The 72089-nt window shown below is 43.9% G+C and overlaps 2 protein-coding genes, 1 non-coding gene and 1 pseudogene across 4 annotated transcripts in view; 1 reads left to right on the forward strand and 3 right to left on the reverse strand.

Annotated features, from left to right (window-relative positions):
* Positions 1-19512: 19512 nt before the first annotated feature.
* LOC146173175 (uncharacterized) lies at positions 19513-39006 on the reverse strand (annotated as a pseudogene). The gene is made up of 7 exons (XR_014702318.1): positions 38983-39006; positions 28583-28651; positions 27215-27503; positions 25653-25915; positions 23141-23397; positions 21134-21447; positions 19513-19610 (listed from the first exon to the last, which is right to left on the reverse strand). The product of XR_014702318.1 is annotated as an uncharacterized LOC146173175 (transcript).
* An 879-nt stretch (positions 39007-39885) lies between these two features.
* LOC146173176 (gastric triacylglycerol lipase-like) lies at positions 39886-58384 on the reverse strand. The gene is made up of 9 exons (XM_084585151.1): positions 58319-58384; positions 51933-52131; positions 51036-51150; positions 50422-50572; positions 46640-46735; positions 45681-45833; positions 43043-43114; positions 42318-42386; positions 39886-40137 (listed from the first exon to the last, which is right to left on the reverse strand). The coding sequence occupies exons 1-9, from the start codon at positions 58382-58384 to the stop codon at positions 39886-39888; spliced, it is 1173 nt and encodes a 390-aa protein (XP_084441277.1).
* On the forward strand, positions 53691-53795 carry LOC146173177 (U6 spliceosomal RNA). The gene has a single exon (XR_014702411.1). It is a non-coding gene; the product is annotated as a U6 spliceosomal RNA (small nuclear RNA).
* Positions 58385-67323: 8939 nt separating the features above from the next.
* LOC146173178 (gastric triacylglycerol lipase-like) overlaps positions 67324-72089 on the reverse strand; it is a 17815-nt gene continuing 13049 nt past the window's right edge. The window contains exons 7-9 of the mRNA XM_084585152.1: positions 71523-71594; positions 70498-70566; positions 67324-67572 (exon numbers count right to left, since the gene is read on the reverse strand). Of these exons, the coding sequence (XP_084441278.1) occupies positions 67324-67572; positions 70498-70566; positions 71523-71594 (390 nt within the window). The remainder of the gene's footprint in view (positions 67573-70497; positions 70567-71522; positions 71595-72089) is intronic.

Raw genomic sequence — 72089 nt, forward strand, 5'->3', positions numbered from 1 at the left:
AAGAGTGATGTTCAAGTCTTACTTCATTTCTTGAGTTTTCCATGGCGACGTCTCGCAGTGAAGCGATTTTATGAGATCCAATGTTGCGGTTCATGTGTCCATTTTTCTTTCCAGTACCCGCACAGTTTGCGTCGATGGCGCAACACCTATTAGCAATAAGTATAAATATTCAAGATGACTCTCCTAGATACTAACTGGCGTGCACTTTATCTTAGTGTGCCTATACAGAAAATGACCAGCCACGTAATGCGCAGGATACATACATATCCGCGCAGACTGGAGCATGAGGCTTCGATACCATTCAGTTGGAGATGAAAGAAGGTCTAAAAAAAAAAGGTTGACGCGAATGAAGCAGACATCGTCGACCGAGTCATCATCGCAGTGCTATACATTCTCCACTGTAGGAAACTACTATAGCGTTAAATCCGTAATGAACGCGTGTTTAATTAAGAAATCAGTTTTAAAAAACTTCAGTAAAAAGGTCGTTCCCCAGGCAAAGTAATGTAAAAATGTTAATACCACTTTCAACATTCCACGCATCTTGCCTGCATTTTACAGTGGCATCAACATATTATGTTGCCTAAATAAATTTTACGGGTTCTAGATGATTTAATTGTTTCGTCACTGTTTTTCTTTTCCAGATATCTGCAACGGTGATAACATACGGAGTCATCCTCCTGCAGACAAATTAGCGTTCTCATTTAGGGCAATCAAACAGTTGATAGAGACGCTAAGTGCTTACAATGCAAGATTTCAAGCGGGGGCCCAAACCTAATGTTTTAGAAATGCCGCAGAGGCTTTCCATTCCAGCAGAATCGTTTCACCGGGATAATACCTGCTATGGCATTTTCCAGTGGAGATTATTTCACAGGGGGCCGAGAAATCCGTAACTCATATGTGGAGAATTCGTAGCACGCAAAATTTCGTTGAAGGTGCTTAGATCGATGTTAAGTGCGGTAAAGCAAAATTATTTCCTGCGACTCCATGCACTTACTTGTCGCTCTTTCACTCGTTTGCTTGTTTTTTTTATTTGTTTCTCTCCTTTCTCTTTTTCTTTTTTACTCTATGGTTTTACTTTCTCTTTTCTGTTTCGTTAATTCTTACGTTTTTCCAAACTTTCGAGATGACTTTTGTGGCCATGGTTCCAAGATCTTCCCTCCCGTTAATGGGTGAACGTCCAGACGATCCAGTGCAGTACGCAGCGTATGTCGTTCAGTTGCATAAACAGGGCAGTCACAAAGGAGGTGCTCAATCGTTTCATCAATGCCACATTGTTTACAAGAAGGGCTGTCAGCAATCCCGATCAGGAAGGCGTAAGAGGGACGAGCCTGATTGACAGACTGTCACTTTCTCACCTGCTCTCCTCTTCTAGCCGCCCCCTTTAATCCCCCCTTCCCCTTCCCCGGTGCAGGGTAGACAACCGGAATTCATTCTTTCTGATTAACATTCCTGCCTTCCGCCCTCCTTTTATCCTCTTCCCTCGACGTCCGTGACTGTTTTGAGGTCTGCGTACTATATCGACGTCCTGGGCTAGTTTCACTTTGTCTTTCTTGTCTCTAATATTGTTAATTACTCCACATCAACAAGATTATGCGCACAGACATATTTCTCACCATTTAAATGGTACAGTCATTCTCTTATTCATCAATGATTTCGTTTTTCGACAATGATGGTTTGACACCTACCGCGGCCGCACAAATTCTGACCACCTTCATGAGCGTATAGACTTTCGCCTTAATAATCAAATACGTTTCGTGAGGTGTGATAGAAATGTATTCAAAGTCCGAACACGGCCCCGGTTTGAACATTTGTGGACTGTTTGTGCTTACATTTGCGCAGACATCTTCACTACACAGAAGCCACTACTGTTAAAAATACTGTAATTGGTGTTTGAAATTTTTGCTCCACTCTGTATGATTCTGGGTCGTCTTTCTCTCGGCTCGTCTTGATTGTTAATTCCTTCACAACATTTAGCTCTTTAGAGTGAAAAGTTGGACTATGTCTGCACAATCACTACATGAAACCAAAAATAATTTCGGACAGAGTCATTTGCAAAACTAGAGGTGTCTTATTGCCCTTCCCGAAGCCAATATATGAAAGCGTTACGATTATTTGAAGAAGGGGTAGCAGTGATTGTTTGTCGCACATGTGACGTGATGCTTTCGTTATGACTAACTCAGCTTGTTACGTAGACTTCCCGATGGCGTTCACCTTCCGTCTTGTGTTGATATGCACGTGACTGAACATGAGTAATTGTTTGCTGTACTCCTAAACGGTTGTGTTATTCTTATGACTAACAGAAATAAACTCCGTGTTTCTGGAATCTGTTTCGGCATCCCATTCATCCTGTTAGATTTGTGAGGGCCAGTAAAAATCATTAAGTGCACAATGAGGCTCCGTTTGCGATAGCGACCTGAGGCTCTATCTAGCTACGCGCACAGTCTGTAGCATAATCGTAAGATGCCACTTCACGGCCAAAAGGGCACAACGTGCATATAAACCCTCGCTTGTAGATTCTCTGCTTGTAACCCAGAGGTGGTTAATTTGAACTCTTTCTTAAACCTAAAACACATAGTGTCTCTTTGAACAAAATGAATTACTTTTTAAAGCAAATCACTTCAGACCTCTGATACGCATTATATTAAATGTTTTAAACATGCGAGTTGTTTTAAACTTCCAAGCAAGGTCTTGAGCCTCTTTTGTAATAACCTTGCAGACCAATCAGGATATTTCTGTCTCTGCCAAAGACGCTGATGTCAGCTTTCCTGCGAAGAGGTAAAAGTGTATCTAATACACGTATTGGATTGTCGAGCAGAACGCGAACAGATTTGAAAGATGCAATGTGTGAAGAGTCTGGTTTCTTGTGGCTTAGAAAAACATTCATAAATTCATCCTATACGCGGTTTATGAAAACGCGTCATGATATGAGGAGAGCAATATTACCGCATCACAAGTTAACTCTGAATTTGTCTGGCTCCTTCCCGCTACCGCATTTGTTTTTCAGGAATGCGATTACTGTATGGAGATTGTGGGCGACAAAAGGGGCTGCGCTCCTGTAGTCTAATACGAGCCACATGCATACTATCGCATTCATATCTGCGGGTTCACTTGTGCGTACATAATAATGTGAGCCTCGGAATAAAAAAAATAACATTTAACGTATAAAACCACAAACATACACTTCGTAACGTATTAAGGCTGTCAACATAATAATTGTGACAAGATAAAAAAATTCATTCAGACAACCATTTTGGTTACGCCATCTTCAAGTACAAGATGTGCCTCTCTCAGCTGCTAACAGCTGTTCGAAATGCGTTAAGAATGTGCGTGTACGTGGCTGCATCCCGAAGTAATAATTAATGGTGAATACATTTTCTCTTGCTTGAACAAACGATTTTGTTTAACCACTCCGCCTCAGCTCTGTTTGTAAAGCCCCACGCACGAGGTGGGGATATAACGAGTTCGGATCTGACTGGTGTGGTTACTTTTGTTCTACATTATCTGAGCTGAACACCTAGCAAAGTCACTCTTAATCTGCGATCAACATCTTCGCCCATTCTCACCACTGATCGACCAAAGAGCCTGCGGTAATTAAGTCATCACTATCCCCCGTCTCCTGCCGTCTCTTGCGTCAAAAAACGTGATTTGCGGTCATCGCTCGGTTTAGGAAGCTGTTTTCGGCAGAGCTTTTGGATCATACCAGTTGAGAAACTCCGCTTCAAAAAGTGACTAGTTATTGTACGCATTTGTAGGGTCTTATGAATTGTAGTGCCCTCTATAAGCTTTCTGCAATCACCATTACCTTTAGGAAATCACTTTTTCTTTCTTTTTCATTTTGATTAACTCTACTGCTGTTATCTCTACGAATTTTCGCTACTGCAAGCCTTCAACTAATTTCATTTTTCAGGTGGTTTCGCATTCATCAACAATTTGAAAGGTTGATATTTAGACGTAGTTTCCTTTAATGACCGCGGGTGCCGCTACTATTCGTATACACCCAAATTTTGACCGATAAAAACCGCCGTTTTGTTTATACATGGCCACTACGGGATGTTTCGCAACTGGTAGTTTTGAAGATTTCTGATTTCGGGCGTCGGTTATAAACGGAAGGACACAAAATGTCTCCCTTCTTCAATATAATTATTTCGTGCTGCACGTCAGGATAGATGGACTTTTATCACGATCGATGCTGCGCGCCATTCATACGGCACGCACTCTACTCCATCCACCGAATAACTTCCTGTCCGCCAAGAATGTAGTCATAAACACCTCAAGCAGCGGTAATGACATGCGCAATCTTACCTAACATCAACAGTGATAAAATGGCTATAGCACAGTGCCAGATATTGATTAGGAGATCACGTAACCTAATTGTTGTTGAGTGGTAGGGTTTTTGGGGACCCTCACCTTGCAAGCCGTTCTCAAATCCGACGCTGTTAGATTGGACCTGCTTTCCCTCATAGACAGGCATTGATTGGCCTTAAATATTTACCTTACAGACGCCGTACAAAAGCACGCCCCAAAGGGCTACCATTTTAGCGCTTATATTCAATACTGCAGTGACGTTGTTGGCGTGAGGGCCGAATGAAATCCCGCGACTAGGTTATGTTACGTAAATAATGTCACCAATTGGACAGGCCAAGGATCCCGCATGTAAACACCATAGGAGGTGGTCGACAACGTAGCTGTGTTTGCAAGAGCCGGCGTTCCAGAGCTTTCTCCATAGAAGGCAGCCTTAGTACAAATTATAGGCGAGAGACACGTCCCATTGGGAGAATTTTACCTTCATTTGGCCCGCCATAGGATACCAGTAATGGAAGAGATCTGGGTCCTGGAAATATCCATCTAATCAAATATTTCAGCGAATTTTGTTATCTAAACAACATGAACTGGAGGTCTAGTTGGTCTGACATCTTCAAGTGGTGCAGCGCAACGGCACGAAGTCCCGTTCTCTTGTCTAGGCTTCGTGCCGTTGCGCTGCACCACTTGAAGATTTGTTATCAAAACCGTGGCCTCGGCTATAGAGCGGACCGCCGGAGCCGATCGCGACGTCCACATCTAAACTAACCGTACCAACATCCAAGAAATCGCCAGTATGGTAGGCAGGATAACGTGCCATATGATGGACATGAGAGAAAAAGACGCGTCGCTACGAGGGCATGGGTATTGAAAGGCCGAAAAATTTGGAAATAAAGAAAAAGGTTTTTCTTTTTTGTGAGCTGAGAAATAGTGAAAAACAAAACATTTAAAATATTTGAATGTGATTTCAGCGTTTTGTAAGGGCTTTCTTTCAGCTACGTTGTTGATTTCTTTCAAATCCATTGCAGCGTCCGTCGACAAAAGAACAGAAAACGAGCGTCATTGCCTGTTTTCAGGTTTCTGTGGAGTTTAACGTCCAAAATTCACATCGGCTATGAGGGACAACTCCGAATAATTGCGACTACAGTTGATTCTTTAAAATGCACTAAAATCAGACGGCACAGGAAGGCCTCGGCGTTTCGCCGCTATCGTGCTACCGGTATTGAAGACCGATACCCCGGCTCAGCAACATCCTTCAGACGACATCCTACAGACGTTCATGCTGCGAGGAAGTGGGCTCAAGGCAGGTGACACGGATGCCCCAGCGAAGCTTAGCACAAGTCGAACTTTATGTTTTACCCCATGGCTTAAGTCGAACAAAATAGCTGAACTTGATGCCACACGATGAACACGGCAAAAAAAGCATGAAGACTTTTGCCAGCGTAAGCTGCTTTTTTTTTGTACAAGACTTTCAGCAGGTGACATTGATTTCTGTACATGTTTCTTTAAGGAAGTGTATACAATAATTGTATGCGAGAATAATTCGTGGTGTCATCTAATAAACTTCAAAGGAAACCAGGCAAACGCTTCAACTTGTACGGCTGCCCAGTTTTGTCATGTATACTTTCGCAGAGAAACACAAGAAAAAGATTCAATACCTGGCAGTCACATAGGATGGTAAATTGTTACGAATGCTTATAAAAGTTTGCGGATAGTTTTACCTCTAGAAGCATGTTATGTCTACAAGCAGGTGTAACGTTGAGCATGGATTTCGTAATGTAGCGCATTTTACGAGGCCTACTATGCCGTAAGAACGATACAGGCTGCCCAATGCTGAGTACACGCTCACCCGAAATGCATCGCTGACTAGCCTGTCATCATCTCTACTATCATCCTCACGCTAGAGAAAGAAAACTAAGGTGCACTACTCACTATGTGTAGCTATGTGGTTGCATTAAAGACGATACATCTTCTTCTGGTTGCTTCTTGATTGCCAGATCGTGCGGTGAGCACGCGGCGTCCTCCAGCTGCGGCGGTTGCTAGCCAACGGCTCTGTGCCTCCAGCCACGCGAAACTCCTCGTTCGTGGCCAATGTAGCTTTCGCTAAAAAAAGGTTCCTAGTGTCCACTCGCAACCGATTAAGCAGCACTCCGCCGCACGTGAGAAACATTTTTGGAGCGAAAGCTTCCCTACGCCTTGTAATGCCACGAACACCGGAGTGGGGGAGGTCACTACTGCGCATGCGCCGTTTCCCTGACAACTTGCTGCGCCGAGGTGCGCACCATCGCCGCCGCTCCTCCCACGTCTCCGCGTGTGACGTCATCCCTAAATGCGCACCTCACTGCGCATACACCTTGCTCTTTCTGCAGTGGAGAAAAATCGCCATGCGTGAACTTGCTTTTCAGATGCGCATGGATGAAGAGACGGATTACAAGAGTACCAATGTGTAAATAAAGAGCTTTATCGTGCATAACTATGAATAATGAAGCCTTCGATTACACACTACGTTTAAACAAACTAAACCATTAGCAATTTTCTTATGTTTTTATGCAAACATGCTTGTCGTATTCATCAATGAGATCACTTAATTTCTTATTTACATATAAAAGAGTACGTCTAACATTTTGCTTCAGTATCCTTTCAAAGGTGGCATTCAACAAAGCAGAGCGGGCAATATCCACTATAAGTTATAGGCTATAAGGAAATGAACTATACCTGTCCTGCAGGACGACTTCGAAAATAAAGCTGTTGATTGAAAAGGTTTTTGCCGCCATGAATGGGCTACCCTCCCTGAATAATTACTTTAAAGATATTTCATATTATAAACATTTCCAGGGAAATTTTATTAAAACGTGCAGCCGTGTGTTTGTAAGAATACCACATTTCGCGAACCGCAGTAGGCCTGGTGAATGAGTGGGTGTTTAGTAGTATATTGCTAAGTGACTTTAAATATACCATCAAGGATCTGTTCAATACGTTTCCATACTTAGTGTAGCCAGTCGCTCATTGCTCAAACTTGTGCTTGCGCATTTTCGCATACTGGCAACTGATGAAGGCTGAAACCTAATGCGTTATATACCTTCAATGCAAAGGTTTTCTTGCAAGACCATGGCGGTGATTATGACGTGCATTTCGGTTCATTTTTAGGAGAATGAAACAATTCAAGCAAATATGCGCAGCATATTCACATGGATAGCACGTGTGTCATATCACGCAGCACAGCTTTGTGGTTAAAACTCCAGATTAACTAATGTTTGACCCTTAGGTTCATTTTTTATGTCGAGCACTACGCTGTTGCCAAGAGAAAGAAACTGAATCAACTAGACTACCTAAGAGTGAAGAGGTCCTGGAATAAATAAAGCGTTCACGCCATCTAACGGCCAGTCCCCAAACTGTCAAAAACGCGCGCTGGTATGAATTTTCTTGGTATTGATGCTCTGATCACACTGCTTATAAAAATGTAGCAATATCGACAGTTACGTCCCTGCCCACACCCACATTACATATTTGCGTACATGAAAGCAGTAATTTTAGTAACACTTCCTGGTTTAGCTAGCCTGGAGAACCTTCACATTTCTTAAAATATCTAAGACCTCTTATTCTGTCAAAAACGGCCTTTTGTGATTGGGTCATAGTAATCGCTACCATGATGGCCTCTACAGAGATATTCTGCAATGCGTTCAATGTCAGGTTACATGACATTGAAAATATGCACTGTTTTAAAAATAATTTACTTTCTTGATAACAAGAGAGCAGTTAAATTCACGCCTTTTTTCGCGCGGAATTAACCGACAGGTCTGTAATGTAATTTTTCCTTAGGTTGCACACTACATGCTCTCTGCGGTTTGCCCAAAGGCTGCATTCCTAGATGCATTGAACAGGGATAATTTGCCACCAGCAGTTTGGCAGGCTCTATTTCCGTCCACAACTAGCTCCGCTGGGCCCTTTAATGATTTATTTCTAGTTATGCGATTATACAAGGCAAACGGATCTATTCTAATTACAGGATACCTGTTCGTAGAGACTTACAGTTCTTAACAGCAATCGCATTTTAAACGTGATCGTCCTTTCAAACTTTAAGCCCGCAGATAATGGCCTAAATTGTAGTTTGTATGTTACATTTAGTCGTCTACAATGGTGTCCTTAATTATACAGCTTCGGTTAGTAAATTGGAGGCTTTCACTTTTTACTAATATTACTGCATTCAGCTCACCTCTCGTTCACTTTCTACAGCCAGTAGCAATTACTCGGCACGCGTAAGCGTATGGTTATGCTTATGTTATCTTAGCAGCCCTGGGTCTACAATTCCACTCTATCATGGTATCCTTTTTATGATGCTTTCTGGCAACCTCGTTCGGTTGGAAAATTATCGATTTAAGAAGGCATTTTTAGTTCCCCGTGTTTTAACCATTTGTTGGCAGGAGTTAATTTCGCCAACATCTTTGTCATAGGAGCTCAGCGATGAATATTATCTGTTCTAATTTTTTTGCAATACTATAGCGCAGCTACAACAGCTGTGGTCATCAAACCTTATATGACACAACATGCACTGCATCAAAGGCTTAAAGCAGGTCCACTAGCTGAAATGTGATTTGAAATTTAAAGTTCATTGTTGAACACTTCGTAACTAGAGCATATATTATCTAGAGGTCCAAGTCCGCAAGTTTAATGCTTTCATATCGGGGGCTTGTAACAGAAATATTTAGAGCTTTTTGGGTGTTCGAAACGTACCCGTCGGATTTGTCAGGGTACAAGAAAATGTAGATAAGGTTGAAGGGTTGGCATTGTTGAGCGAAGTGACGTGCAATAAGGAAAACTTGACCTTCGGTTTGGGTTTCATTACAAAACGCGACGCATTGGGAGCTCAGATACTTGGTCTTCATCGATGCTGACGCATCAGATGTTACAGCGACAAAGCTTTCTATCCGACTGAATATTTAGATTAATTCAAATTTATTTATTTTGGCCTTGTACACCTACATACAGTGGAGGCGCAGAAAAAGTTGTCGGATGTAGGTTGACAAAGTCCCAGCGCCCTTTCGCTTCGTAGCGGCTTGCAGCAAGGTTTGTAAATCAAGGGCAATCTCACAGCGTAATAAACTTATATGAAGACGTGCAATATAAAACGAAAGAACATTATACGAAATTAAGACAACGTCGCAATGAGTGAATGCGGAATCCACGGGTGTCAGCAGGAAAAAGAAAACAAGAGACAAAACATTCTACATATTTCTACATATATAGAAATTCTACATATATAGATTTGTTTGATCAACTAAAAGGTCAAACGTTATTATTAATTGTCATATAATAATGTAGATCAAAATACTTACCTTTATTTCCCTCGTAATTTTGCTCACGGTGTGACAATAAAAAAACAGCATAAACAAAACAGAGGCTGTCAAAAACCAATTTAATATTTTTTGTCATCGTGTAATGTCACACTGCGTCCATGCATAAAAGTCCAAGACTTCCACGTTGCGCAAATGAGCTTCTGTTCGTGCCACTGGGGGTCTGGTAATAGTGTAAGGTTTTCTCATGTTACAGTTGGCGAAAAAAAAAAGACGGATTTATCTTCAGTCAAAACGGTTTCAGTGGATGTGATAGTAATAGACTTATTTAGTGCATTACCTGGATAAGTCCTTCAGGTACAGGTTTTCTGTTGGGCACAGCTTGCCCGCATGCCCAGCCCGATCAACCAGCTGTCGCTTTTCTTCCGGGTAGGTGTTCATGTCCGTGGTTTCCAATTATGAGGCTGTGGGATCTAAAGGGTGGCGACGCTCCAATTTGGAGTGGCCTATGATCTGTTGGATGCAACATGAAGGCCAGTATGGGAGGTATCATGTGGGGTAAGTTCATTCTAGAGGAAAAGACAGTGGTATGTTTGTGTTTCCGCACGGCGCCTTTTGGCAGCACCCTATCGTGTCAATCGGTTGTGCGGGTTGAGAATGACCTTCGTCTGGGTTAAGACGACGTTCTACAGGCGCCCGCTCGGGAATACCTGTAATTAAATAATGAGCTCAGTAATTTCAAGGAAGAAGCGCGTTTTCAGGGTTCCAGATTGTGCCCACTCGAGGAGCGGCATTCTGTGGTATTCAGTGCTGAAGGATGTGCACAAGTGCGAAAGTGACTCTCCCACCTAGCGCCCATCTTCAGCCTCGCAAGCAACAGGGTCTTCCCTTGTTTATGTCATGCTTCTGTGCTTGGGTGGCTTTAATTCGCGTAAAAAGTAATAAGTCACGATGACCTAGAACAACCAGAGCATTGACAACGCCCTCATACAAAATTTCATGATGAAACGTTTTCAGTGAAAAGGGGAAAAATATCAAATTTTTTCTTGTACCATCGGATACGAGTCGTCATTCCTTGTTCGCACACTCTTATAATGACAGCTCCTCATGTGTTCATCGCATTGAATACAGTGACTAAGAAACAAGTTGAAAACACTACTGAGATCATACGCACGAGGAAAATCGACCGACTGATATATTGCCTGCATTCAGCGCAAGCCGGATTGTTGCCTGAAGCCCCATGATCATCTCTTTCCAATGCTTTGAAATACTGGCTTTGTTTGGGTTGTTGGCTTTATATTCACGTTGCGCAAAATACACAATTGTGCAGCTGGCAACGTTGACTAGCGAGGTTTCTGTGGTGGCTGGCCGAGATGAGATCGGACAAATAAGGTCTTCGCGTCCTGCGATGATTATACGTTGTGCGCACAGGCAAGCTCATGCCGTCTCGCCACGCAGTGCTGCCACCTTCATTTCCCCGGCAATCAATTATTGATCTGCGTATTTGCGAGCGGAACGAGCGGAACGAGCGCCTAGTACAACATCACGTCTTGCCCTAATACAAGGTTCAGCCAGACTAGTAGCAGATGAAAAGAAACTGAATACAGTGCGTTGTTCGATGCTACAATTTCTTTTTACTGTTGCTGCCTTCACTGCGTGTTTTTCAGTGCACACTCAGAGACTAAAGAAGGCAAGACAGCCAAGGCAATGCAGCTTTTCTACCGTCGTGCTCCCACTGTGTCCAGAATGTCCAAGAAGCTCTACAAAATATCCATTATGTGGCGAGTCTGTGGATGTTTTCACGTTGCTAACATAAATTCTCGTGACCTGAGTCAAGCCCGAGTCCCATGGAAATCGTTCTACTCTTTTTACACCCTACTTTGTGCGTCAATGCTCATCTGCTTCACGATAATGCAGATACGCGCTGCTGCCCGGGAAACAACCCAAGTGCAGGGGACCATGTCCAATTCTCTGCTCATTTTGATGAGGAACGTCACTGGCCTCGAAGCCGTTGTGGTCTTTCTTGTCATGACCACCAGGTCGGGAGCTCTACTGAGGTTCCTCCGTAACGCCCAAACTTTCGAAGCGTCTATGACGGCATCGCCATCTTATCCCGCCACACAAAAATGGATAGTGCCCTACGTCTCCAATGTCTTATGTTTCGCTTGCGTGGTTTCGTACAGTTCTTACCGCATTATGGTCGTTTTGATTAAGCCTTATCATCAGATAACTACGGCAGACGTCCTACTAGTCTTGTACACACTGGTCGGCAACGCTATCTACCTGTCATGCGATTACGGCAGCAAGGCCACTGCTCGAGCTGTGTGTGATGTCCTTATAGACTATCTCAAGATGCAGAACGACATGTTGGTTCAGAAACAACAGTCAGGTCTTACCGTCGGTGACGTGGATGTAGTCCGCAACAACATGACCACAATACAGGCACTTAAAGATGAGTTCAACACTGTCATGAACCCTTGCATAGGGTTCTTTTGCTTAAAAGCTTTTACTGTTGTCTCTGTGAGTGGATACATGCTTCTTTGTCTTGGTTTTCGCCATGAAGCCAGTGCGCTAATTCTTTTATATGGTCTGCAAGTCGCCTTCGGACTTCTGGATCTGGCTTTCATAAGCCATACATTGGAAAATGAGGTAACTGCGCTTCGTGCTTTCTCCAGACCTCCCCCTATTTCGTGCCTCCATTAGGTTTATTTTCAGTAATAAAGGGGATCGATGGGTTTAGGTAAAACGAGGTTTTACAAACCTCCACAAATATTTACCGGTAATCATTCGTACTGAGCTAATCCCCCGTGATTTTTATACTGCAATTCATCAGCAGCATCTCTGGATGTGATAAAAATCATTCAATTATTTCGAGCAGTAAATACATTTCTTTTCAGATCCATATAGCTCGCCGACTTCTCTTGTGCGTCGCCTCCTTAAATTTCTTAGGAACTACTCACTCTGTAGTTCACCTGGTCCCACAAAGTATTTCTCAAATGATGTTCACATATGTTGAAGGTTGACTGTCTCTTTTTTATTAGGTAGAAAACATCAAGCTCTCTCTGGCTGACTCCATCACGGCTGACACTTCTTCAGCCTACATATCGCAGGTAAAGGCTCAGGCGTGCTGAGTACGAACCGACAACTCTATAACAGCGGAAACAACTCTTACTTCGTTTCCTGGAAATTCGATAATATTAGAACAGACCTCGTTGAGGCCGAGCGCACTGTTCGCAGTCACAAATAGTTTTTGCTTGAATGTTATTGTCCTGAGGTCACGTGTTGCTAGTTTTAAACTCGTAAACAGACCCGGAGGATGATACTCTGTGAAGTTTAACCTTTCTAGAGTATAATGAGCAAAGGTGAAGAACAGAAACTATTGAACTAATCAGGAACATTTTCAGCCCTAATAAAAGTTCCACCAAACGTTTGGCCCTGTTTCCTGTTCCTACCTGATAATGGTTTCCGCTGATAGTTAACTTGACCTAGTCAAAGCTAATAATAAGATATTAGGTATCCACTTGTAAATGGCAACTTACAGCAATCGGTTAGGCATTGATGTTTGTTACCATAGCTTCACATAATCGCTTTCTACGATCATTATTTGTCGTTGTAAATTGTGGCGTGAGACTGGTCGCACTAGTTAACAATGACATTCATCGGCTCTGATATTAAAACTGATCCTAATTATATGTCATAGAAGGAGGGCGCTGAATTTGAAATGAATCACAATCACATGTGACTACAAAAAACGGCAAAGCCTTTTTCCTCAAAACTTTATTGAGAAGGCCATATTTCATCTTTTTTTTTTATAATTCTCGCGAACCAACAGTCCACGCAGCCACCAGCTATTTCGTCCTGACGCCCACGTTACAAATGCCTGCTCTTGCTTTTCCAGGTGCGTTTTGTTTACAACGCCCTCGAGCCACGACAGATGTGCCTCAGTGCGGGCGGCTTCTTCGCGATCAACACAAGAACTCTGATGCGTGTGAGTACTGGTAATTTTTTTTTTTGTCCTGTCCGTCCATCCTACTGATGAAAGAAATAATACCTCTACGAGTATGCACGTCTTCTTGTGGATTCTTAAAGCGAGTGACAGAATAACCTATGCATGAAAACGAGACGAATCCTACAAACTTTTTAAAGATCACTCAGTGCGGGCACTGTTTAAACATGCGACCCACTACCTGCTTCTTTGAGCTATTATAGAAAGAGCAACACTTTGGAAATTTTCAATATAATTAATGGTTACCTTTATGTCTAGGATGCCGGCCTCCCACAAGCACCAACGGCTAAACTGGCCGAGACTGGCAGTAAAGTAGGCAAAAAATGCACAACAGCAGAGTATTGCGCTTAAAATGATAGAAGAAAAATAATTTTAAAACTCTAATGCTTTAATATTTTCCTAATATCACATCTCGTGATTCCATTCAGTGCAGATGTTGGGAATTTAATAAATGGGGCCTAATAGGACATCGAAACTTTCCTTTTTCATACTTTGCTGTCACCTTATCACCTTGCGGAACAAATATGTTTCTTTACGTCATAGCCATAGCATGGTGTATACTGCGGCACGTAATGAATTTCTTCACTCTTATTCTGCAAAAGGTTTGCAATATTGTTGGACATAAAGCAAGCAGTAGGACACGGACCAGTGAATACGAGGGCAGGCACCTGTCTCGCGTCTCGGCCTGTCCGTCTTTCTCTCTACGCTATGCGACACATACTGTTTACCAAATAACCGAATCCTCAACTTAACTAAGCGCGTAGATGACCAACAAGAGATTCTGGATATCCATTTAAGCTATCGCTGTCGGAAGCCATTTGGCTGTACCTTCGAAAGCGTGGCTTAACTATACCTTCGCAATAAAAATCAAATGCTTAAGAATGTATTCTCTCTCAAATAACAATGCCTCATTTCATTAGATTTAGTAGAGGCCTTCGTGTTTTATTTTACGCTGGCGCAAACATTGTAGTTATACTGGTAACATCCATTAGGCTCCGTTGATAACTTCCTTATATTAGCAGGGGTAATCTGGAAAGTGGTGCACAGAAAATTAAGGAGGTCAATCATTAGAGCCGCACTGCTGAGGCAGGAGCAGCATGCGATAACGGTGGCCAAACGTCGACATTTTGCGCCATGATCTGTATTGAGCAAAGAATGTATGGGCGTGTTATTCTTCCTGAAACGTATTCATAAGCTCCCTCAATAGGACTTATTGAATGAACAGGTTTGTTCAAACGCATTCAAAGGATAGATTGATAAATCCAGTGGGAAGCCCTCCATAGGTTCATTAACTTGAGGTTTCTATACAAATATCCCGAAGGTGAGCGGAATGGGGTTGCTGCTGCTTGAGGTAGTCACTGAGTGCTATAATGTTTTTGAAATACGCTTATCGTATCGCTGCGCTCATGTGGAGAACGCACAATTATCACGAGTGACAATATCACAGAGAAAATGACGCGGATTTTCAGGTGTGATGTTTGTAGCAAGAAGAACGCAAACCCTTGGCTCTGTCACTCCCATCATTTTACATGAGCGTATTACACGTAGCCACGCTAAATACTCACGAGTCACGCCCAAACCGCTGCAGGAAATAGATTTTAAAATACCCGTATAGCAAAACATTGAAGTTGCTTTGAAATAGGTTCTGAGAAATAGTTCTGCCTATAAAACACCATCGCTTTTATTGTGTTTGCTTTCTTCGCAGGTCGCAGAAGCAGTCGTAACCTACAGCGTCATCTTGATACAGACAGGCGACGCCGTCATCCACGCCTCAGATCACGCCAGCAGCCTTTAAATCCGCAATATGATAAAACTTGTTTCAAAATGACAAGCGCAATTGGGCACGTAGAGGTAAGGTATTATAAACGTGCACATATCTGAACACTTCAAATAAAAAAGTGGATACAGTTCAAATATTCCCCAAATAATCAGTGGATAACAACATATGCTAACCACATTGATGGGTTTTAAGTTTTGCTGGACGTATAAGAACTACCAGACATTTGGACTTCTAGTTAGAGCTAGAAATTATTTCATTCGCGGAAGCAAACTAACTGTTACCTTTAAATATGGAGCTAGCTGTATTTCTTACCCACAATGCACGTAGGAGGGCTGCCTGTAGGGCTGCTAAGTATCGAGAGAGCGTGGTTCAGCAGAGCGGTATATATTCCCAATCACGCAAATAAGCCACTTAGACGCAGCTGATGCTGATACACTAAGTTTAATACTTGCTCATTATGGCTGTTGGCTATTGCGACTCAGCGCGCAAGGCAGATTAGCACAGGTGCATTCCCTTATCCGGGCGCGAGCTATTGAACCAAAACGAAGCATACTGCGTGTTACTGACACGACTCTTCAATCTTTACAAGCCAAGTACACACAAGCGATAAAGGCGAAAGTGCCAGACAAGCTAAAGAAGGTGGTTCGCCGAGGGAAGTTGGGCACATTCCCGGCTGTGGTGTAGTCAGATCTCTCATAGATAACTTGGTTTCGATGAAACCCTCCGAGACATTCCTGGGTCATACCTTGGAGAGGGATGTCCTTCCATGCATTCCAGAAATGCTGCATTAGCGGCTATCGTTCAATAAGAAAAAAAAATAAAATTAGAAGGGTTCAACGGTGCTGAACCGAATACAGAGCGGAAGCATTAGCTGCAGTAGACTGAGCGTCTTTTCTCTTCTTCTTTTCTTCTTCTTCGTCACACGGACACAGCCACGGCACACAGCGACGAGCGGTTAGACCTGGCATAGAATTGCTTTCGCAATAAAACAACATATCCCCGACGTACCAGGCCTGTGTGTTCCGCAGCGCCGTCATTATGGTAATACGTAAGCTAAGACTTGCGTAGTGTTCTTTCTTTCCAATTCCTGTCATAATGTTTGGCAACTTTGGAAAAGACGTGAACCAAAGGAAGGATACATAGGACTCACCGCTAGTGCCTGTTTTTTGTTCACTTCTACCGCGCACTTGCCTAACAATATATTTAGACAACTTCCGTAATATTGGCGGTAATCAAGAACTGAGCTAGCGGTAGCAGGCGCTACGACGCATACGGGACGTCGATGTAGCCGGATTGCAAACCCGGCCTACCAATTGCTTTGGTATACGCTTGCTGTGTGGCACTTTGAACTCATTTCTTTGGTGAAGAATAAACCTTTCCTTCAAACTTTACATGTGTATCTTAGCTCATTTAGGAAAGCCATGGATTGCGGACCATAAACATAGCCCGTCACATTCCTCAGGAAAGCAAAGTACGACTATTTCGAGCCTTTGTTCACCCCAAGAGTACAGCTACTTGTTCAAGGTGTGTCTAAAGCAGAAATAAGACACAGGAGATAAAACCTTATTATGGAGCGACGCAAGCTTTGGTGAAATATGAGATTCTTTCACTATATACACAATTGCCAGAACAGAATATAATAGCTTGTACAGCGGTCAGTTAACCCCAATGAAGGATAATTCCCAGTGCCTAGGCATTGGGAAAAACCGGTGTCTATGACTAACAGGAACTGTAAGCAAGCAGCTGTAAGCAGGAAAAGTCTTCGTACTTTGAAACCCGATATAGTTTTAGTCCCCAGTAGCCAATATCAAATTAATAAGAGGGAGTAGTCTTCAGGATGTCAATCTGTTGTGCTGAGCCTAATCCCAGAAACCTCTTAGTTAAAGAAAAATTCGAGATGACTCGGGGTTCGAATCCTGGACCACTGCTCATCCGGAGCAGAAGCTCTACAAACGGAGCCACCTAAAAAGGCTGGCAAATGGGAGAGCAGGAGCGAATTCATGAACAACTTGAAGTGGGATCAGTGGTAGTCCAATGTTTAGGGAAAACCCTCAAGGTGTAGCAGGTTTGAAATAAGGAATGATTACTCATAGCTTTCCGTTGTAGCCATCCAGCTGCGCTGAGATGGATGTCATTGCACCAAGTCGAATAACACGAATACTCTTCTCCCGTACAGATAGCTGCACATATTTGTGATATGACCACCTCTCTGTGGCTCCCTTTCTTTCGGGCGAGCAGACTGTACGCTAACTCGGTCGCCAGCTGCCGTTCATACATGCGGCGCTCTGTTCACGCAAATCATCCATGCCTCTGCTGCAAACAAAAAAATGAGAAGGGTTCAACGCTGCTGAACCGAATATGGAGTGAAAGGATTAGCTGCGGGTGACCGAGTGTTCTTCTTCTTCCTCTTATTCTTCCTCTTTTTCTTCTTCATCTCCTTCCTCTTCTTCTTCTTCTTCGCGGCTGTTCAAAGTCATTCGTGACTGCGACCACGGACTACGCGATGGGCCAAAACCTGGCGTAGTATTCCTTTCGCAATAAAACATCTGTATAGTACTAGGAGGTTAAGAAGTAAATCTTAGTGACTCGTCACCACTGAAAACTGCTGTCAACCAGCGTTCTTCCAGCGTTCATCCAGTCGTTCTAGAAAATGTTAAAAGTTCGGAACTGTTAGGCGGCTTTACTGTCCCTACCACTTCCAACCTGCAGTAAATAAGGTGAATGAAATGACAGCCGGAGAAAGAAAAAAAAAGCCCTGCAAAACCTAAGTAACCAAATCGAACGCGGCTCTGTCCTCGGCTCTGTGGGGTTGCGGCTCGGCAAACTACGTCTACAGGGTGATCGGATTTGGCCTGTCGTCTTCGCAACCTCTGAGACGCAGACAGTTCATGAGGCGCCTCGCCTGAATCATTCACGACGACTGCAGCCGTTAAACTGTCAAGGGCAGTGGCGATCCATTAGCATCGGTTAAGAGACAGCGGATATTCTAGACACAGCGAGCGCCCCGGTTCCAGCGTAGGTGCGGTTGAGTGACGCCATGGTTGTCACGTAACTAGGCAGAGGGGAGCGCGCGGTTACCCGGTTTCAGTGGCAGTGCCGCCACCGAGTGACGTCATAGCTATCACATGTTTTTTTTTTCCTCTGTTCAAGGTCAAACACGCTCACACGGCGAAGGAGTTACGGAGGGGCGTAGTACAAGCTTTCGCTTTTAAAACGCGGGAGACGAGCTTCTGCAGCATCCATGACAATAACCGTGGCAAAATTCAACCTATGAAATTTACTGCAAACTCTTGTAATACTAGTCATTTAGCGGGCCAGCCTCACGTAGCGCTGAACTTAAATCACTTTCTCCAAAGCGCTCTTCAATAGTTCACTTGTGCGCTTTCTGCAGGCTGTTTTTATTAAACGCCAGAGAGCGATTTTTTTCCCGCACGTTTATTTTTCTTGATTTTCGAAAACCGAGGCTTTCTTCCTTGCACGATACCGACACCACCCATGACAGGAACAAGTGAGAGTTTATTATGATATTTTAAAATAACCGCGGTTCTATTGGGATAACACCAAGATCATTCGTAAACTTTGGTGGAAACCATGACATTTACTGTGAAAAAAAACAAAATTGGATCCGTATTCGCTTACTTTCCCCAACGAGGAAACACTTCTAAAGAGCGAGGAGCCGGGATCAGTGCAAACACATGTTGGCTTGTTTCACCTTTCGTTATGCTGTTAGGCGTGCTGAACACTTTATGTAGGAATCTCTTCAGACTAATTATGGTTATTTTCACGGCGGTTTTGCAGACGAAATGCGGAAACAAGGTGCAGTATTCCGTTGACCCATGAGAAAAACGTTGGACAAAACACGTCGCCACTCATTACGTGATCGGTGTACGCCTAGAAAAAAACGCAACGATATTAATAAGAACAATAGTGCCCTCGCTAATTCTTCATAGTAGAACCGATGAGTATTTCATATTTTATTTTCTAACGCAGGGCAGCACCCTCCATCGGAAGCCTGGTTGTCTGAAGCAGAATTACGGTGTACATCAGGGCGGCCCCGACAATCTGCAGCAAACCAAACACATATTGTTGATTGTCGGACTCTAGGAATGGCCGCAATTTGTAACGTTTCTTTAGAGCTACCTACGCTTGTGTAAGTCGACAAGTTGAGGTTGAAGTAGCCGTTGATGTTAAACAAGTAGTCTTCTTGCTGTAGTGTGTTGATGAGCATGAAAACCTGCGAGAGAAAGCATATAATTTCTTACTCCCAACGTAACTCTTGTCTTCACAAAATATTTGACTTGCTCATTCATAAACGCCGCCGAACTTCTTTGTAAACTAATTTCTTTTCGTTTGTTCGTATTTGTTAGCAGGGTGCACTCTTTATTGGCTGATACCAGGTCTTATCAGCGTACGTTCCTTCTGTGAACATTGTTGGCTCATATAGCAGCAATCACACGCTTATCATATTTTTACTTTGCTATAATGATGTGAGAATGTTAGATATTTTTTTTTACCTTCTGCGTTAGCTTTGTTGGTTCTTTTGCAAGTGGAGTAGACGAGATGTCATTTTGCACTCTCCAAACCTGCAACGAAGCAACAGTTATTGAAAATGTTGCTCTGTAGGTCAGCGCAGCATTCCCAGAAAAATTAGCATCTAGCCAGCTTGGTCTTAAACTTATTCCTTATACGAATAAAAATACCTTAGAGCTAGGCTATTAGAAGTTGCAATTTCCCCACTACCCACCACCCCCAATTCTGAGGTAATAAAGTTTAAAAAGCAATCAATCCTCACTATTGCGAAACTCAATTAGGTACGACCGTCCTGTCTGCGGGTTTTTTATGCTTATACGGCTCAGTCTTGGAATAAAATCAGTACTTTATTTTTAACTATAAAAAATGCTGTGCCCGATAATCAACCTGATCGAATTGACACAACCAAACGGAAATTTCTTGCTACTCATATTTATGGTATGTGAGTTATTTCATGAAATATTTCCCTTACGGAAATGCCACTATTCCAATATTTATCAATAAATAAGAAAGAAGTTTCCCAGTTGAAGTACGCCACACATATGGTAAAGCATGGATAAGGATAAAGCTGAAGCTACGCCATTAGCGACCGATGGAAAGCACTACCAGTGCTATTTTTCTGTTGCCAGTATAGCCTTTCTGGTAAGCTACCTTCCAAAATCAGCTCGAGACAGCTACAGTCCTCTGTCCCAATCTGTGAGCTTTATCTCTGCCAAGCCAACTAATCTCGTTTGTATACATCGTCTTTAATAACATTGGTCATGTTACGTCCCCTGATAGTTGAATGCATTTTACGTTGACCCCCAGTAAGCAGTTTTTTGCGTCAGCAGCAGCCAACATATAAAAATTGTTTCCTATATTGGACTGCCAGCCTGAGTTCCTTTCATGCGATTTTTCCTCCTCATTTATCAAGTGCGTTCGGCTCATGTGACCATCGGCTATATGTATCTAAGGATGCAAAAGGTATGGGTTTCTATATGCATACGAGCGCGCTGTATATGCAATGATTCGGTTTTGAGCGCGCGGGCATCTGTATAAAGATCTACGGAGAGAAGCATTACCGATTTTTTTTTTCGACGCTCCTGTTTGAATTCCGCCTTATACAGTATAATGGCATTCCTCCGTTGATGCCAACAAAAGGTACCCGCCATACCAGCGTTTTATAAGCTAATTTCTGCCGCTTTGAGCATCTGTGTATGCCTTTGTTTGTATCTTCGTATGTATTACACAAGCTGAATCCAGGACAAATCGTGAAGACATCAGGTCGGGCATTGTGTGCACTCGCATCGTTTGCAAAGAGGTGGGCCAACGCTGTGGGCAGCAGCAGGCTTCCGAAATGCATGCATCCGCTGCCCAGGAAGAAGGCCTTGATGAGCGGCGTCGCTCCGGGCAACAGGCAGTACAGGATGGAGGCGCAGAACAGCACCGCCGCGTAGCCGTACGTGAAGAGCAGCCCGGGACCCACAATCACGCCCGTCTCCTCAAGGCAGTCCCGCAGACCGTGTAGAAGGGCCCGGCTCTCCTCCACCAAGTGGGCTTTTCTGCACTATCGAAATGGGCGCTGAAGCTTCTGAAAGAAACTCAGGTGTATGCAACATGATCAACCCCTCGACGCTCTGTGCCAGATTATTTTACTACAAGTATCACGGCTCCAGAACAGACTGCTACACAATTAGGAAGGAGCCATTCGCGTCAAAGTGATGAGTGATGTTACCAAATTCTAAGCGAATAACGACAAGTCTTATCTTGTCTAGCGTTCCTGCAATCTGCAATCCCACACTTGAACGCACGCCAAAGAACGCCACGCGACAGCAGCTATACGTACCGCCCAAACGCACACTCGTCGGAGAGTGTGTGACAGATACTGCGCCTTTCCTTTCCTGTAAACAAATTGTAGTTATATGCAGCACTGCAACGAAAGCAGATAAAAGGCAAACAATGAGAGGAAAATGATAGGAGAGGAAAGTTAGGCTTTTGATCGTCATTCTCCTCTTAAGGGACATTAAGAGACCCTCTAATTTTACGCAGAGAGAGAAGACAGATAGAATCGGTTTTACTGAAGAGCTGGATGGCTTGCTAGTTAACTTGTAATGCGACTTATAGAAGTTCTTTATGTCAATTTTCTCCTCCTTATAGTAAAATATCATCTGCACGACATTACAGACTCCTTAAAATATTCCTTCTCGTTTTCTGCAACTTTGTTTGTTTGCTCTTATGTTACCTTGAAAGGATTTCCAGAAGCCAGCAAAGTGAATATCTGTCGTTCATGCTCGTACGTAGCGTTGCGGGTATACAGACCTCATTCAGGAATACTTCCTGCCGTCGACTATGTTTCTTATTTCAGCTGCAACGCAGAACAAGTAATCACGAACGTGCCCTAAATCCTTCACTTTAAGGTCACTGACCAAGTCAAAGTTTAATGAAAACGTAAGGACGCTTCGGAAACCCTACGGCTTCCTTGTTCACAATGCTTGTTCACAAGCATTGTGAACAAGGAAGCCGTAGGGTTTCCGAAACGTCAATACGTTTTAATTAAGCTTTGACTTGGTTAGTGACCCCATATTTTTCTTATGCCACCACCTGATCGGACGATGTTTCGTCGAACTCTTGATTACAACTCCTTCACTATAGTCACCAACTTTTGAAACTTGACAGCCTCTAAACGGTTACGCGGTAACAAACATTGGGCACTTAGACGCGATATTACGGTAATTGGTTTTTGAAATTTTGATTAGCTCCTGATTTAATACTGCCTAGCATCTAAGCGGGCTGTATGGCGCGCAGGACACCCCTTCCATAAACAACATGCGCTTGTCCGGCTGTTAATAGTTTCAAGTTTGAATGCACTAAGCAAACAAATTGGCGGGGACATTTTTTCACGAGTAGTAAATTGAAAGCGGGAGAGACCAAATCGACGACGATGCATAAGTTGGCCATCATCTAATCGATATCTTCAAGACGTCTAAAACAAGACGTTCATTCTTTACCGTTTCTTCACGAACACATGGAAAAACACTGCGAGCCAAAGCCATCAATAACTTTTTTGCCTTTCTCGCGCATATATATATATATATATACACGTTGTATACTTCGAACCTGTCGTGCGCAAAACATTACACAGTTATCGTAGAGCAATGTAAGATATATACACATTTTGTACAGTCATTAACTAATGATGCAGCCTTGTGTCATTCGTGTTACGCCATCAGGCGTATTATTGATTCCAAGGCTCACCGTGCTGCCCCTATGTAAGTCGATCGCAGGCACTCCTTGACATCTTGCCCGATGCAGCGGAGGTAGAACCGGTACACAGTGAAGCAGTAAGACATGCACATGCGGGGCCACAGGCACTGCGGCACGATCACGATGATGTACCAAGAGCCGGCTATTCGCTGGTATGCAGTCAGTAGCGAGGAAGCCTTGCCGTGCAGCATCCCTGCACCGCAGTCGGTCGCGATGGCCAGGGACATGCAAAGCGCTACTTGCATAGCCTGCAGGAAGCATCGAGACGTGTTTGTCGAACCTAAGCATATTAACTGATGAGCTCGTAATAACATACATATAGAAAAAAACAACAAACAGCGATTGCAAGAAGGGTGTAAGAGAATGGTTTACTTTGAATCGAAAAAACCTGCCTAGTTGCAGTACTGCAGGATTGAAAAAAAGCGCCAGAAGATCTTGGGGCGTCATCATTCGGCCGCGGCCGGAACTTCATCGAGGTCTGATACGTCATTGCCAAGGCAGACAATGCCACTGCGTTCTAATTTCAAAACTGCTTTCGCAGCGCGAACTGCGGCTTGTGACCCAGCGGCTCCCAGGCGCTGTCGCGTCATGGCCTTAAGGTGGAACTTACGCGCCCACATAATTATCTTATATTCTGCTCGTGTTTACCGGATATAAGTCGCACATTTTTTATGTTCAAATATAATTTATTAGAAAGCAGAAGAAGGAATTACCGGGAGCCACTGCTGGGATACAAAATTTTACCTCCGAATTTCGCGTGAAAGGCTTGCCTTAAGTATATAATAGCTTAGCTACATGGGAAACTGTTCAATCTTCTATTTTCTTCGGTATTTATGTTGTGTATAAACTAGCTTTGAGAGTGTTCACCAGCGCCACCCTCCCCATAGCTATGGACGCATTGTCTTGTATTACTGGGTGCCATGTGGAGTGAGTGGGAGCCGTGCAATAATTCTGTTATGCTATCTATGGCTCCTAGAGTTACAGAACCGATGTCCTCGTTAATATATTGAGCAGACAATTGTGTTAGGAGTATCGCCCGCCCTCTCCATTTACTTACGACCACGGGATGCTCGTGGTAATACAGGCCGTAGGGTGGCGCACACGGACACAGTCGTGTTTAGTGTATACGCAATATAAATACCTGCAGAAGTAAAAGACACAGTAACCACCACTGTAGCTCAGATCGTAGAGCTCGAGACGTAAAATTCAGTGGTCATGCGTTGGCATCCCCCTATTAGTATGTGACTTTTCTCTTTTTTCCTATACTTTCTAATCAATCACGTTTAGTACAAGAAAATACTGAAAATAAAATGCTGCAAAAAAAAAAAAAAAAAGACTTCAGTGGAACTGTACGTTTGCCGCAATGAGTGTTAGAACGTATAAAACTTCTGCTGTGTCAAGGGAGACTAGTGTTCCCCCGGGCATGCATGAGCAGGATTAGGACGAATAGAGTTTATCACCATTTTTTCGTATGCTCCGATAACGGAGTCCACGGATATAAATAATTTATTTTAACAATAATTATGAGGTATCCGCCTAACGAACTTGTCATGCTTCTGGGATGAGGAAAGAAAGAAAAGAAAGAAAAGGAAAACCAGGCACGTTAATCAGTCCTTCTTCCGCTTGGGATAATTTTCACCGAAAAAAAAAAAAAAAAAGACAAGAGGGTTTGTGCGGGCAGAGAGAGGAGAAGGAGTGAAATCGCTTTAGAAGTGGCTAAAAGAGTATTTAGAACAAGAAAGACCTGCGCTTCTGCTCCTTCCGCAGGCGATAACTTGCAGTTTTTCTTGTTGTACGCGGTTTTAAGAAAAAAGCCTCTCCAGGCTCATGGTGCGCCGGCAGAAAGTGACCGCCGTATGCAGACAGATTAAAGAAAAAAAAATGATTGATCGTGATTACAAAAGGTTCTAATAGAGATTGATAGAGGTCATAATGACTAGTAATGACTACTAATGACTTGTAATGACCCAAATGTCTAACGACGTAATGTAATGTAATATGAAATGAACCATATGTCTAACGACTACTTATAACCACTACACTTGATTAGAAATGACTAAAATGCTTAGTAATGAGTAGAAATGACAAAATGACTACTAATGACTTATAATAACGAATATGTCTAACGACAACTTGTAACTACTACAATTGATTATAAATTACTAAAAATGAATAGTAATTGGTAGTAAGGACTAAAATGACTGGTAATGACTTGAAATTACTACTAATGACCTGCAATGACAATATGTCTAACGGCGACTTGTAACGACTACAACTGATTGATAATGACTAAAATGCTTAGTAATTAGTAGTAATGACTAAAATGACTACTAATGACTACTACTATTATTCATAGCCTTTCGCCATTCCTCTCTTAAGAGACATCTTATGAGATCTTGCAATATATTTTAAAACGGCTCACGATGCTAAAGCAAGTGGACAGCTTTATGTGGAGATAGACAATACGAGTGTTAACGACAGGTATGACAGCCATCGTGCTCACGTAAAAGAACATGATCGCGGCCGCGTAGAGCCGTGTTCGCCGCTTGGAGCCCAGAGGAGTCCGAAGAGACGCCTCTAGAGTGGAGCACTTGACGATGAGGTCTTTCAACCTGGGCGCCCGGACCAGTGCGACGGTGTAGTTTATCATCGCCTCCACGACCACACAGCTTACATAGACGACGTACGCGTTTGCGTGGAACCGGTCGGCGTCCCCAATCAGCTGGCTGCACCGCTGGAACTCGATCATGCCTACTATGCCCGTACCTGCATTTGGCAAGACACGGAGCGACCAGGTGCGTGTTGTTAGTTTGGTTCCGCTGAGCAAGACTTGCAATAAAACTTTGGTTGGGCCTAGTTGGTTCATGATTTTCTGCGGAAGTAAAGAGCGCAAACAGAAGACAATTCACAGAGAAGAGCGCCTGTCCTTGTGTTCTCTTCTTGTCTGTGGATTGTCTTCTGTTTGCGCTGTTTAGTTCCGTAGAAAATCATGAGCAAGACTTGTTGTTGGCCGGTTTGATGTACAGGGTCGTGTACTTTTAGTGCGAACACGAGGGCCACACGGCTCTCTAGAACTCTCAAATGGTTTCACTCGCCACACAGTTTCTCAAAACTCTCTAGAGATAAGAGAAGCGTCAGAGATTTTCAGCAGGGGCGCACCCGCCATGGGTATGTCAGTAGGTGTACATTGTACATTAGAGACCTTCAGGCGACAGGACTATGGCCCAATTTCGCTAGAAAAATTGGCACCCCTTGGCTTTTTATTCCGTCTCTGAGAGAGCGTTTGGGCACTCTTCGCAGCATACACGGTTAAAAGCCTGGAGAAGAAAAGAAAATAAAAGAAAAACGTGCCGCACAAAAATTCCCCAGCATGCATATTTTTTAACACCTTCTCTCGGAGGAGTATGGGCCCCAAGTTCTTCCTTGCATATTTTCTTCTTTCAAATTATGGGTTGGGCATTGCTGTCTATGCATCACCGCGGTGTTCTTGCCTACGACCTCTGAATAATTTATATTTCGATGTCTTCTTGGCGCTCTTTCGGACGGACGATGGTTATAACCAGCCGAATGATGGATGTGATGTCAAGTCGGCGCTCAAGTCACGTGAGATTTGTGTCTGCAAAGTAACTGCTGATACGGCGTTTCTTACTGCTGCGTCCTTTAATCCAACCCAAATAAATCTTGTGGGGAATTAACATTACGTTCGTGAACCGACTTCTTCATAAAGTCAAGGCATTTCGGTCTTGAAGAAGATATCTATACAGATACCTAATTATTCCTAACTTAATATAAAATCAAAAAGAAACAACAAATGTTGCCCATTAGGTTATGCTAATCTTAGAGCCCTCAGTTAGAATAAAACAAACAGTTAGCTAATTACCCCTAAGTTAATATGAAATTACTAAGAACAGTAAAATGTTGCAGATTAGGCCCCACGAATCTCTGAGTACTTCGCTCGTTTCCCTCTGCTTGGCCATCACCGCCTTTCTCTAAAAGCTTGGTCACATTCACCTGGGACACTGGTATATGCAGCATAGTACGAAGTAAGATGTTTTATTAACTCACCGATACTTGTCACGATGCAGCATATGGTGAAGTATGCTAGCCAGCTGTTTCGCAGGCTTTTCACCTTAGTCCAGTCGGCGGTTTCCAGGCCTCCCAGGAAGCAGGCGCCAATGGTCTTGTTGTACAGACCGATGTAGCGGAAGCCGGCGAAAAACAGTCCGGCCTCTCCTTTCCGGTTGCTACCTGCCGCTGCCTTGTCTATCACGTCAACGGTTGTCGGCCTAATGATTCGGGCTACAGGGGGCACAAGTGTCACGCTGCGCATTTCTGATGCCTCGAGTTGCAATACCTGTGTCAAAGGGGAGAGAAGTAATCTAGGGCAGGCTTTTGATCGAAGATAAAATCAACAAATGCCTATGCCTCTATCGGCCGACTCAATGTTTTCGCGCATCTGTCTCAATATTGGAGACTTGAGAGTGCTACTTGTCTCAGCAGTGGGCAGACTGATCATGAATGCTTTCCTTCCATCAGCATTAGGAAGAAGCAGACTTTCGGGGCTGCTTAAAGAAGATGGGAGCGGATTCTGGCTTCTTCCCGTTTGCCTATTTGTCTTACTGACCGTGGCGCACACATCTTCAAGGTAACTTTCCACATACGCATTGCTTTAGAGATTTCTCAAGTGGAGTTTAGGTATCTGTGTCAATCAAAGCAGCCTAATTCTTCTAAAGCTCAACATTCCTTCTGTACTTCTTTCACTTCCCTTTTACTGCACTTCAAATTATGTGCGGCGACCAATCGATCAATACGCTTAATAAATCTTCATATCTCAACTTAATTATATTCTACATTTTCTTTCTTTCTTTATAATCTATTCCGGCGACAATAGTTTTTGAATGATTTGTGCTTTGGGGGTCACCTTAATATTTATCACCATATATGAAAAGAACGTCGTTACTATTCGAAAAGCATTTACATCTTTTAAGGTACCTACCATAATACAGTGCTCAAAAAGTAGCGTGCGAAATATTCTTTCAAGAATTAAAGCTACCAGACAAGACTTCACCACAATTATGTAACGAGAAGTCAGTCTGCCTTTGAAACGCTTCATAACCAGATGCACGCGGAGATAATAAGAGGATAAAACTTTGCGATAAATGATTGGGGCTATAAACATGACAACTGTGCAAATTCACTCATTGAGCTTGCTTACAATATTTCTCCTTTCAAGTCCAAGTGATGTCGGGCTTATCTTTCGGACCTTCAAAGCATTTCATAAATTATCCTTCTTTTTCCGCTCTAACCTCAAGTAAGCATTTTCAAATGACCATGATGTTTATATATGAGCGCGTTCTTGACTGCCGACGTATTTAAACATAGTGCTGGGCAACTGTGTCTCTATCAAATGGGGTATTTAAAAAAACGGCTCACCTTCGATGAACTCTCCGCCATCGTCTTGCTGCAGACGATTCGAAGAAACATCTGTGCAGTCCGGCCAGCCTGATTAGAAAACATAGCATGGGTTATTAGAACCGCACGCGACCTTCTCTCTTCTGTCATTATGCCTGCCTCAAGAACGCATCTGCATAAATTGCACGAATGTTCTCACCCATCCGTCAATTCTAGCGACCCGTACATCAATGAGAACGCTGTAGGAAATCCCAGTGGGAATTTCGTGCCGGTGGAGTCTGCTGCACTGAAGTGCATCTTGTTTTTTTTTTTTTTCCTTTCTACGTCAGAATATTTCGCCTTCACGCATATATCCTCCGTATATTGACCGTTTCCTGGGAAGCGTTTCATAATAAATCAGTCATGTTGCTCTGCATATTCTTAGCCGCCTGCACATGAAAGTGGTATACATATTATGCACTCATAATAGATTCCGCAGTGCGATGAAGTTGGGGGAACGGTTCATCGCACATTAGCGATGTGAGCTGTTTTCGTAATCAACGCTTGCTGGAAAGAAATCAAGCATCTTCTATCATGAGAAATCCACTGCGAATGCCAGCGTTGCCACCATGTTTTGTGAGAAAGCAATACTACGCCAGGTCTAACCGCTCGTCGTGGTCCGTGGCTCGTGGACTCGCCTGCTCCTCGATGATGAGAAGACGACGAAGAAGACGACGAAGAAGACGACGACGAAGACGACGAAAAAGACGATGACGAAGAAGACGACGAAGAAGTAGAAGACGACGAAGAAGAAGAAGAAAGAGAACTCTCGGTCACCCGCATCTAATGTTTTCGCTCCATATTCGGTTCAGCAGCGTTGAACCCTTCTCATTTTATTTAAGCAGAGTTCCTCAGGGGGGGCTCTTAGATTACTAAGCAAGAATATGTAACAGAATAGGCGAACAGCACATTATATAATACGATATTCCGCTTCATATTGAAAAGCTGAGACTTTGAAGCGATTTAACAGGGCATTAAACGAACGGAACACTGAGAACAGCAGGCATGACAGATTATCATTCTGATAAAATGTGTCGTTTGGAGAATCAGCTGAGAGTTTTAAGCTTACCATATTGTGATCTCACGTGTCATTCCTAACCAACAAGCCGGAAGAAAGCAGCTCACATAAAGGTGGCGCAGTTTAAATAGTTTTGCTGCTGATCTGTTTATTACACTCCCAGAAGACGTGGAGCTTACAACGATCTCTCGAACTCATTTTACGTACTAGTAGCACTTACAACAAATGCATGCTAGGAATAATTTTGAATCCAAAATGTCCGCCCCGAGTCAGCTCATCAACGCACCTCTTATGATTGCCTGTTTTTGTAGACTGCCCCGTTATCAAGAAGATAGCTCAAAATGCATATGAAACAAAGGGTTTTTCGGTTGTTGTTCTATTGCCGTTGTTTTACCATAGCCGTGTCCCGTTATTCCTGAAACATTCGGAAGTCCATCCCTACATCCGAGTTATGCGCACAGCACGTAGGCTGTGCTGTTGTGTAGCGGGCGCTGAAGTTGCTAACTTAACTCCTGATGTGAAGGCTCTCGGCTGGTGTTTAGTTGTGATCGTCGCCACAAACCTTCTGGTGCCATGCCACGTACGATCCCGTAAATATATTACGCGCCTCGAGTGGGACTTGTTATTAGGCAGGGCGCAGTGGTAACAAGGCGGTGCCAAGACCCTCAAAATGCCGCTCACGATGACAGATTACGGTTTTAGATGGCATGATGCTACATCTTTCGCCCTATCGCAACATCAACCACAGCAGTCATTATAAAGCCAGCAGTGGCAACCGGGGCTAGGAATGTTAAGTTGGTTCTAGGTGCAAACCTTAAACGCACACGGTGCCTAGAGGACAAGTAATGCTTAGAATTATTAAAGCATGCCTAAGCCAGCAGCAAAAGTGGCTTTTCTGAAAGCCTTATTGTTTAAGGCACCAGGCAACGAAGCTGTTTAAATGAGATGGCATTCTGAATGCAGTAATCTGAACTGACCATAACAGCCACCAGTTATTCGCGTTGTTAACCCCATCTCACTAGGTAAATATTAATCTAGCCGGGATTGACACATCGATAAGTTGGTGTCACTAATTGTGTCCTTACCTGTTCATATTCTTTTTTCCGTAGGTGCCGCAGCTAACGTGCACTGTACTGTTGACATTTCTGATATACGCGTTTCCTACCTTTGACGGCGGTTTAGCACGTCACTGGGAGTTTTGGGAGACCCATAGATGTATTTGAGGCGAAATATCAAACTTTTGATGCTGCATGTATGGGGAAGATAAGAACCACGAACGTGCAGTGGATCAAAGGGAATACGAACGTTGCCTATGGGTTCCGACAAGTAAGGATGTTTGTAGCGTTGCAGCGAGATGTTAAAGTCGTTTCAATATGTCTCCGGCACCGTAAAGCACACAATTAAACCTGCCAAACCCAAAACACGCACACTGGTCCACCTGTCCTCTCATCAAGAACAGGCATCTTACACGAAATCGGTCGAGGCAGAGGCTTTTCTTTTCTGGTTGTTTTAAGCCTTAATGTACTACTTTCATGATGAACAGAAGCATTCAAAGCACACGTAACAACTGTATAAGCACCACGGCGACAAGGTAAGCTCAGTTAAAGGCTCTCAGAAGCTCACATCATCGTTATCAGCCTGATTACATCCAAAGAAGGCTAAAGGCCTCTCCCATATTTACACTTAACCCGTTTCTGTGCCGTCTATATCCAAGTAATAACCGTACAGTTCCTGATCTCATCTGCCCACCTACATTTCTGGCGCCCACTGCTACAGTATCCTCCCCTTGGAATCTATGTATTGATATCTATTTTGGTTGGGGCTGAGTACCTGCTGAACTATCACTTCTATTTTGTAGCATTTCGGAGCTCGCTGTCGTTCACTTTCTAGTAGAGATCTCGTTTTGCAATCACTGAGCATGTGAACCAACACCTACCGGAAACGTACGTGGACTATGCCTTCTTTAGTACTTGAATGCGGCTGCTTGTTAGTGTTGGCCGAGATCGCTAAAGCCCATGTTGGCGATTCGGTCAGACTTGATACAGAAGAGCGTTGTTGTGTATGGTTGATGCCACGGGACCGTGTTATCCCGCGCGAAATTAATGTTGCTTTTGAGAAAAATGTCTTCCTAGGAAACCAGGTTGCGAAGTCTCGATTCGAAAATGCCGCGTCCTATGCAGTTTCTTCAAAGACACGGTGCGCCACCAGATGGCTGTAGCTCCCTTTAGCCATGCAATGGAGAGTTAAGCGGAAATCTGCTTCTCTTTTGCACTGTCGACGCCGAGACCGATTTGAAGTGGATCTCATAACAAGGACCATGTATATTAATAATGAGTATCAGCCCAAAAGTGAAATGTTCTTATTAGATAGCTAGATATTTGTCGACCCAAAAGTGTGTGTGTGTGTGTGTTAGGGGGGGGGGGGGGGGTTGAAATGAATCCTTCAAGAATTATGGGAAGAAAGTTAAGAAAATAAATGCAGCCGTAGAAAAGTGTAGCGCATTTAGGAAGCACAGCTGCCTGGGAGGATGTTTGTAATAATCTGACAATTGCAGCCTTCAAATCAGTAATGACCGGGCGAAAGCATTTAGACCAGGATCGTCTTTAAAAACCAATTGCTTCAGCTATCGCGAATGGAAAGGCAGCAGCCAAATGAACATCAGGTACCCGAGGTCCCTTCTGTCAAATATATCAGATGTAGCAACGTTATCAGTGTTTGCCGGCATATAGAACTACGCTACCGAAGATATATTGAGGCGTGCTGGTCAACACAAACTGTAGAGATACAAGGGCCGATTCGTTTTAAGAACTATTGGTGCACGTGGAGACTGCGCGCGTGTGTGCGTCGACGCAAACGGCAGCGTTCGACACGTTCAATGAATGTATGTAGCAGAAAAGTTGAATAGTGGAGACGACGCGGAAGAATGTTTTGATTTAGAGTTGTGTTCCCCGCCGCGCATACTTGAGCTGTAACTGCGATCACTGCCAGTTAGGCTTCGGGCGGATGTTTATTTTCTCCGTGCAGTGCAGTTTATTGATCTCTACCTCAGCAGATCCTGACCTGTAAAGTTTTTGCTCATGTTTTGCGACCTCGATCATTAGAAATTACGGCTTCAGCACAGCTGAAATTGCCTAAGATCACTCATCATGCTTACCACTGCAACAGAACATTTTAGGTGCTAACAAAGAATTTTTTGTTGTTGGGCATTTGTGACTTTATTGGGAAGAGGTTTGAGATCTTCCGGCTTTCGGACGAACCTTGCTTGCTTTGTGAAGGTACTGCTCCGTCAAACAAAAGCCAGCATCATTACCATCTTGCCAATAACCATTATTCGCAAGCACAGCGACGTAAAAACGCGTGTTAATGCTACATTCCGAAGTGTTCAGCGCCAAGATCTAAAGAAGAAATCTTGCTCGCTGAAATATTTTCTGCAGACACGATAATGGCAACTCGCTTAATTCTCCCATTCGCAGCTTGATTACCTAGGCGTCTCGCTGCTTATCTTTCGAACAGAAATGGAAGCTCACTCCTTGTTCCATAACGCACGTCCGGAATTGAGGCGCAGATCAGTAGCGCGACATGGCAACACTTTTAATAAACTGCTGCAGCAACCCGAGTGACATTGCAAGGTCAAAATCGCAGTATCGCGCTAACAAGCAAATCGACCTATACCCAATAGGTCATCTTTTTTTAAATAATTGTGTACCACTGCTTCTACCACTATTACGACCACGGAGAAAAACGCAGCGTTTCGGTTTAAAAGCGCGCAAATTCAATCTGGCGCCTGCTTAAGCCGCAGTAACAAGAACCACGTGGTCCCACTTGCTCCTTCGGTCGCAACTATCTCCGTGCGCTCCAATGACGAAAATTAGACCCAACGCACTCGCGACAGGAACAACACGCAGCGAAAGATTCTGAACGCACTGCTCAGTGTGGTACATAAGTAATAAATTCCTTTAATCCATACATGAACTCTCGAATATATGATAGGCAGAGGTTCTTTATTTGCTTGTTAATTTGTCAAAGTGAGTTCATCCTAAAAGGTAAAGCGGATTTCGCCAGGATCTCGCTCTTGTAAACTCAGCCAGGACCTGCACTCACGTGAAGTCACGGAAATCGCCGGCAGATCTGATCGTCGCTGGTGCACGCTCTTCACTGGTGGATCTGGTTTTGCTTCGAATGCAGGTATAGATCTATCCCGCTAAAACATCGCCACCGCAAGTGGGCTTAGAACCGAGACCTAAACAGGCAGATCAGCTTCGCTGTGTTAGATCATTGTTCGATCTGGGTAGCTCGTTTCTTTACGTGCCAGTCGTTCGCGCTGTACTTCGCAAGGCTGGACGTCTTGCAGTAAAGACTTCATGTGCGAGGCCAGTGCCCAGCTTGTCTTCATTTCTGAACCATGCACGCTCACCCGCACCTAAATATTCATACATAAATAAACATTCATAAATGACGATTTGTGAATGAACTCCGCTTCAGATGTGTTCCCCTCAATTACCTTCATCTAATCTGACAGAGTTGCACTAAGAACGCAAAGAGGTGGCGTTAATGTTTAAATATGGATGTATTTTGACACCTATGTCACAATTCTGGTCCACGTCCGGGTATCAAGGCTCCGAGTCCCCAAGATGAGGTGAAGGAAAGGTGAATGTATGCACTATTTACAGTCATCGTACCAGGAACAACAATATCGTCACGGGGACCAACAGCTACTGGCTTCCCGCGAATGTCTTTGTACAGCGATGGCCAGGGAGACTCCCACGTCCGCTCCAGGCTAACAGTACAGTCGCAATCAATATGAAGGGGATCATTCGAGCCGCAACTGAGACAAAGAGCAGCGCCACGTTACGTCATCACATTCCGTGACGAGGGAAACATCTTGATATCCCCTCTCTATCTTTTCGCTATTCCTGTAACAGCTGACACTCCCCGCTAGCTAGCAACAATGTTTTTCTTTTTCTTATTTCACGCGTCATCAAGCAGGGTGCGGTGGCAGGCTCTGATAAATCTGGAATGTTCGCGAAAAGCTCCACCCTAGCGCTTCTGGGCGATGTTTTTCTTTTATTTTGTTTTATTTTATTTTATTTTAAGAGCATTGAAATGCATTCTGTTCATATTATCAGCTTGCGCACAGAGGCGTCATTGTTGGCCAATATATGAGGCAACGACAGACAAACAAGATTATTATGATAGGGAAGAAAACACACACAAAAAAAAAGCTGGCGAGTTTGTCAGGGGGGTGATGCTTGTAGCCCGGAAGAGCGTAGGAAGGTAAGAAGGCAGCGCAACCATTATCTTCGCAGTTCCAAAATCGGCCGCTATGCAGCTTGTAAGGCCCACCGATCGAAGCTCCCACGATCACCTTCATATTGATTGCGACTGTACTGCACGCGACGCCGCTCACGACGGTCTTTCCGACATGCGGCAGCTCCTTTTTTTTTATATGCCCCGAAGACCGTTAGCATTTGAACTGTCCACTCTGGAGGCAGGAATTGGCAGCGGCCCAAGTCCAACAGCGAGCGCGCTGGTCTCCCGCAGCGGCGCGAGGGAGCGGAGAGGAGGACTCGGCCCAGGCGTCGCTTAGTCTAGCCAGAGTCCCTCAATATTTGAGGGACTCTGGTCTAACGCAAGCTGAGATGTGCCTTTTAGTAAGGCTTCTTCTCAGTGCGCTGAAGTCATGCAGCGCAGCACCATAACTTGTAAAGGGTCGTCCGGCACCCGCTCAGCTGCAGGAGCCACGGGAACCGCGGCTGTATACCTGATCGTGACACCTAGCGCTTGAAGACGATGATGGGGTCTGAACAGCTAGGACGCAGCGATCCGATTCTACAAATGAGATCCGTTAAATATCTCTATAAATAATGTTACTTATGGCTCGACATTCGTTTGATGTTTCCAGAGGAAGAACAATATAATTAACGGAGCACGCATGCCCTCCGGCCGACTGACACGAATTGACAATAAAATGTTTGATATGCATCACGACATATTATTGCTTCTCTACGAATCTTATGTCAGTTACATACTCGAAGTTAGTTACATTCTGTTTCCTGGTAGCACGAACAACAAAATCCAACCCTTAGCCTTCCTGTAAAGGCGTGTTTTACGTCTCCACCTCTTTCTCCCAAATTTTTCTTCAAACGCACTGTTTTTATCTGCAAACCCGTTTTCCTGACAAGTGATCTAAATTCTCGGAAGCTTAAAACTCAAACATGAAGCCTTGATTCAGACAGGACAAAGACGATTCCTAACAAACACATGCAAACCTCAAACAACCTCCGAACTTCGAAAATACCCTTCGAACACCGTGGAAGCATCAATCAGCGTTGCAGAAACATGACCTTAAACTATTTGTTCTCACGGTAACAACCACGCTCCAAAAAGCCTGAACGCCCAAGGGCCCTCTTCATAGATGTATTTCGAAAACACCTTTTATAAAGCTTCTTTGTCATCTCTTCACCTTCCGAAATGACAAAATCGAGGGAGGCCCCCATCCGAGCGGCATAAAGTAAGTCCTGGTCGACACAACCTCCACGGCGACCGTGTTTGAGCAAACACGCTCAGTGATCTCGTTTGTAGACTCCAATTCGTTGCGCCAGGCGTTAAGGAAGAAGCGGGCGAGACCGGCCTACTTTACGTTTCTTCCCAAGATGGGAAAACATTCGAGCTCTTAGCACACAGAGCATAGAAACCTGAGTAAATCTGGAACACTGCTGGAAAACTAGCGTACGATTTGATTCGTGTGCTGCCGTGTGCTTCTAAACAAACATTGTCAATTCATTTTGGACGTTTCGATGCCGCCTTTAGTGTTGCAATTATTACTTACTTTTAATTCGAAGCTGTATTCCGATGGCAGAAGATTTTGACGTCGATGCTGACTTTCATTTCGAAAGACGTTGCTTAATATTGCATTCGTGCTTATGCACTAAAATGAGGGTTTTAGCGTTGCATGCTTTCCTGCTGTTAAGCATCGACATATAACTGTCGCAAAGGCACTACACTTCCTTTTTTATTCATGCAGGAAGGGCTCCACGACATTTTAGGAGGAATACGTTGTTTGAAGTTATGTATCAAGAACGCCAAATAAAACAACTTTTTGCTTAAACAAGAGAACCAAAGAGGTTTGAGGTCCTAACAACGGCTTGGCATCTTTTATAGGTGGTGCATGGGGAAAATGTTTTCATTCGTACGCCAGATATAAAACCCGTAAATGACGGATGCAAAAACTGTAACATACGCGATGGTTATAAGCGAAACGTTACATATAAACATGATGGCCGAAACTTGCGCGGCAGGTGACTGACCTAAAATAAAATTTTCGGACGAGCTAGGTGGTCGCTACTCACGGGTATTGAGAACAGTCGATGTTTGATAAGTTAAACGCCTCAGTTCCTGATACGGCGATTCTGGGTATCACGGTCACGATGGTGATTAAGATCCAAATTTTAAGATGCTCCTTACCTCAGCGCGCAGACTTAAGAGCTGCAAGCACTCACTGAATTTTAAGTACTCCTCACTAAGCGCTCATTATTTAGGGCGTATTTAAAATTTAACCGAAGAAGGGCGCGCCGCTCATAAGGGCATCCACATTCAATGAAGGAGCCTTCTAAAATTTGACCCTAAGAACATGAGGACGAAAGTGGAGGAGGAGATTAAAGCAGCGTGTAAGGGCAGAGGGTTCGAGAGTGGTAAGATCTAGAGTTGGCCTGTTTGGTTCAAGAAGGGGGGGAATAGCAGACTTGTGGGATCAATACCTAATATACCAAACCTAAACGCAGCACCATACGGCAACAATGGTTGTATAGGCTATTTCACCGAAAATGGATTAATATTTCGAGAAACCCTTAGCATTCCTTCGAACTACATCACGTCATTGATGCCAGAAGTTATGAACAGTAGCGGCTGGGAATATTTTCGTTCCACCTACTGAGATATAGGCACTAGTGACACCTGAAAGCGGCTTTTTTTTTTTTTTTCTTTTTTCGCACGTAGTCAGGCCAACTTGTGCCTAAGCAGCCCAGAAGCGGGAAGGTGGCAGTGCTTTACCTAGTTGTGCCTTACCGTGATGTAATAGGGGCGCTTTCGGGAGCAGCGAACACGCTGTCAAATTATATTTGTCTTTTATTTGCACACGTTGCATGTTTGCCCAATAAAAAGGCTACGCTTAAAGATATCTCGTCGCAAAGGTCAAGGTCCGCCCATTTTCGTTATGCGCAGCCGACCGCTATTCTGTCTCCACTTGACTGCACAAAGACAGACATCTATAGTTAAACAATTATTTGAACTCATTCAATTACGAGGAGGGAGCGTATTACGAACAGTTAAGCTCCTCATTGAAAGGCATGACTGGTCGCCCATCTCCGGGTCCCTTTACCGACCCTCATTTGTGTATGCGCACCTCGCCATTCACTTCATCACTAAAACAATTACTGATGCCTCTATTATCTTGCGCATACTAATTAGAGAGTGGTCTTAAGCTACCACATTATATTGTTACGCACGAGGAAGAAGCGGGCAGTGGCGTGGGCAGGAGCACTCGCGCTAGGCCCACCGCGATTCATTAAATCATTTCACAGTCAACGGCCATCTTCTCTCTGTTCTGCTGTGTTCACCGGCTTGCCGCCCCCTAACAATATTACAAACCACCCTACATAAATACAAAGCGCCACATCAACCAAGCCGCATGAATGTGCCTACGTGGCCTGCAAGACTGCTGTGCCTCTAGGTCATCAGGCATTTGGGTCGTTTTTTAGGTCGATTGCTCCACTGTCCTTGAACAATTCTGTTACCTGATGCTCCCCAACTGCTGTGTCTTTTTCCTTGGTTCTAAGGCCTTATTTACTTCATTCTTCGCTAACGAAAGAACGCCTGATTGCTAGCCCTATACTGCCACTCTCAGTAACATCCTGATTACTTCGACTACTGTAATGTAAAATTCCTCGGTTGCTTTGACCACTTTGACTTTCTTAACTGTATGAACAGTAACATGGCCCCCTTTGTCCTAGTGCATACGTCTTCTCTATAGTGATTTTCACGTGTTCTGAGTCTTAAGGCCTGCTCAATTTTCTTCATATTATACTTCGTTATGCCTGATAATTCAGTTTTGATTAGATTTTATAGCTCGGCCAGTCCTATCCTGCCTGTTGCATCGAATGCTTGCATGCCTCCAACCAGGCTAAAAGAAGAAAAAGTAAGATGTGATTGAGAAAGCCAAGGTATAAAATTATGGTTTACATTCTCAGAATTGGTCGCATGCATCGAAAAGTACGCATCAAATCGCGCAGCGAGGTGATCTAATCGTGGCACTGATTCTACCACAATTCTACTCGCTAGCTACCGGACATCCTTGTGGCCTCCTTGCCTTGTGGATCACAGGCAGCCCCATGGACCAAAGGATTATCTGGCTAAATAAGTTCACCTCCAACCATAAGAAAGCCTACACGGATGGTGGCCACATAAGGACGGTAATCAATATAACAGATGTATTCTGTGGTGTGTAGTTCTCGGCGTTTAAGCTAATTTCCTCCAGAAGAACGCTGGACCAACAAATAGAACACTAGGTGTTGTTGAAGACTAACAAGTTTCAATGCTACGAAACACACCATAGACAATACCTACTATTATTACTTTCTCCCCCATCCACGCCGCTACTGTGCATATGGCAGCAGCCAACAATGAACCACGGGTAGGACTAAGTGCATGGTATCCGGGTGCTGACAAGCGACGCACACCGCACAACACTTGCCCTGACTACTTACCGCTATGCACAGCTTGTTACTCTATTAAATAAATACTTGCCGCTACACCTTAAATGACATTGATGTGACGCTTTCGCTTCATCCTAGACGAGTAAGAGTATATCTTTCGGTTTGCTTGTGTGTCATAGATACTTTATTATAAGCACTAAGTACCGTTGCATTTTCTATGTTCCTACTCTCGATAAAAAAACAATTACACAGTCATACATTGCATACATATCTGCAGTTGCAAATTCTGTAATGATTATATATTACGAGTCATATTTTTTTCGGCGGTCAGTGTCAATATGCAGTGCTTGCTGTACTGTATGCGTATACCTTTCTTTTTACACAGTACTGCAGTTCCCTTAAGCCAGTTAGATGTTTCACCTTAAGAATTTCGGCATACATTTTTAATGCCGCTGTACACGGCGTGTGTCACTTTCTATAAGTTAATGTCCACCTGGCACAGAGAATTTCTTAACAGAGCTGAAGAAGACTCGTAGAAAAAGACTAAAACTTTGTGACTAAGAACCACTTCCATATTTGTCCAGAAAAGAAAGTAGCACGGGGTACAACACTTCGGGGTTGTTCATGGCCACGTTAAAATTGAAGTGCGTATAGTCCGGGTCATCGATGAAGTGGTTGATCTTTACGCGGGGCCCCAGATCTTCTAGCAGTTCTCGCACATTGTCCGGTGGCACGAATTGGTCCCCGCGGCTCCAGAAGATTCCCACATCAGTCTTCACGTTATCTATGTTGTACAAGCCCGGCTCCTTCTGCGCAAAACGATAAAGTAAACAAAACATGATTTGAGGTAATCGCTGTCACTGTTGACATCAGGTCGAGACAGGTAGAGATCTTTCGATAATTCACACCAGTGACTCGATTAGTGCTTTATTGTTACAGGTAAAGTTTCCCCAGCGCTATCTAAAGACGCGCACCGGCTATAATAGAGGGAGTGTGTGAAACGTCCGGTCCGTTCACTATATTTATGCGTGCATTTTTTTTTTTCACCTTTGTAGAACTTCCTCTCTTTCGCTAACATCCAAACAATCCCGTAGTATTCAAGCTGGGGCTATCTTATCACCGCAAATTTTCAAAACCCAATCTCCTTTTCTTCTCATAAGATTAATCTGGCTATCCGTAGGCCATACTGTTTGCTAAAGTCTCCTACCTAGGCCAGAGCTCGGCATATTGCATATATCAGCACTGAATTGCTGCGAAGGAAATAGTGAACCTAGTTCCAAATAATAACTGACAAGTATTGAGATAAGAGATAACAGAGCATTCACTGATGAATCCAGCACAGTTTTAAAGCTACTTCAAATAGATTTAAGGAACCATCAACCACATCGCAAGGTTGATGCATGAACAGCTCTAGTTCTTTTCGAATGCCCTATGAGCAATTATTACAAGCCCACTACACGCTATGATGCCCCACCCCACTCGTGCAATACACAGCGTAGAGGTGCTGCCAATTGTTGGCAAAACCCCTCACAACTTATTATATTTCCTTACTCCATGCACATAAAACAACTGGGGGCATCGAATGCGACGGCTGGCAGTTATCTCCGGTGATATGTACAGCCTCTTTAAGAAGTTCAGAGCCCATGACATTTGCTCTCGAGCCACAAAGCGCGGCTCATAATGCATTCGCGCTGTTATATTTTGTCCACCTGAAAGATAATCTATCCTCCTCTCTAGAAAGGATAAAATTTCAATGAACTTGATGGAGCCACTCTACTTGTTCTAGAAGCAAAAATCGCTGGCTCAAACTTAAAGAAAGTTGTACATCAGCTGGCTCAAACTTAAAGAAAGTTGTACATCAAGAAGACAGTATTTTTTTTCTTTGGTTACAGCAGGTGTCATCCCACTTAGAAGAGAACAGTATGCGCCGATGACTCTTTTCCTTACCTGTAACATCGCCGTCAAGAACTAACATGCATATGGCGTATAACTAAGGCTTAACGTTTCTGGTTAGTTTTTGATTGTTTTTCAAACATTTTCTTGCATCATAAAACTGCTAATAAGCAGTGTTTTTCTTTGTGGTAGAAGCACAGATTACAGGTTAAAGCAAGCGTACAGCTAGCTGTCAGCAGCAGGGATTTAGGTTGGCAGATGAGATTAGAAAATATGCAGGTAAAGTGGCAGCGACCTGCACAGGAAAGGGCTTGTCGGAGGCCTACAAAAGAAGCCATCTTCTTGCGCTGGAAGCCGCGAAATTGATCACAATTAACTTTAGTGGTTATAAAAGCATTGTCTTCAGCATGCAAGCTAGAGTCCACCGACAAAAAAAAAAGGATTATACAAGCACGTTTGCACGAGCTAACTCATTACTTCGTGATCGCAAAGGGTTTGCTGGTGACGTCAGCGTTCAAGCTCTTCAGCGCCTCTTTTGAAAATAGGGAGTAATAAGAGCTACTGTTTTCTGCCCAAAATTAGTAGTAGGCTATCCCGCAACTTAAAAGATCTGTCAACAGGCCGGAAGAAATGTGTTTCAGACTTAGTGCATTGAAGCGTAAGTTTACTACTTTATTCTTTAGCCTCGATAAAGCGAACTGGGTTTTGAAATTTACTGCTTCCATGAGCACTGTTCTCAAAGAACCCACCTTTTGTAAATTATCGCTTCTCTCAGATCACTGCAACTATTATTAAGTTTCATTTAGAAAAATTTGTTGCGCTTCATGGAAAAGGAATCATATGCAGACAGTGCCAGCCGCCCTTGCAAAACAGTGCAACCGATTGCGCTTACAAATGCTCGTTTCAGGAGCGAAGACGCAGTGTTTAGAAATATGCACGGCCGAGAAATGTTGAGAAATGTATTCATTCCCGAGGCCGTACGCAGTGGCGGCAAGGTCGAAATAGAAGGAGGACGCAGAGATTCTAGAGAAAACTTAAGGAAAGCGAGCACGAATGACCTGCTCGTCGTCATGCTGACTGCAAAGTGCTTCCTTACCTGGCCATATATCGCCATGTTCTTTTTGGGTCCGTAGTCGAACTTTTGTGCCTTCTTTGACGTGACTAGCTGCCAAACAAAAAACAACACTTAGATTTTGTCTCCGTAATACAGCCTGTATTTTATTGCTCTTCGTGTGTGCCGCGTAGCAACAGCGGTTGTAGACGCATATCGACTGGGATTAAACGTGTAAAATGTTCTTAAAATGCACCCTTCGCCTTCTATTTTTGAGCATGGTAAATCAAGCGAGATTGTAAAATGACCGTATAAACATTCATTTGATCCTGTAGTGATGATATATGGTCGGAGCAGAGCCAAGTTCAAGTTCAAAATGCGGCCACGGGTATTCAGTGGCCACTGCCGTGAGTCAGCATCCTTATCACATTAAATCTCTTATAATAATGTTTTCACTAAATACGGGTCATTCATTCTGCTTCAGTATTATCCACTGCACTATTATACAGTGGTTCTCGAATACAATTAGCCACATGTGGTCCAAAGACAATAGTTAGGCTTATGTTGAAGAGATATCGCCTTGCACGCGTGACACTTATCCTGGCCACATAATTATCTCTTGGTGTATCTGCGCAAAAGATGCATTTAAATGCTTCAGTTGGCTGTTTCCTGGTTGAACGAGCATTATGATGATACTGCTTAAAAGTTTACAGACACCGAAAATTGATTAGTTTGTTAGTTGCAAGCTGCGTGTTCCTTATCAGGCTTACCTGCGCAAAATGCATGATGTTCTTTATCGAAGTTCCAGCTGGAATGTGACATAAGTAGACAGGCAATCTGGACTGGGAGGTGGTCAAGAGGCCGAAGTAACACATGAGAAGTAGATTCGCAATGGACTTGTACCAGCGCATATTGATCACTGCCATGGATTAGGCTCCATAAGCAGATTCGTATTATCGGCTGCAGCCGCTCGGATTTCGGTTTAAAACAATATTGAACATGGCGAAGAAGACAGGTATCTATAACATTGACTAATCGTTAATTATTTTGTTCCACTTTCAACATCCGTGCACTGAAGTTGTACGCATAACGCAGATTAGCGTACTCTAATGAGTAGGAGATAATTGCAACAAGGACAAGATTAGTGAGCAGACAGCATTTTGGGGCGCTTGCTTTCCTCCTCTGGTGAAAATTTGTTATCGCACTCGTCACTTTCTCCCGTTAGGCTTTCATGCCAGAAGCACATTCCGATATTGTTCGTACGGAAAGCTGGAGGTGAACAACCCGCAGGAATGACTAATAGATGAATGCAGGATGAGCTTGCCCATCCGATCGCTTTCATTCTGTTGCTAACAGCTTCGCTTCCTTGCTCGTCATGCAAGTTTGAGTAGCTTGCCAGGCTGCCGCCTCGGCAATTCTTGCAAGCGGGAGTAGCTGAATCTGCGTGGCGAACTGAATACGTGACGTTAGCTATGCCAAATAGAATTTCTGAGAGCTCTGTACCCTGCACAAATCTGTTTAAAGGGAAAGTATGCAAGCATCTCCAGTGATTATGCCAATCACATTTTCATGGAGCCTTGCCTTCGGTTACGGTGCGGTAGTTATTAGAGAGTTTTAGCTTACCGTGATCCGCGATCCGCTACCGTGAACCGCCACCGCGCGTTCCACTGCGCATGCCCAAACCCCCTCGACGCGGATAGATGGCGCCACATACTGGATGTCCGCACATGGACCTGCCGCGTCGGGACCAATGAGCTTGTTCACCCCGCCCACGCACGGTAGAGGGTCACCATGGCGGATCGCGGATCACGGTAAGCTAAATCTCTCTATTAGCTCCATAGCTGAAGGGGGCTGACGTGATAACGCAGGCATAACCGCCTTGTCTCGAAACTAAACATCAGAAAGTATTTCTTTCTGCCAGATAGCTTAAGTGGGTTCAGAGAAAAGTACTTCCCCGCCCCTCTGACTCTGCATTAATTCTATCGCACACCCCGAGACATTTTTTTTGCTGTCTCTTTTGACACATGTGAACACTCTTCCTTAGTTACGTGAAACATACACGCCCCTTAAAGAATGTTGGAAGCGAGTGCTAATGTTCAGTTACTAGTACGTCAAAACCGACATGTGGAAGTATTTGGCTCGAACTTGACCTGAGGCATTTAGTTGTTTTTCTTCTACAATAAGCAATTACATATCAGGGAAAAATGCCTAGATTATAGTAATTTCACGAGTGATAAGCATTACAGATTAAAACGAAACAGATCACTTACTGTTTCATATTTTTCTATAAATATAGTTTTTCTGCATTTGTGTATTAAGCAGTGTTTTGATTTTGTTCTTCCAATTACCTCCTAAAAGACCCGACAGCATTACGAAGAACATATACTTATGCACTGCCTCTGTCTGTCTAAAGACACGGCCTATCAGTCGGTTTTGCTTTCAAGTTGCCAGAGGGGCTTTTCTAGCAAGTACGCTGAAAAGTTGTGTTCCCAAGAGTGCTGGGGACAAGAGTTTCAATCGCATGAATAATTTCTGAAAACTGAGAAGTACGAAAAGGTCATACTCACTGCTGTAACAAATGCCAAAATATCATAACATGACACGTGCTTGTTTAAACTGGCTTTAAACTTATCGCAGCTTATAAAACTACATGTGAACATATTCCAAACAAATGGAAACAGAAAACACAGCACCACGCAAAAGTTAGAAGGCAATGAAGTGCGCACATTTCAGAACAAGCATGCACATTAGGAAGGTAAACAACTCTGTTCGCGTTCATATAGTTATTTGAAGTTTTGATAATCTATTCCGAGCTTGCCTTTGTTCTGAATATCAAGTTGTGTGTCACCAAATAAGTAGAAAGGTGAAACTATTTCTTGTGCCTTACACTGAGACCTGGACATGCCTTCTGCATTCATAAAGAGTGATCAGTATCCACTCTACAATGTACTGTGAGGTGCTGCTGTTTTACACACACTGGATACACAACAGTATCGATAGCTGAAAAAATTCGCAAATATACGAGTTCCTTCTTGTAATTAATTAAAGTAGTTTTGTTTTTACTCCGAACTTGAGGAAGGAGCAATTCAATTTAGGTCAGTAAGTTGTCAGGCAATTCGGTTGCACATAGACACAACCACCACAAGAGAACACAACTAAGTCTGAGCGTTGAAGAAGTGAGTTTAATCAGGTCTGAAATTCTTGACACACCGTATCGAATTCGGTTGTTAAATTTATGGAGTAAAATGGACGTACAAATCGTCAGTGACGACAAGGCGATCGCCCTCCTTAGCGAAGATTAGCTTCTTTTAGGAAACTTACTGCTTCATTAACGGAAAGATAATTTAAGATCATCAATAATTTGAAACTACCTTCAAACAAGGACGTAATGCTGAAACTGCATCTCACCTGGTTGACGTACTTCGATCCCAAATTCATAAAGGTATCACCAACCCTACTGCATATGGACCTAGTGGGAAGACCGCAAAAGGTCTTCAGGAATGACGACAGGAAGGACCCTCGGGTCATCAGCCCCAACGGCACGTGATCGTATGAGGAGCTCTGCAAAGACAGATAACATCCTTTAGATACGCCAAGATTTCGGTAGCAAAGCCTTCTGAGGAGTGCTATAGAGTGTTAAGAGACACTCATCTAGATATTAGTGTCGTTAGGTAGACAATATGCAGAACGAAAATTATTGTGAATAACAATCATAAGGCTCATCAGCGGAACCAAACTGCATGCAGATGTCGCAATATGATACGATAGTAAGGAGCCAAATACACGTCGCAAGCACAGCAGCATGCTTCACTCAGCTATCTTTGTCAATTTTGGCGTGATATGTCTGTTCGGTGTTTATGAAAAATGCTATCAATGATTAGACCATTTGCATTTAAAACTACAAGCAACTGTTTAGTTTACACAAAATTATTTTGTTTTAGCAGAACAATGAGCCCCGACATGAAACACTACGAAATATCTACACGGTTGTTAGACAATAGAGAGATTTAGCATACCGTGATCCGCGTTCCGCCACCGTGGCACTCTACCACTCGTGGGCGGGGCGTACAAGCTGATTGGTTCCGATGCGCTAGGTAAATGTGCCGGCATCTAGTATGTGGCGCCATCTATCGGCATGAAAGTGATCTGGGCATGCGCAATGGAACGCGCGGTGGCGGATCACGGTAGCGGATCACGGATCACGGTAAGCTAAAACTCTCTAATACTCGTCCCAATTTCCGCAAACAGGACCCAAGGTTGTTCATGATTACCGCAGTCTGAGACTTCATTGAGCGCGGCCCTTCTACAAACTGGCTACCACGAAACGTGGTTTCATTTTCCAACACTCCAAGTGATCAGTGACCGACCAGGAACGTTTTGGCAGCAGGGGCAAAAGTACTGAGCACCGCGACGTCCATGTGTGAAAGCTTGTTGAAAGGAGCCAGCCCAACGAACACTTTCACCTGCGCGTAAAAACAACGCCATCAGGAATGACTAGTGGACGACTTTTCATGCGTTCATCACGTGTTTGCTACCATTTTAATGCATTTAATTCCTGCACACTCTCTATATTTTATGATCAGCTTCTTATTTTTGTACTTCCAGTATTATGTCTCTGAAATTTTCAGAATAATCGCAATACTCAATAAAACGTTTAACCCTTGCCGCTACTGAAGCGTATGTTTTCTTCGGATACTAAATATATTGCATCAAATGCGAAGCTGCGATGACAGGAACACTGTGTACAGTGTACACACGTCTCTTAACACCTCGAGAGCTTATTACAGCTTGTAGTTAAAGAATATTGTACAAAGTAATCACGTTTACCTTTAGTTGTGCTGAGTATAGAGATTTTAAAATGTACCATTTGCAGGGCACCTGTTCATTACAGAATGGAGCCTCCATAAAAAATTCGGTACCAATAGCTTCTTAGTATTCATCTATTTCCACTCATACTGTTTGGCGTAGCCGCCTACTGTTAGCAGGCTGCGTTATAAAATGGTGACTGAGACTGTGTGGCTTGCAGCAGGTATCTAAAACATTCTTGCCTCTCTTTTTCTGTAAAATGAGCCGAGGAATATGACAACGTATATGCTGCATAATGATCACACTTGCTCTATATAGGTTACAACTTGAAAGCAAAAGCACCAGTTGCAACTATAACTTGTGCTAAGAGGCGCTTGTATCACTATAGTGAACAGTTATCTAAATGTGTTTTTGATATTTTATTCATGAAGCAAGCCACGGTAATCAAAGTTCTGGAGCTCATAATTTGATATGATGATTCGGTTTTGGATTACGTAAAGAAGAAAGATTTAATAGTAGACTACTTCCAGTCGCAAACGTGTTCCGTACAAGATTACTGGAGGCTTTTTTCCTGATATAAACCTTCGAGCTCCTTCATGACTTTAAGTTGATCTTCGGTACCACTCTTGCTACACCAAATGATAACTTGCTGTTTGGCGATACGCTTGTCGCTGAAATTGTTCTGGTACTAATTTTCATTTTATTTTGTTTTTTAATTGTTATTCTCGTAATTCTTATTCTTGTATCCTTCTGATTTTGCTTACATTTTCCAGCATAGTGTAAAATAACAATATTTTTGTTTCTTCCCTTCAGGATGTTGACCATAAAGGTGCAGCCTTGAAAGTTAATTCCTTCATATAATATGCCCCGACACTTTGGCTTGTTGCTGGGTCCTCGACGACTGAATATATTGACACGGATCTAATCCCGCACGCCGCGACCGAGTTTGATGTGAGCGAGAAGTAGGGCGCCGATGCACCGCGTTATGTGAGTGCACACCTACAATCACTAGGTGGGGCGAAATTTTTTGAGCTCTCAACTATGGTATCCACCATAACCTCAGTCACTTTTCGACGCTAAAGCAGTCCACCAAAGAGCTGCGGAATTCCAATGGACTGTCGGACTAGGAGGTCCACCCATCACAGCTCTAAAATAGCATTTTGGCACTTAACAAAGAGTTTTATCCATCCATTCATCCAGAAACGAACAGTCTAATTCAACGCAAGAACCGTACTATCACGAGCATGATGTCTATGTAGTCTGATGCAAATTACAAGAAACAATTGTCATACCATATATCGCCTATGCTTTCAATACTGTCCTTCATGAGATTACTAGCTCCACCCTGTTCATCTAGTTCTAAGCGCGCCCTCACGCAATACCAGGGACGCCATCCTGCTGTTTCCAGTCGTTTCTGTTGAAGACCTCTCGGTATAGCCACACACTCTGCATTGCCGAAGAAGCCCGCCGCCGTGATTGCATTCACATTGTTGTTTTTCAGAATCGCTAGAAAGCTCACCGCCGCCATGTCACTAACTCTAACTCCTTGGAGATTTGACTTGTTGTCGCGGCCTAAAAAAAGGTGAGGTTTGTATCAAAAGCTGCTGTGCCACTACGATGAACCCTCTGTCGTCATCGTCCAACTAAGCGAACTCAATCATTGCATCACGCGCCTCACGACAAGGGGTAATCTTTCTGCGAAAGGTGAAGCCATTCACTTTGTTCGTAAAAACTTTTCCATTGGTGCGACACTGTTTAACTCCCCTTGAGTGCTTTAGATGCATAGAGCGAAGTGTGATATCCGGAAAGACATGAATGGGGAAGATTAGAAGGATTAGGGAGCACGGTTCGCGCTGGTGCTCACACAAGTACTCAGCTCACCTCTGACGCTACAAACTTTTCATCTGATCCATATTTAGGAAAATAAATGAAGAACGAGTTGATCTACGAAACGGTACTCTGAGGAGCCATTATTAGCAGTGACCAAGAAGCATTTCCTAATGCTTTGCTTTTCAAATGGCGATATGGGAGGTGGGTTTTATCACTGAGGTATTTATTCGGAGAGCCGTTCAATGACTTGCGAAGAATGGGAATGTCAATCGAATCGAATGCCAGCTTACTCAGTAGCAAATATAAAGTAGCCTGGCTCTTTTTCTATTATGTTTGTAGGTATTTACGCACCACTCTGTAGAAATAAAATTTAGTTTATTAAGGTAATGAGCTTAATGAGAAAGGTGAAGCCATTCACTTTGTTCGTAAAAACTTTTCCATTGGTGCGACACTGTTTAACTCCCCTTGAGTGCTTTAGATGCATAGAGCGAAGTGTGATATCCGGAAAGACATGAATGGGGAAGATTAGAAGGATTAGGGAGCACGGTTCGCGCTGGTGCTCACACAAGTACTCAGCTCACCTCTGACGCTACAAACTTTTCATCTGATCCATATTTATTAGGAAAATAAATGAAGAACGAGTTGATCTACGAAACGGTACTCTGAGGAGCCATTATTAGCAGTGACCAAGAAGCATTTCCTAAGGCTTTGCTTTTCAAATGGCGATATGGGAGGTGGGTTTTATCACTGAGGTATTTATTCGGAGAGCCGTTCAATGACTTGCGAAGAATGGGAATCTCAATCGAATCGAATGCCAGCTTACTCAGTAGCAAATATAAAGTAGCCTGGCTCTTTTTCTATTATGTTTGTAGGTATTTACGCACCAATCTGTAGAAATAAAATTTAGTTTACTAAGCTAATGAGCTCATCGGGAAGGGTTTCGAAGTTGGGATATCAGGAACTCATCTGGCTTGGCCGTGGTGGTCATCAAAACTCATTAGAAAGAAGGGATCGGTTTGTCCTCTGTGTCCCTCCTATCATGCAGCCTATGGTATGTACTGTTTCGTCTCGCTAGATTTATTGTTACTGCAACAGCTATAGGTATTGCAGGTTTTGGTAATTTGGGATTGCAATACACGGAACTCGACTCTATATTAGAAAGATTTAGCTTGCCGTCATCCGCGATCCGCCACCATGACCCTCTATCGCGTGTGGGCGGAGCGCACAAGTTGATTGGTCTCGACGCGGCAGATCTATGAGCCGAGCCGACGTCCAGTACGTGGCGCCATCTATCGACGTCAAGGGGGTCTGGGCATGCGCAGTAGAATGCGCGGTGGCAGATCGCAGTAGCGAATCGTGGATCACCGTAAACTAAAACTCTCTTTTAAAGGTAAACAACACACCGCGAGCTCTCCTCTTGCAGTCTCCAATCACACAGACATGGCGTCAAGTTGAACGCCTACGCTAATATTGGCTCGGCAAAAAGACATCAGCATCAAGGACTACCAATCACCTTTTGATTGTACTCGGGTCTCTCGGATAGGAGCGTGAATAGGATGAGTGTTCCCTGCGACACGCCGATGTAGTGTATAGCCGTCGTCTCCGTGGCGTGCAGCACGTAGTCAATCTGCGCTGGCAAATCCAGCAAGGCGTGCTCATGGAATCTGTGAATGTGTACGCATACGCCACTTGTTTCTGCCCAAAGCATCGCCGTTGTGAATAAAGTACAAAGACACGCTGTCAAAAATATCGACTAGAGAAAGTTTTTTGCGGTTTTGTTTCTTTATTATCTTATAAATAGATTAGATTATTCGTTAGCGCGAATTTAAATGAGAATCTGCTTGAAGTCAAGGGTCTGTCGGAATCCCATCTGGTCACGAAGGTGGAAGACGTTTCGGCTCCAGCGCGGGAGTCTTGTTCACAATCCCCCCGGATTAGCAAGGCTCCCGGGGGATTGTTAACAAGGCTCCAGTGCGGGAGCCGAAACGTGTTCCATTTTCCTTTTTTAGTCAGTGCATTCCAGTCTCATCATGAAATTATGCGGTCTGTTGCTTTACCTTATAAATAATTTAGTTTAGTTGTCAGCGCAAAATCAAATTCGAGGAACGGATGGGGCGGAGCACTCACGAGAAGTTCCAGAAGGCCGACGATCGCTTCGATAGGATCTGGTGCTGTATGCCGTAAGTGCTTCCCCGGACGTTCCCCATCCAGACATCGTATTGGTGATCAGCCAAGAAGAAACCTGGGATGTTCAACTACTGCGCTAATTTTATTTTGCATTCAAAAGTGCAATAAATGAACTGGCCGATGGTCCCTAAGCTCGCTGAAATTAAGTTGTATTAGTGTGAATTCCGGTGTGTTTCGGGAGATTACTATTTTGACTTGGCATTAATTTAGTGAATTAAGGCTGAATTACACTCAAATAAAATTACTGAGGGGGATTTAAGTATTTGAATTGTATTGAAGAGGACCCCGAAGAATTAACGGTGTATTTCAATGGAATAAAAATCAGTAGTTTGATTGCGCGGAAAAAAGATGCATTGCGGTAGACTAGGCGTTTTTTTTTTTTTTTTTCTGGAGAATCACATTGGCTTTAGAGATAATTACGTCAAAATAAGTTCATAATTGAGAAATAAACGTGGGCTTTAGCTCACTGCCGTAGATCGAGAGTGCATTACAAAGCATTAAGTTGCAATAGAGGGTGACTGTGGATTGCTAAAGATTAGGCTTGGTTACGGTAAATTGTAGTAGATGAAGGTTCAATAAGATTGGGAGTGAGTAGCTTATAGTGTTTTGTGGTGAATTAATAGTGGATTCTTGTTAATTTCACTGCAATAAAAGTGGCCAATGATTACGCCTTCAAATCAGGCGAATAAACTTATTGCCCTCCATAAATTATTGCACCTTGCAGATAAAGTGAGGCACTGTGGCAAAAGCGTACTCGGTGTTGCACGTTAAATTTGGCGGTAGTTGTCCGCACCTGATTACCAATGCGAGGAGACTCAGCCTCCCATCCCTACTTACCAAGCGACTGCTTTGGGAAGTCCAGCACCCAGGAAGAGGAGTCGGCGATCAGGCCGCTCATGAGGAAGACTGGGTGCCTGTGGCAACCAACGCAGGGCTCCCTGCCGTGTGGTATCCGGTGCACTTCTATGATATAGCCGTCGCTTGTCACCACGCTATGGCTCTCAAAAGGGTACCCCTTGCTTGTGATAAGTGCCTCCTGAACGAAAAGATTACGCATTTTGTACGTCGTCTATAGGCTTCTATGGGCAGCTACGGCTAAACACGCGAATTGGTTACCATTCTTAAAGGAACAGCACGAATGACGTGGCTGAATGAGAAAACACATGGGAAGAGCATTAACTCACAACTCCAGTTTATTCACATATCCGCCTTGATTTCTCTGCCCTTTTTCTCCGTATATCGTGCTGTTACCACTGAGCCGATAGTCAGGTCGGGATATGCACACAGCGGGGATTTACAGTAAACCCTTCCTACCGCTACCCTCGAGGCCCACTTAATGACCACCAGCTTACAGAACAGCAACGAAAAAGCCCCAGACGTTTTCATCAAGTGATGTTTTCATCACGTGACGACGCAGAGGTTTCCTGCGAGAGGACATCCCTAAAACGTCCTCTACAAGCGGTCATGCTAAGCTGGGTCCCACTGAGATTTCAAGAAATGAAGTGGGGGAATAACCTCGCCCTCGATATCCAACCGCTGGCGTCTTGGATCCCAGAGCGCTATCATGAACGTGGAATAGTGCTAGTTATAAACAAAAAACATTCGCAACTGTGAGAATGCTAGAAAGACGGCTTACCATCCCTATTCACGGTAACTTCTTCATAACCCAAACTTACGCGTTCGTTGCCACATGTACATGAATGCACTCCTCACACGCACCCCCATTCTTTCATATACCAACCACACCATTTCCCGCGACCTTTACACTAAAGAAATGAAATTTGCTTTTTTCCAAGCACGTTTCAGCTAAATCCTCATTATCCGTACCTATCTACCTATTGTGGCGGTAATGGTTAGCTAGCTGACAAAACAACCAGAATTTGATACCTACGGTACAGATATCCTCAACGCTTAGGGCTTCGTAGTAATAGAGTTCCTTTCTCTCTTTTTAGGATAATGCTAGTTGTACACGTGATACCTTCGTCACTGCATTATTTTGACAAGCCGACACCTATATGCTACAGAAGGTGCAATCATGATCTTTGATTAAATGCAGAAATGTCATGCAATGCCATGCGTTCGAGCTTCTACGTAGTATGCATATATATATTGTGAGCGCGGTGCCCGAACTTTCACCTCTTTCACCTGTACATACTGGTCATCATCATCATCATTCACCGGTGTTCGGAAGATCGCGCGTAGAGTTCCAGATGCGCCTGCAATAAAGACATTTTTTCGTGTGGTGGCTCACAAAACGCGTAGAAGCTGGAAAGTTCAATCATGGGATCGCACGTCATTATTGTATAGCAATAGCCGTCTACGAGTCAGTCAGGGAAGCTGATTATATATCAGTTGTTCATTGTGAATGTGCGCTGTATGCTTATAAGTGCCCAACCCATCACCCTCAAAGGGAATGTATTGCAGCATCGCTGATTCCGTCACTTTATGGGCTTCTACAAGCACATTGAGTGGGACGGCCTATTGGAAGCGTTTACTTTCTGATGAACAACTGTGGGAAGTGTAGATATTCGGACGTGGTGGTTCATGACTACCGAAAAAATTGCTCAATATACAGGGGCTGGCAGGACAAAGGTATTATGTTTCAGTCCTGTCAGTACAAAAATTGGAACGATACAGAGAAGATTAGCATGGCCCCTGCGCAAGGATGACACGCAAAATCGTGAAGCGTTCCTGTCAGTCCGTATCGTTTGGGCTACATTCTTCCTAAAACTGAAAATACCATGCTCCGCAATAATATATGTGTGAATACGGTTAACCGCCTGAACCGACGACTCCGCAATGATATTTGTGTGATTATGATTACCTATCTGAACCGACGTAAGCAAAAACGGTCACGACCTACGAGTAATGTCTGTTCACCAGCGAGATTATGAGTTCCTCTACTATCCTTCTTGGCACTACCTTGTGGATATATTTCGTCCTCATTAGTTAACTTCATTTCCAGTTCACATCTATACTGATTCGAGGCCCTAACATCATACGGCCATTCCATCTGACAAAGCTACTGACCCCCATTTAGTGTACGATGCAGAGTCCCTGCGCAATGTTTTCTATTTCAATTTTAACGTTGCCATGCAAGATTTTCGAACTCCAATTTTTGTTGCCGCTGACGAGCTTAAGCGCAGACAGGGTGTGCGTGTAAATGTCACTAAAATTGTTAATATAAGTGCACCATTACCTTTGCCCTACATCAAAAAATGGTAATGTACTGAAAAGGAAGGGAACCAAGCAAGGAGATGCGATCTGTCCAACACCAGTTTAAATGTTTTTGAGGTGAAAACTTCACTAGGCCAAGTATAAACCCAAGTCGCCGTGCGTAGCATAAGGTCACACTGCGCATGCGCAAGACCGCAGGTGTTTAACCGGCGCGCGCGTTCGCTGCCACACGCCTCGCAACTCTACATCGCAGCAGCGCTTGATGTCATCACTCAACTATACATCTCGCCACTGTGCACGCCATCCTGTGCAACGGTGGGCGATATAACAGCGGCGCGTGCATTCGTTGGTCAGACCCGAAATGATTGACGATGCGATGAGCGAGCACACTTACTCGGTAGGCCAGCAGTTAAGACAAAGCTTAACTACATCCGCGTATCCCATGGTCGTGGCATGGCACAAAGCCGGCCGAACACGTGAATATGCAATCCGGTGGGCCAAGATGGTGGCCGGAACCCCAGTGTTCTTCGACCCAAACGGCTAAACAATGAACTTTGGATGCAACCAACGGGTGTACCCTTGTAACCATATGTAACATGTTACATGGTTACATGGTCTGTACTCACCTCTGGGGCTGAAACGTGGAGGCTAAACAAGAGGGTTCTATTTAAGTTGAGGACAACCCAGAGGGCTATGGAACGAAAAATGGTAGGGGTAACATTAAGAGATAGAAAGCGTGCAGAGTGGGTCAGAGAAATAACTAAAGTTACCGACATTCTAGTAGAAATTAAGAGGAAGAAGTGGACATGGGCAGGACATGTAGTGCGAAGAGAGGATAGCCGATGGTCGCTGAGGGTAACAAACTGGATTCCAAGGGAAGGAAAGCGTAGCAGGGGGCGGCAGAAAGTTAGGTGGGCGGATGAGATTAAGACGTTCGCAGGGGTCAAGTGGATGCAGCTAGCACAAAACCGGGTTAAGTGGAGAAATATGGGAGAGGCCTTCGCCCTGCAGTGGGTATAATCAGGCTGATGATGATGATGACATGGGTTTTGCTATGTGTAACCATGTGCAGTGAAGCTTTCGCGTAAACACTAAGTTTAACCAATGCTAAACTGCCAGCAATTTTGTTGGAGGTATTCGGAGAACTAGATTGGTAAGATATGTGGATAAAAGCAAACGAAGAATGTATTTCGATTTGCTGATGACCTTGAATTGCAAAGTAATCCAGGGACCCAACTGCAAAGCATGGTGAGAACTGAAAAGTGAAAGCTGAAATGTCAGTAAAAAAAAAATTTAGGAAGGCGTTCAAAGTTCGCTTCAATAGTAGGCACGATAGTGTGTGATCTCATTGCCTCATTGGTTGCTACTCTGATGCCACTTTGATCGCACCCGCTTATTGCATATTATTACACGATGTTGACGTTTAAACTTCGCATCTGTAAGGACACGGTGGGCCGTTTTCAAATGTTTAAGCACACCCTCCAAAGAAAGTGGCGCAAATGGAAAGACCAATAAGTAGCCAATTACGCAATTTCCACCACGCGCCGCGTAGACATGGGCACAACGGACGCCAAGCCGTCCGGCGACATTTACTTTCGAACCCGTGACAATGCTCCGGAACGTGCGACAGGCTTGATCTCCCACGCATGCGCCCCACTGCATGGCCCGATCTCCTCACGGCAAGGCGGCAGACGCTGACCCCAAGCTCTCGAAGGTTCGCGTATAGACTAACAGACCGACCAGGAGCATAGTTTCGAGAGTGCTGCGGTGTTTTCGCTCCCTCTGTGCTGCCCTTTCCCCTTCTAGAGCATTCGGTCACGACTATTTGAGAACGCGCCGCGGTGCGACCGCCGGTTCTAGGCGAGGCTCCGTCAGCGGATGAAAGCAGTCCCCGGATTTAGAACGAATCGTGCCAGGAGAGCTATGAGCTTGACTGTCAGCTAATTGGCGAGCCAACTCGTAGATCTGTGCGCAGTTTGAGCCGGTGTTTGTTATAGAAGTCAAGTATATCTGTCTCCTCTTTAGTAAAATTTCTTTGTTTACTTTGTGTTGCTATTGTTTATATTTCGTTTATTGCTTTAAGTTCGTCATCATTCGTCTCTCCGGTGGTCAACTACACGTTGCTCGTTAAATTAATGGGCAACTCGAAGATGTGCAGAAAAGAAGAAAACAACGAACATGTGCATATTGCACTCGTGCCTTTAAGTGCTTTGGCGATCATCGGAAGTTTGCTGATCGCCTTCCTCCGCACACATATGGTGTTTCGCTTCCGTTTCTAACGCGTATCTCGGCACACCACCTTTGCTTCAAGCGTCTAGCTTCCTCATACCAATCGTTCTCCGCCTTCTCATCATCCGCCTTACGTCATCATCATCCGTCATAGCCTTGATGGTCGAGGAGCACCATCACGACAAGGCACATCTTCAAACAAAGCCCCCGCTCTATTTATGACACACATCTGGTACAATGTCAGACATCTTTGACGCAGTAGTATCAGCCAGAGGTCCTCGCACATGTTCAATTTTAACTAAATACACACCAGATTATTTGTGTACACCATGCTGATTTCATTCGATAATCACCAATCACTACTCACTAACTAATCAGTGAACAAATCACACTATCAATCATCCCAATTGATTACCCAACATTACCTATATATCACTCTATACAAGAAGTATATCATTTTCGCGGAATCTTTCGACTCGACCTTGATGCGCTGTTTGCGGAGGTGCCATATCTACCTTCTCGAACTCGCATCAGGGCTTTAGTTCCGGTGGCTGCTGCATCGCATGACTGCTCCACTGAAATGTTTACACCGGCAGTATTTTTACTCCTCTTTGAGCGCTTTCTCTAGGACAGGGGTCCGGTGGTGGCTTTTCGGCGTCTCGAGCCCACCACTTTGCACGTAAAATTTGAGAACGCACTGGTAGCCCCAAAGCATTGTGAACACCATAGCATGTATGATCCCTTTTGCGTTAAGTACTTTATCGGTCCGTGCTTCGGTAAAACCATTCACCACCGTCTTTGTAATACATTACCTCACTCGATCCCATATCATCTTCTCTATTCGCCCCGCGCAGCTCGCGCTCCAGTACAGATATACTCATAGCCATTTTCACAGACAGCACAGGATTAATTGAAGAGATATGAGAGATATATGTCTTTGTCTTGCATAGGGCGTAGTTAGGCGAATGTTGATGCTAATTAAAATACCAATAATGACTCAGATTTCTCTTACTGTGAGTCCTTAGCCTCCTGCCACTTCAGGCTGGCGTAAATATGTACGAAAGCTCCTCCTCACTGGCAACACATCCGCTGGCTGTCTCTCAAAATGGTCTAGAACATTCAGAATATCTTCTGACGCCAACGTTGTTAAAGTTAGCTGAATAGGCTTAACTGCTAAGCTACCTTTCTACAACGAAAACAGAATGCTGCAAGCAAAAGCGTACCGTTCTGAACATCGCTGTTTCCTTGACTGTGCTAAGGCACTTCGTTTTCTTTTTAAACTTGGTTACACGTAGCTGGGGCAACCGGTATAAATGGTCTATGTGGTGCTGACACCCTTGCAATGCACTGAATGGATGGAATGGAGCACGGATGGGTGCATACTGCCTTCCGCAAGCACAATTTTCGGCGAGATCTTACAGACCCCCAGTATTGTAATGTACACATATCTCCAACGCGAGCGAGAAAAATCAGTTCGGACGCAACATCAGCTCCACAGTTACTGATAGAATGGAGTTCACGATGCCTGGCAGATACTGTGCTTCTTGCAGACCACAACTTTCAACACGCGAAAAATTTGTCTTCTGACTACATACGTAGTAATACCTCGTGAACCTTTAATAATCTTATCTTTTTAACAATACAACCACCTTTATCTGCCACGCACAAACGTGCACAACGAACCAGGCAGAAACTTTCACCTTTGCGTGCCACCCAAGTCGCCACTCAAATTCACGTAACGCGTGATAACCTTCCCCTGAGCTTTTTATTTTTTTCCCCTCTTTATGAGAAACAGTTGACCTGGACTGGACACTTACAATGTCGGTGCAGCTATCTGGATCGCGGCCGGTGTAGAAGTCGGTATGTTTCGTCGGCAGCTTCATAGCATCTATGAAACTCGCTAGAAACCCTACCACACAAAGCATACACCACATAGCGGGTAGAGTCATTGCCAAGCACTGCGGGCCGCTAGGTTGCACATGCAGAACAGCGTTGTTTTCGTACAAACATATTCGTGAAATCCGCAATACATCAGAGGCAGGCACATCCATCCCTACTCTAATACCTGGAATAGCAGCCATCCGCTTCATTCCTTTATGTCCCTGAATATAAAGTGCCAGTACATCAGAAAAATAAAAAGAAGGGAAGGAAATGTGCGCAGCTGGAACGCAGTGCGCTGTTAGTTTCACCCTGAAATCATCAACGCGTTTCAAGGTGACAGGGTCTGTCCACGCGACATTGACAAATGGCCGTGCCAAGGGCGCTATTTCCGCCTTATCGCAAACAGACGTCGTCTGTGCAAACGTTAGATATCGAAGACAAGTGAGAACTGACTGGAAATAGCAAAAAACAAGAACAAAATCTGCGAGGTCAGTGTAGTTTTATGACGTGTAGTGAGAGGCGATGATATCAAGCGCTCTGGCGCTGTAAAAAATCCAGAGAAATTTTGAGCCGAAGTGGGGCTGTCCAAACTCTCTGCGGCTATTGGGCTGGCTCACTGCAATTTTGAGCTGCACACCTGGTGCCATCTGCGAGCCGCCGCTGCTATTAAATATCGGAGGTTTAACCGTAACCACCGCGATCAACTCCGGTGCAATGGCGCACTTGATCGCGGAGGCTACAGGTCTAAATGCACCTATTATAAGAGCATTATAAGAGGTAACGGTCAGTCATTGGTTAGTCGTAGGCTCCACCACCCTATCTCTGGTGACTGGAGAACGTGAAATACCTGCGGCGAAAACCTGCGCATTGGAGCCGCTATAGAATTCGCATTGCCCGCGCGAGGCCGCGTGGTTGCGATCTCACAAAACAGCTTAGCCAATCAGAGCGCCGCACAATTGGTAGACGATTTTGTTAGCCCCTGACCCTCGTTATTAGTATTAGTTGTACAGATTGCTGTCTTAACTCTCCGCATTAGTTCAGTACTCAGCTTGCACCAGATTGCCAATTTTGTCTGGATACTGTGTTCAAGTCAGGACTTCATTATCGCAGTCATCCGCGTCTTTCCGACAAAATTGTGGATATTTCCCTCAACTGCTATAGCAGACTCGCCCGTTAATTTAGCGAATTCAATTTTCCCTTGAATTACAGGTACCATGTAAACCAGCAGACGGAACGTGCGCGTTTGCGCGATGTTTCCTCATCCTCTGCCAGTCGTCAGCGGCTTCTTGAGTCACGTTAGCAGGATAGCTCAGCGAAAGAAGTTGCTATTTATTCCATCGGACTCGGCAACCTATCTTTACAAATAGTTGCGGACAGCTGCATTTCTCTCAGATGCTAAAGACGATTGAAATCTCATAACACCGAATTGCCGCACATTTTTCTCCGACATGAAGCCACTTAGAATGGGAACACGAAATCAGTGCTGTCCCGCGACTAAGTCCAGTTCATGGCAGAAGTCTCGCCACTTTTTCACCTTAAATCACCAATACTCATTCAGTCACCTTACTAACTAGTGCCTCATGCTACTTTCTCATTTTCTCCACGCTCACACCGACCCTGTTACTCTAGCTGCAGCCCTGAACTGACCATTGGTCACCTGCTTGTGCGCCATATGTCCGGACCATAACCATCTTTGCGTGTTCCTTTCCGATGGAATGCGAGTTTTTTTTTTTTTTTTTTTTACTCCATAGTGTTATTGTTTTCACTAAGTGTTGCCTATAATTGTATTTCCATTATCTCCCTTCACAGTCTTAAATCGCATTCGAGGCTATCAGCTAACATCTAATTGTCTGCTCATAAGAAAGCACTGTCAGAATGTTTCTGCTACGTAAAAGTTTGTCTTGGGGGACGGGCCGCAAACAGATGCTTCTACTTTGAGAGCACCTGGTTAATGCACTCGCGTCTTCTTCTTCTCTTCAGCTGCAGCCTTTCTTATAGTTTCGTTTGATTTACAAGATTAACGTGCTAAAGGAAAGCAAGGCAGTGGAGAACTTCGGAAATTTCGTCCACCTCTAATTCTTTGACATGAACTGACATCGCACAGTACAAGGGCGCCATGCTTCTCGCCTTCATTGAAAATTGGCGGCCGCGGGTTGGATAGGACCCTCGTCCTATCACCAAAACCCCTAAGCCACCGCGGTGGGTCCCATTTAGTTTTGGTTGCTGGTCTCTATTTAGGTAACAATAAACTGATTAGAAATGGGGCAAAAGCAAATCCTAAGCCCTCTGGCGTGGCTACCACCTACAACCTGGGTTTCCTGATCGGAGCCAAAGCGCATACCAACGCTGGCAACCACAGCTACGCTCGCCAATCCAAGACAAGTTCTCTTCTGTAAACATGAGTAGACTGAGGACCCCATTCCACTTCTCTTCAGTTCTTCTAGTGCTGCAAAAAATTCCAACCCGTCTCCTCTCCGCAGTGGGTCATAGCGCTATCTCGACAAGGTAGATGGGCTCCCTCACTAGATCATGTTCGTCTCTACTCTTTGTAAACCGTTATTTTTGCTGTCAGCACGTTGGTCGTTACGAACACTAAAACAAAAACTCGCGCTGAAAGGACTAAGGAAGAGACATACTATGCAGGACGTAAAAACAGGTACACAGCACAGGAGGTTGTGTTTCGTACGACTCTGGTTTTTCGTCTTATGAAACGCGCTCTTCTTTTGCCTGAAATCTTCAGACATTTAGCCGGCTATTCCCTGTAGGGTTCAATATCATATTCTGCAGCAACAGTTGTTAAAGGTCCCATGTAAAACTATTTACTCAAATTATAAAACGCGCACGAGAATAGGTTTTCCATCAGTCGTCACCGCAACGCAAAAGCTTTATTCGCACTGAAAATATTGGCAATTGAAAATGATGCTCCTTTTCTCCTCCCTCAACTCATTCCCGCCGGCGTGCAAGAAAATATGAAGAAAACTAAGTCGCGACAGCGCCCTACAACGCCCCGTCCCACCCGCGTAACTTGGGAGCGCCCAATAAGCGGACGCGCCCAGCAATCCCATGCGACGACATTGAAGATGTTTGAGCGCGGTGCGCGCGGGAGCTTGTCGCCTCAATCGGCCGCGATCGTTATCCAGGAGCGCTTTTTAAAAACTATTTGTAAATTAGACTCTTCACTCAAAGATTTCAAATCTGACTGTAATGCTCAAGGACCGCCTCTACGCAGTCCTTGTATTAGAAAATTGGAGCAAGTAGCATTTCAGGGGCCCTTTAAGCCTATGTTTACAACAAAAGCAGCGTCGGGGCCATTGAAAAGCGTGTGCACATCATGTACTCTTAACGGTGGAAGATAATGATGTCACGCATGATGTTACAATAACGCACAATGTTGGTAGGCAAGAAGGTCATGTCGTCACATACGGTTTCATGCCATCGTGCCGCGTTCTTCGGTCAGAATTCTAATCAGTGATCGATGCGAACACAGTGAAGTTAATCATAATACCAAGGTATATTTGCCAAAGCTTGCACGTGGACCTAAAACAAATGCAGCGGAATAAAGGTCATATACGTATATCCTAAGCCTGCATTAAAACTCGCAAAGCAGTCGCACTGGCATCACAATTTCCACCTGCCCATTCTCTCACAGAAATTCTAATCGCCGCAGTAGTTACCTCCCGGTTACTTTTGATTAACATTAAGCGTTAAAAATTTCATTGCGCCATTCATATTGAGACAGTCTCAGTAATATGTTGCAGCTCATTCCTAGAATTATACTTAGGAGCTATGGTATTATAGTCTAAAAGGTGCCTTCAATCGCCTACATCCAATTCCTCTTCAACCGACCCACCGAATTCTTGTACGCATGCGGTCATTGGCAGAGAAAATTTCTCCCCCTGACTTACACCTTTTTGCTACTGTTAGGATTGACTGTACTCGCTGTGAAGTTTCGGCGAATGTCCTCAAACTCATGTATACGTATTTATTTATTTATTTATTTATTTATTTATTTATTTATTTATTTATTTATTTATTTATTTATTTATTTATTTATTTATTTATTTATTTATTATCAATACCTCAAATGCCCCAGGAATGGGGTATTACATGAGGGATGGGCTTCTATTTCATATGAAAATAGATTCGATGGCTGCCTTGAATTGAGATGGATTGGAGTGGTGCACGAAGTCGACTGGCAGATTGTTCCAGTCCCGAGCAGTTTTTACGAAGAACGAGCGAAGATGAGCTGTAGTCTGCGCTGGTGGAGGGTAGACAACTTTGGGATGGCTGGTGCGGTTTGAGAAGTGATGAGCTGGTAATATCACTGAAACATCAAGTGGTGTGTGATAGAATTTATGAAAAAGGCAAAGCCTAAAGATGCAACGTCTCAAATTGAGATTAGTAAGGTGAGCCTTAGATTTAAGAGCAGTTACGCTGGAGTGATAAGAATAATCTGAAAAGATAAATCTTGCTGCGCGATTTTGAACTCATTCGAGGATGTTACAAAGGTTAGCTTGATGAGGGTCCCAGATTGAGCATGCATATTCTAGCTTAGATCGAACGAACGTGAGGTAAGTTAGTGCTTTAATCGAGGCAGGGGCGAGGCGCAAATTTCGACGGAGGTAGCCAAGAGTGCGATTGGCTTCGTTAGCAATGTTCGTTACATGTGCAGACCAATTAAGTGTGTTAGAAATTGTGATGCCAAGGTATTTGTATGATTGGACAGGTGAAATTTCGGAGCCACAGATGACATACATGGAGGGTTGATAGTGCTGTCGTCGATGAAAAGAGAGTAATGACGTTTTATTAGTGTTTAAAGACATTAACCATTTGTCGCACCACGCTTCAACGCGTTTAAGGTCATCTTGAAGAATGCGAGAATCGGAACTGTTATGGATGGGACGGTATATGACGCAATCGTCTGCAAATAGGCGGATGTTAGAAGCAATGTTACTAGGCAGATCATTAATGTAGATTAGGAAGAGCAATGGTCCAAGTACAGTGCCTTGGGAAACGCCGGAGAGGACTGGGGAGCAAGTCGATGAGAGTTTGTTAGCGTACACAAATTGCTTCCGGTTAGTCAGAAAATTACGTATCCATTCCAATACAAGAGGGTTAATGCGTAATCGTGAAAGTTTAAGCAAAAGTCGCTGATGGGGAACTTTGTCGAATGCTTTTTCAAAATCTAAAAAAAGAGCATCTACAGGTACGTTTAAATCCAGGTTAGAACTTATGTCATTGATGAATAAAGCTAGTTGGGTTTCACATGGCAGTCCTTTACGAAAACCATGTTGATTAGGATGAAAAAAGGCTATAGAAATTAGAAATTTTACCATGTGAGAGTAAAGCACATGTTCCATTAGTTTTGAAGAGACGCTTGTTAGTGAAATAGGACGATAACTAGAACATGAAGATGAAGGACCTTTTTTCGGAACTGGAACAACCTTGCCTATTTTCCAGTCTTCCGGCACCACTCCTGATGACAACGATTGCTGAAAAATATGACTTAAAATGACGCTGACAACAGTTTTGGTGTGTTTTAGTACTTTTGAGTTGATGCCATCGATACCTGATGAAGATGTAAGTTTTAGTGAGTCTATAATTTTCGCGATACCGGAAGGATTAAAAATGATATCAGGCATGACTGCGTGATCATAGCTAGGGAAATCTGGTAAAGAGTTGGCGGGTTCTTGCGTAAATACAGATGTGAATGTGTAGTTAAGTTCTTCAGCTATTTTATTGTCAGGGATTGGACGGTTCTGCTTATCGCATAGTTGTAACGGTTGCGAGTGTTTGGGGCAAATCGTATTCCAAAACTTTTTAGGGCCCTTATACACCCGTATGCGCCCTTTACACATCTGCACCGTGATGCAAGATTATAGCTTCAAATGCCTCTGTAGAAAACAAAACAGCTAAACCAGAAGCATTGTTGAATGCTCGTGAAATGAACGGCGAACATAGCGTCTTATTGGCTCAGAGCTGGCATAGAGCTAGCTCCACTGTTTGAAGGACCCACAAAAAGCTGTTATTTACTGCTTCCGCGGTCCCACGAATAGACCTCGGCACCTTGAGCTCAGTAATGCTCACGCCATGGACCCTTCCGCTTGTCTTCTTCCTCCCCACCCTGAGGTGGGCGATGAAGTAAAGCAGTTTGAAATGGTCAAGTGGACGCAGGTAGCACAAGACCGAGTTAATTGGATGAGCATGGGAGGGGTTTTGAGAATAGTCTGGCTAACGATGATGATAAAAATAATGTTTCCCAACTTCACTTCCCTTAAAGTCCGAAAGAGGGATAGTTCCAGTCAACTCTCTTCAGTTTTGCGTTTCACGACCCATCAAATATTACCACAATGGTGCCAAGTTCCAATATAGCACTTACGGCATCTACATACGGGCATCAGGTGGTGCGCGCAATCAGAAGAAGGCAGATCTCCTTACATCTATATACAACGGCCAGGCCTGGAGATCTGCGGTACCTGAAGTGTTCCACTTGTTTCCTTCGTATGCAATAAATTGCCCCATTACCACGAATGTATAAATGATGAAGCAATAGGCAATAAAAGAGGCATCGCGTCTTGGAGCATTCTTTAATCGAAATTTATCGCGAAACCTGGGAATGCTGCACGGAATATATACTGCAACGTTTCTGCTCGTTGTATTAACCACCGAGAGCCCCGCAAGATTTGTCCAGCTCTAAACCACTTTCAATACACTTTCTTTTTATTGGTTAAACAAACATCAGACCTCTACAAAGCGTTCAAGGTGAAGCTTAAGAAAAGGTAAACAGCTAGAGCGTGCCTAAGATTGTCGAATTGACATAATGGCTGCCCCAGTACTAACTGCGAAGGATTGTGTCATGACTAGCCATATTGAGGATGACACCCTGACAGGATACATTGTTTTTTGTGTCACCCCCTGGCCAACCTACCTGCTTGTTGGCCTTTTTATCATTCGCAATAATGATTGGCGTCAATCACGTCATTGCGCCCTCGTTTTTACACACGCCTAAAAAGCACCTTATCCCTTATGAAGCTTACATCAAGCTCATGTTCATTCCAGAACTAGCAGCTGCAAGAAGGCCGCTTTATGGCGGACTTCTAAATGTAGCCACTCTTGACACCAGAACGCCTTCTACACGACTTCACAAGCTGCTCAACGACTCTTGCTAGTTGTTCGGGCTCCATGGTCCATCCCGAAGGAATAGCAGTATATTACATTTCGTCTACGAGTAGAAGGTGCTACCCATCGTGCGCCGTCATTTGCGTGTTAGTCAAGAAAGCCAGCGGTCTGCCTTCACCAACTTTAAGCGGTCATGCAGAACTTACAAGCTGCTCTCCGCCATGTACTTATTTGCAACTGATCAGCAAAGTATGAGAGCCACATGAATCTCCCATCTATGAATGGCGTGCATAGCCTTCTTGGAGCAACCATGACACAGTGACCTCAAAGCGCCCACCTCCTCACCAGTCCAATCCGATAAATATTGTACTCTAGTAACGTTTCCAAGAGTCAAGGCAGCGAGTAGGTTTCGAACACTATGTGCGAATCAGTGACACTCTGAAGTCGTCTATTTTCACTTTTTTATTGTCGTAGCGGGCATTGCAGCATAAAAGTGTTGTCTACAGGTATAAGTAGAGGCCTGATTCTCGTAAGGAATCTAGTAAGAGCCGCTGATAAGGACCTAATATCAAGGCGTCCACATCCGGCGGTCATCCTGAACGTGTCCCACATCAGAGCAGGTGTTTGTGCCGGAAGACCTTGTAAAAAGGAGCACGTCCAGAGCAAATATGCGGTATCTGCCTCGGAGGCAGGAGCTGGGTGGAAGGACAGTCAGGTTTTAAATCCACGTCTACTCTACCTGGAACCCGTCATTTAGATCCGATTTCCACCCGACCTATCAAGACGTGAAGCAACTTTCCTTTATCGCCAATGGCTCATCTTCACATTTACAAATATCTGCCTTTTTTGTTATCGCTATGCGTGATAGTCCTGCAAGTGTCATCTATGTGCGAGACGAGCCTGCGACACATATTCTTTGTGACTATCCATCATATATATACAGCAACTAACCATGGCCTCTTTGCCATGAATTGGAACGCCTTGACTGCGCCCTCTGAAGGAGATAGTGGCCGTGGTGATCACAGGCAGAGGTTTCTGTGGCACTGCTCATTTCGATGTGAGCATTGGGCTTTCATTTAGAAAGTGACTTTGCACACGGTATTTGTTTAAATATTTCCCCTTTGCTCCCTTTTTATTTTCACCCTAATACCCCCAACCACCAATTCCTCATCAAATTCATTTGTTTCAATTTTATTTCCCTAAAAGCGACAACTTCAGGGGATGTTACATAAGCGGTGGAAATCCACTTTAAAAAAAACGAACAACGATGCCGCATCCTGATTTGATGCGCTGGTAAACTTCGCCGCCATTCTTTCTGCTTCTCCTCATAAGAAGAATTGAAAAGCGGAAAACCTATACTGTGGCAGACATCCCCGTCAGTACCTGTGATGAAGTCATTGATATTGTGCTATGAAAATGAGAGCTCCAGAAAGAAACGTGCGCTAGGCACCATGGCACAGTGGATGATTGTCCTCTTGCGGTTCCAATGTCCTTTGCCTGGGATTACAGCTCTGTTTCTTATTAACGCCATTTTATTCAGGCGTCATTAAACCGTTGAATTTTCTCTTTTTTTCGAATCTTCTGCTTTGCAGTTAATTAAGGCATTTAGAAGTAGAGAAGAAATCTAGCTGCTTACAACACTACGCACTAAACAATATTGGGCCCGTTTAATTTGTGAGCTATGAGGCCAGATGGGAAATCTGGCGGTTGTGAGCAGTATTACCCTTTTCTGTATGTTCCAGATATCTTTAATTGACTCTGATGACACAGGCACTGCGCTTTATATGTACTAATTTTTATTTCGCCATAAAATCCGCAATCATTATTGGTCAGTCGAAGAGTCCAAGAACGAAATCACACCCTTGAACAGGACATCCGGGTTGTTGAGGGAAACGAGAAAGTTCACGTGCGTGTAGTCGGGGTCGTCGATGTAGTGGTTAAACTTGAGGCGTGTTCCCAGGCTTTGGATCAGCTCCCGGACGTTGGGCGGTGTGATTACGTGATCGCCACGGCTCCAAAAAAGGCCTACGCCCGTTTTAAGGTTTTTCAACTGGTACTCTGGCGGTTCAGGCTGCAAAAGGCAGATATGTTGATAAAAACCTGTACCAAGCCGGCATCATTGCTTACCACGTTGAATTACCTGGCCGCGGCCGTACACCTCATTAGCATAAATGGTGCCTCGCTGCCAGATCCTGAGTAGCTTACTGATTATTCTATTTTAAATATGTAATTATATGAAATACGAAACTTGCGCACTCGCGTAGCCTTCGAAGGGAATATATCTTGACTTGAAAGGTTTAGATCTCCAGATACGGTTCTTTCTACAGAACAAGTGTAACGGTGGAAAGGTATTCTCACATAAGGCTGTCGGGACGAAAGAAACACGAAGGACAGAAGACTGAAAATCTCTAGCATCCCTTTCTAATGAGTGTACTGGCGAAAACAGAGCCAACGTGTTTTAACATTGTGTTAGTTGATTGATTGATTGATTGATTGATTGATTGATTGATTGATTGATTGATTGATTGATTGATTGATTGATTGATTGATTGATTGATTGATTGATTGATTGATTGATTGATTGATTGATTGATTGATTGATTGATTGATTGATTGATTGATTGATTGATTGATAAACATTACAGGGGAAAATTGTGAACTAGGGGTAGTGAGTTAGGGAGGATCAATGGTCGGCAGTCCTTTGTTCAGGAATCGCTTGGCCTCAGCAGTAGCACTGGCTCTGGTTCTCTGCATAAGACTCGGTTACAATACTCAGAGCTATCTTCGCAAGAGTAGGGCGGCTGCTTCAGTTGTACAATGTAGAATATGTGCCTGGGGGAGCATGCTTTCTTCAAAAAAGACACCGGCGTGTAACAATTTTTCGAGTCCTCTTGATATGAAATATATCCCCTGAAAACGTCACCCACCCAGCCACCTACAACTTCCACCCCCCTATCCAATCCCGATATTCATCTGCCCTGCGCAGAGCGGAGGCACGTGCCCCTGCAAAAAAAAAAAAAAAAAAAAAAAAAAGAAAAGACTATCTTAGGATTGTTAGCCATAATAATTTCTACCTTATTCAGTCCCTTTGTGACGTCCCTTACAAAAGGATCAGAAGACATGTGCATGTACAGTCAGAATAGATATCCTGCCTCCGATGTAAGCGCAAATCCAACAACCGCGAAAGAATATACCTAGTTTAGACTCATCTGACTACTTCTCTCTGCATTAACTCCGTCAAGCCATAACCTACCCGACAACAATTATTTGTGTGTGATATTTTTCTACGTCAGACATCACTTCCGGAAGAGTAAGAGTAGAAGGATGGGTTTACATCTGTTGTAATTTCATGTTCTCCCTTCCTAAAAACGTTTTTCTGTCTGTCTCTCTCTCTTTCCCTCAACAAGCCACGCATTTAGTTTCTAAGTAAGCTTATCCCACTGTGATAAGCTCAGAACGCAATACCATTCATCATATATAAATGCTTTGGCATCATGATTCTGAGGAATTGGAGCCCCAGTTTGTTAGCTCAAAAGTCCACCACAGAAACATTCTGAAACAAGCTTCTCACACCCGTCAGGCTCAACATTCGCACTTTGATCTCAGAACCATGTTCCATTTCCTGCTGGCGTCGGTTGCACTTTTGTCTTTCCTAGTGCAGTCACACACCATGTATATATTAATATTAAAAGCAGAAACTGTCTTCCATTTCCTGCTGGCGTCGGTTGCACTTTTGTCTTTCCTAGTGCAGTCACACACCATGTATATATTAATATTAAAAGCAGAAACTGTCTCACTGCAGAATCAGTCATGCAAGAAATAATGTATGCGGGAATACTATGATAATGTTGTCTTGAATGTGAACTGCGATATTTGATATTTGAGATAGACTGAAAATTTGCTAACTTATAAAAGTTTTAATGGTTGCTATATTGCGGTAGTTTTTGCGACCAAGCATTATCTACATTTAATCATCCTCCCCATTTTTTGCTCTAATACTCCATGTCAAAATCCACTCTCGCGTGTTTCGTGCCTTCCTCCATCTCAAACTACAGCATGCTTCCTTGCCCTGTGTTCTCTTCACACACTGTGCATTCAACCATGTTTTCCGCGCTCACTGGCAAATGCAGATCTTAGTTTTACGTAGTAAATGTAGACTCTGTCACCTTCCTCACCTGACAGCAGGTGAATGTGGTAAGTTTAGAGCTTAGTTCTACTCTTCGCACTTCGACTTCTAAGGTCATTCATTCGAGCGTTTGACCTTTAGCCGCAGAAACGGGCCTATCGCCAAAGTTCTTGCCAACGCCACTGACCATTTTCCTGTCTTCCTCGTACATAGCACTACCAGTGACTACCCAGCAATCATCGTATCAAGGATTTAGATGCCCCAAAAGGTCGAACAAATGCTTATTGGTTTTTCTGGTGATTCAACTAGTCCGCGAGCAGTTCTTTTGCACACAAAAACAGCATCAGATCGGACCGTATACTCCTCAAGTCCGGATGCGAGTTCGAACCCGTGTACTCGTTACAGCGAGGTTTGCATAGGATTAAGCCTCCACTATACTTAACAGCAAGAGCTTACGCTCTGGTAGCTAGGTCTAACCGGGATAAACCTGCACAGTTGTTTCCTACAATATTCGTTTTTTTTTTCGTTAACACACCTCAATGGCTCAGTGACTTTCGCACTTCTGAGATCGAGGACGTGGCTTTAGGCCAGGCTTCGGGGTTTCGAGTCGATTAAGACGATACGAAAGGAGCCCGCTTACTGTACAATATCAGTTCTCATGTAGAAGCCCAAGATGATAGAATTATTCCTGAATGTTCCACTACTGCGTCTCTTAGATACCACACCATGTCATGTCCTTTGTTTATATATAAGCATTCGCGTCGTACCGCCTGGTGACTAGCATTTACAAAAGACAAATGTTTATATTATCTAAGCATTCTTTGTGTACAGCTTACCAGAAAGAAATTAGCACTAAAAATATCCCCTCACCTGTCCGTAGACAACCTTGTTCCTTTCAGGCCCATAGTCAAACTTCTGAGGCCTTCCAGAAGTGACTAGCTGGAACAAATATATATATATATATATATATATATATATATATATATATATATATATATATGGGAACAACAAAGCTCCGCCTTTAGCAGTAGAACGCGATAGCGTAAGCTAACCACATAACATATAAATCTGCACTTTAACCAAGCCAAGTGAAAATGCCTATAGGAATAGCATGTCCAACTCGGCATCCCAGAACACTGAAATGTTGATTATTATTCCACCTTCCCACTCCAAATGAGCAACGCGTGTAGACAGTTCCTCCCAACTTTCTGATATCATGCAGCCTCATTAGGAAGCGTGAACCATCGGAGAATCAGTGCTCCGCCATGTCACCTTCCAGCTACCACCTGTCAGTGCCTTACCCGTGATGTGTCGCTCACAGCGCCAGCAGTGACGCCGACGCCTGATATTCAACGTAACGTGCCCTTTAACGCAATCACGGTAAAATTATTAGTACAGCCGGGTGACTATTGTCACCCCCGGTATCGTTCGAACCGTGATGACAACTGGCATATTTCTTCTTTGCTATTTACACTCAAAAGATTTTTACACCTTTGGGTGCAAAAAGGATGCTCGAGTGTTTCCGGGCTAACATACGTGAAAACCGGCAAGGCAGAGGGTAAAGCCCGGCGATTAGCAATCAGGGGTTTCCAATCGGCTACCCTGCGTTGTGTAAAGTGGAAGAAGGACATATAAGAAAAAGCGAAAAAGAGAAATGCACTCTGGAAAGCAAAAAGCCACTGCAGCAGTGTCCTGAGCCTTATGAGGGCTGCCGCAACAAAACACAGCATCCGTTTTCCACGCCAAACAAATGAGATTTTCACAACAAAATATGTTCCACGGTGAAACAGTGCTACTCTACTCATAGGGTGTTTGTCTAGGGACAGCTTTACACCTTTAAGGATGCAAAAAGGTTAAATGTGATATATGGCAACGCTACGATCGAGCGAACCTACCTGAGCGTAATGAAACATGTTCTTCGCGGACGTTCCTCCCGGTACGAAGTGCAGGTAGACGGGTATCCTAGACTGCAGGTAATAGGAAAAAAAAGCAGCGCGAGACTTGAAAGATAGGAACGGGTAGAGTGCGATGTACAATATTGCTTGCAGGCGTTCAGAAAATTGATTTACTTCAATGTGACTTTTTTTCAAAACATCCCATTGAATGCGTGCAATCGATCTACAAACGTAACCTCGAACCCGTCACTATTTACGATATGCAAGTGCGAAAATTTATTTTTATAATTCACAGCCGCATATTGCGTCTCTATAATTAAAATTATTTTACGAAGAAAACCTGAGCATAGGCGCAGGCTTTGAATAGCTTTTTTCCCTAGCCAAAAATGCTTGTAGTTCTACCGTCGATCTCAGCAATGTTCAACGCCTGGCGAGAGTCACGAAGAATAGCTCAGTACTTCTTCCCTGTAAAATATTAATGTGAGCTAAGCCACGGCATTGTAGTCCAAAAGCAACATCGCGGAGGTTTACCATTGTTTTTTGGGAGGTATGATGTTCTCTACAAAG

The sequence above is a fragment of the Amblyomma maculatum genome, chromosome 11, assembly GCF_055883805.1.
Source record: "Amblyomma maculatum isolate TAMU_Amacu chromosome 11, ASM5588380v1, whole genome shotgun sequence".
NCBI lineage: Eukaryota > Metazoa > Arthropoda > Arachnida > Ixodida > Ixodidae > Amblyomma > Amblyomma maculatum.

Bases quoted from the DNA above. Each gene is read 5' to 3' on its own strand.
- LOC146173176 (XM_084585151.1), bottom strand. From the start codon at position 58,384: ATGAAGCTGCCGACGAAACATACCGACTTCTACACCGGCCGCGATCCA. The intron at 50,573-51,035 runs GTGAGTGCTCCG...ACACATTCACAG, and splicing joins TCGGCCTTCTGGAACTTCTC to ATTCCATGAGCACGCCTTGC. The intron at 45,834-46,639 runs GTCGGTCACTGA...CTGTCTTTGCAG, and splicing joins CTGCTGCCAAAACGTTCCTG to AGCTCCTCATACGATCACGT.